The sequence below is a fragment of the Dromaius novaehollandiae genome, chromosome Z (assembly GCF_036370855.1).
Source record: "Dromaius novaehollandiae isolate bDroNov1 chromosome Z, bDroNov1.hap1, whole genome shotgun sequence".
NCBI classification, from domain to species: Eukaryota; Metazoa; Chordata; class Aves; order Casuariiformes; family Dromaiidae; genus Dromaius; species Dromaius novaehollandiae.
The window spans coordinates 73,036,966-73,102,350 of NC_088132.1; the positions used below are offsets into that span (position 1 = coordinate 73,036,966).

Sequence of the window (65,385 nt, forward strand, 5' to 3'; positions counted from 1 at the left end):
CGTCCCCACAGAAAGGCCTAACATTCACAGCCTGACTCCGGGGGGGACACCAGACGGCGTTGTCATAGGGTGTTACTGAATGGCGATAGAACATGTCCTTGGGAACCGTGGCTGTCTGGGAGTTAGAGAAGCTGTGCGTGTCATGAAACTTCTGCCTCCAGCTGTTATTATCGGGGAATGCGAGGGCTGGCATCTCCCCAGGGGTGCCGAGAGGAGCATGAGCGCAGAACCAACCTTGTGACTGGTTTGTGGGCTTGGCCAGCCCTTGCATCCATCGGACCACCATGTTGTCATACCATCCTAGGTGTGCTGAGGTGGAGCTCAGGTAGATTGTGAAGCCTACCAAAAGTCGCCACCTCTTCACAACGGGCACCATTTAGACTTTACGCAGTGCAATAGCAGGGACCGCAGACACCGCCAAGACACACGCTCTTTCAAAGGGCATGCTACTCCGTGGCTCGCTCTTGCCTGCAACAATGTGAAGAGGACTCACAGGTTCTTTCAAGACCTGAGGTTATATCATGGGGTTTGAGAGGCTGAGGAACTGGAAGTCATATCTGGATTACAGTGGGGTTCCTGATCTGATTGCTCGTGCTCAGAAGAGAGGTTGGTGGGGCTGGGTTCTGCAGGTGCTGCTACTCTCTTGCAGTGGGACGCAGGTATCCAAGAGGGCAGTCCTTTGTAGCATACAGCAGGCTTGGGGATTAATAAGATCTGGTAAGATCCCTGCCGTCAGGGCTGGAGAGCGTTCTTTCTCTGGTGTCCTTGCACACATACCCGGTCACCGGGTTGTCAGGGGTGGCAGGGCTCAGCTGCGGGTTCTGGAAGAGCGTCATGCACCTCTGGGTGTATAAACCTAAAACTCTCACTTAGTTTGCTACAGTAATCGGACGGTTGATCGTCCTCTCACGTCAGGTTTCTTGGTTCAGTTGGAGGTGTGGGTGGCTGCAGCGTAGGCCTTCCCGTAAGGATTTGATATGGTGAGAGTCCATGTTTTCCATTTGCCGTGTTTCAACTATGCATCAGTGGGATCGGGAGGGCCTCTGGCCACTTGAGGTTAGTTTCTGCACCCATTTTTGCAATGCAGGTCTTCACATCGGCATTCTTTCATTCCACAGGCCCCCTTGATTGCGGGTGATGCACACAGTGCAATTGCTGTTCAGTGCTTAAAGCTTTGCACGCATCGCAAATGATCAGTGCTGTACAGTGAGTGCCTCGGTCACTCTCAATTACCACAGGTGGTCCAAACCGGGGAACAAATTCTTTCAGCTGCTTTTTCGCTCTTCTGGTAGCATCATCGCGTTTAGAAGGGCAAGCTTCCACCCAGCCGGAGAACGTGTCAATTATTAGCAGAACACATTCCGGAGTACAACACGGTAACCTGCATTGCAAAAATGGGTGCAGAAACTAACCTGAGGCAGTGGGCACGAGGTAGCCAGTGGATGCTGCTGCATTAGTTGGACAGCCATTGACGTACACGTGTTTTCCTGCATATGATTGGCCCCACACTGGTTGGGTACTCGGCCCTCTCCCGTCAGCCACCAGGTTCCGTTATCTACTGTGACTCTATACACGGGTTGGGGAGTTTGGCTTTTCGTTAGCAAGTCTTCCTCTGTCCTGGAACCGTTGGGATGTGACAGAGTCGCTGAGCCGTTGTCAAAGGTACGTAACCCAAACTGGCAATGGGATATATTCATCGTCCCCACAGAAAGGCCTAACATTCACAGCCTGACTCCGGGGGGGACACCAGACGGCGTTGTCATAGGGTGTTACTGAATGGCGATAGAACATGTCCTTGGGAACCGTGGCTGTCTGGGAGTTAGAGAAGTGCCTCAGAATAGACGACCATGATCCCCTGCGACAGAAGCAGACTGTCAATAACCCTTGGGTTCAAAGACTAACCCGATTCCATCAAGTTGTTCAATGCTTCATACCCTGCTTAGGTGTGGAACAACCTGAGAAGGCCAAATTAACTTCGACCCCAACACAACAAATAGACAACTCAGCCTTAGACGCTTTGCAGGCACTGCATCAGGAAATGCCATCTTTTAGTGGGATGGTGGGGCAGAGCCCTGGCATTGCCCTGGACTTTCTGCTAGCTTCTCAAGGAGGAATTTGTGCTTTAGTGAATGAAAGCTGTTGCTTTTCTGTGGAGCGGGATCAGAGAGTTGAGCCTGACTTTGCCAAGATCCATGCAGGCCTACAAGGACAACGCATGCTGACAGCGGAGCAGCCACTTGACTGGAGGCGACGGGTGTCTAACCAAGGAGGATGGGTTGGTGAATGGTGAAGAGGTCTCTAAGATTAGTGATTAGAGGAGCTCTGATCATTATAATTCGGCGTGTTCTTGGAAGGCTTAGTCACGGCTGTGCATTAGGATGTATCAAGTGACGCAAAAATACCACGCTCCCCACTGGTCAATCCCAACACGAAATGAAGGGAATCCGCAGACGAGTGCTGCAGACACTGCAGAAGGAGCAAGGAGACATCCCTGAGCTCACGAGCATGCAGTATGGAGGAGAGCGAGGCTGGAGAAGCCTCCCAGGGGGCAACGTGGAAGCAGAAGAGCATCAACAGTAGTGCGACTGACTCCGTTTTGCTGGTCGCTGCCATCTTGGGAGCGAGCAGGGGCGAACTCGTGAGCCTTGTGTGCACCCTTGAACCCCGTGGAGCAGCGAGGCCAGACTGGATGGAGCCGGGTGGTAGTTGAAGCGATTACTAGTGGAAAAAACCCCCACTCTCTCAGCTCCTCCCTGTACGTATAGCCAATGAGACGATGACGGACAGCGGCTATACCTCCCGAAAGGATGTCTAGAAGCCGAAAGGAAATTGCTGCGAGTAGAGTTTTCTAGGACAGCTCTGGTGCCCTGACGGCTCCTCCAGGAGCTGGCATCATGTGGCAGGACCACAGGCTGCTGCCCTCAAAGGCCAGGGACCACCTCAAAGGTAGGAGACCTTTTAAACTTTCCATCGGGAATCGGAGTGAGGACTGCCTGTAAGCTCCTGGATGATCGCCAGACAAGCGAGGCTTCCTTTTTTTTAACGAGAGCCTGGAGGAGTGAGCGTGAGGGAGGTAAAGTAAGCTCGCTGTAAGAAAGGGGAGCCAAGGAATTCCTGGTTTTGCAAAGAGCAAGGTAAGGCCTGGAAATCCTTTGCTTTGGCATTATTGCAGGCTAAGGAGACGGGACCACCAAGAGCAGGCTTGCTGCCGCAGCAGCTCCCTTAGTCAGCCATGAAGTGGGGGGATACTTTTGGTAGGCTTCACAAGCTACCTGAGCTCTGCCTAGGCACACCTAGGATGGTGCTACGCTCTTGCCAAGCTGGCTTTCAGTGGAGGAAAGCTGTTTGGTTTACAAAGAAATATCCCCGGTGTTTTGGAATTTTGTATTTTAATGCTGACAACTAATCATGGTAACGCAGGGCTTTTAAAAATGGCTTTAATTCTGTAGTTCTAAAATTCTCCTTATGCCATGTTTGTTGCTAGCCAGAGAGTCTGAAGCGACGCAGTCTTCCACCGGCTTTTCTCAGCTGTTCTTCAGCCATTTCCCGTGCTGTCACTCGGGCTCCCGCTGCCCTCAGGGAGCCCCGCAGAGGGAGGCGTTTCGGCTTCGGCAACACGGAGCCCCCGGCGCTTCCCCGGGCGCGGGCCGTCCTGCCGCCCCCGCGCGGCCCCGGAGCCCCCGGCAAGGGGCGCCGGGCGCCGGGGCAGTCCCTGCTCGCCGCGCCTCGCCCGGGCTCCGGCTCCGGCGCCCTTTGTGGCGGGGGCTCGGCTGCCAGACGGCGTCTCTCCCCCCCCGCTCCCCCCGGCCGTGGGCCCGCGGGACGGCGCGGAGCGACGAGAGCAGGCGGCCGTTTGCAGAAAAGCTTTATTGGGGGCGGGGGGGGGCGGGGGGGGGCTCCGGCGGCGTAGGGGGGCTTCGGCGGCGGCGGGGGGGCAGCGCCGCCCGCGGCTCCTCACTCCCTGCGCACCGGTTGGCGGGTGAAGACGTTGACGCCGACTCTGCGGGACGGAGCGGGCGGAGCGCGGTCAGGGCAGAGGCGCCCGGCGGCAACGGGCCCGCAGACGCGGCCGCCGCCGAGGGCCCTGCGCCGGCTCCCAGCCGCGCCGCCCGCTCCGCCCGGGGCTCACCTGGTGGCTTCCCAGTCGTCGCCGAGGCTGCCGACCTGCTCTCGCAGGAGCCACACGGTCTTCAAAATTTCCTCCCCGTGCTTGTCCACGAAGCACTGGCCCACGAAGACGCTGGTGGCGTCTGCAGAGGCGGGGGGAGAGCGCGGGGCGGAGGCGTGAGCCGCCCCGCGGGACGGGGAAGGCGGCGGTCCGGCTCTGCCCCCTCCGCCCCCCGGACGGGACTTGCCCCAGACGTGAGCGGGACACGGGGCCTGGGAGGTGCCGCTACCCAAACAGCTGCAGGGCTGGGGCTGGGGGAGCGTCAGGGGCAGCACGGGGGAGGGCAGGGCACCGCCCGGGACATTGCAGGGCAGGTTGCAGCACTGTCACAGACATCACAGGGGACCATCGCAGGATCACAGGGTCAAAGAGTGGTTGAGGTTGGAAGGGACCTCTGGAGATCATCTAGTCCAACCCCCCCGCCCAAGCAGAGTCACCTAGAGCACATTGCACAGGGTTGCGTCCAGGCGGGCTTGGAATATCTCCAGAGAAGGAGACTCCACAACCTCTCTGGGCACCCTGTACCAGTGCTTGGTCTCCCTCACAGTAAAGAAGTCTTTCCTCGTGTTCAGACAAAACTGCCTGTGCTTCAGTTTGTGGCTGTTGCCTCTTGTGCTGTCGCTGGGCACCACTGAAATGACTCTGGCCCCATCCTCTCGACACCCTCCCTTCAGATACTTAAGCACATTGATAAGATGCCCCCTCACTCTTGTCTTCTCCAGGCTGAACACACCCAACTCTCTCAGCCTTTCCGCTTAGGGCAGATGCTGCAGTTCCCTCATCCTCTTCATAGCCCTACGCTGGACTCACTCCAATAGCTCCGTGTCTCTCTTGTACTGAGGAGACATGAAACCACAGGGGAGGGCAGGACGCCATCCAGGACATTGCAGGGGAGGGCAAGGGATGGTCAAGGACATCCTGGAGGAGGAGAGGGCACCAATGGGGACATCGCAGGGGTGGCAGGGGACCATCAGTTGCATCTCCGGGGAGGGCAGAGGATATCAGGGACATTGCAGGCAAGGTCAAGGGGCTGTTGGGGACACCACGGGGTGGCTGGGGAAGGGTGAAGCACCTGAGAAACTCCAGTTGACGGTGAATCCGAAGGTGGGCTGGTTGCTGTTGTTCTCACGGTGCTGGGATCCCTGTAGTGGAGAAATCTTGATTTCGTTGCTGGTGGCTTTCACTGCCGTGTGGTACGTGCCGGAGAACTCGCCTGCTTTGTTCACAGAATTGATGGTCATATTGGAGCCCAGGTCATTGAACCAAAGTCCTGTCAGGACACACTGCAAAGAAGGAATCAGCATGGGGTGCCCGGCACCCAGCCCTAGGGGACAGCCAGCAGTGCCTGGGTCCAGCCTGGCCTGCAGCCGCCTTACCGTCTGCTCAGCAGAGGAGCTGGGAGTCGCCAGCGCCAGGGCGAGCAGCAGGAGGATGGCAGCCACCTGCATGGTCTCTGCGGCTGGGAGGTGCTGGCTGATGCCCGGGATGTGCTCCTCGCAGGTCTCTGTCCAGGTGCCGGCTCCCCCTCCTTTTTATTGCTGCCGGGGCTCCCGGTGCCAGCTCTGCGCAGGCGTTGCAGAACCTGGGTGTATCCAAAGTTGTGGTTCTTAACGATATGACAGGGCGATTGCATGCAGATGTTTCCAGCAGCTTGTGTGGAGCCAGCTGCTCCTTGCTCGTGTGCCCCCGGGGCGGGGGCCAGCCCGGCCCCCCGGGAGCAGGGCATACTGCTGGCAGCGTGCAGGCTCTCGCTCTGCTGTGTGGCTCACGGTGGCTCCACTACGGACCAAAGTGGTGCTTGCTTAAAGTCTTAGACCCCGATTCCCAGAGAAGAGCGGCTGTTGGGCCGGGGCAAAGCTCTTGGGCCGCCCTGGGGAGGTGGGCATCACTCTCAGGGTGCTGGGACCGCCATGCTGCGGGGTGCTCAGCACCCGGGCAGGGGGATGGGGGCTACCACAGGCTGTGTGCGATACACAACGAGCCCCGATGGACAACCCAAACTGACCCCCTGAGCCAGGGAAAACCCCTTCCAAAGGCTGGCCCCCCAAAACCCTTCCTGCTGCCCCTTTGCCACCCTGCTGCCATCCCCAGCACTTTCTCCTGCAGATAATGCACACAGTGCAATTGCTGTTCAGTACTTAAAGCTTTGCACGCATCGCAAATGATCAGTGCCGTACAGTGAGTGCCTCGGTCACTCTCAATTACCACAGGTGGTCCAAACCGGGGAACAAATTCTTTCAGCAGCTTTTTCGCTCTTCTGGTAGCGTCATCGCGTTTAGAAGGGTAAGCTTCCACCCAGCTGGAGAACGTGTCAATTATTAGGAGAACACATTCCGGAGTACAACATTTAGGCATTTGCATAAAATCAACTCGTTAGCTAACAAATGGTCCATGGGGCCTGGGCTGAGCTGAAGGGATGGTCTGTTTCCCACGTTGTGGGCTAAACCAACAGGACAAGTACTACACTAGTCATACTACAAAGTATGAATGCGCACTTTTATCTCCTGATGCTATCACTCTGAAACGATGCTCAGCTCTTAATCCTGCTTCTCTTTTACCTACTGCATCTGATGGCGAACCTCATGACTGTAACCTGTTAGGTGACTTATTTTCCTCTCCCTGGCTGCATCCTAAAGGTGTTCCTTTAACGAATCCTGACCTTGTCCTATTTGTGGACAGGTCTTGCTTGCGAGATTCACGTGGTACCTTAGGAGCTGGATTTTCTGCCTGTACTCAAAATCAGGTACTAGAAGCCTTTGCTCTCCCTGGTGGGACACGAGCACAAGTAGCTGAGCTGGCTGCTTGAACTCGCGCCTGGATTCTCACTAAAGGACTCTCTGCTGCAATGTATTTGGTGCCTAGGAATGGCTTTGGAGTTGCTCATGACTCCAGACAGCTTTGGAAACAAAGGGGACTTCTGACCTCAGCAGGAACTCCTCTTCGTAATGAGCAATACGTAGCAACTCTCTCAGGTGCTTTACAGCTCCCTTTAGCAGTCGCTGTTGTGAAATGCCAAGCTCATGCCTCTTCCCGCGATGATGTTGCCATTGGAAATGCTCTTGCAGCTCAGTCTGCAAGAAATGCAGCCCTTCACAGTCTGCCGTCTGCAAGTGCTATATTTATTCCTTGTCCAAAGATCAGACCTCCTTCTCACGCCTGCAAGACCTTGTGCAGTTGCAGGACAACATCCCTCAAATCAAGAAGGACATTTGGTTGCGGCATCACTGTTCTTTGCACACTGACACTCTTGGGTGCTCCCTGGACGGCTCCCTGGTTGCGCCTCGGAGTCTCTCCTGCCTTACCTTGCTTGCCTGGCCCAAGATTGGCTTGCACCATTCTTTCCCTCAGGTTCACAAGAATAGTGTAGTACTTGTCCTGTTGGTTTAGCCCACAACGTGGGAAACAGACCATCCCTTCAGCTCAGCCCAGGCCCCATGGACCATTTGTTAGCTAACGAGTTGATTTTATGCAAATGCCTAAATGTTGTACTCCGGAATGTGTTCTGCTAATAACTGACACGTTCTCCAGCTGGGTGGAAGCTTACCCTTCTAAACGCGATGACGCTACCAGAAGAGCGAAAAAGCTGCTGAAAGAATTTGTTCCCCGGTTTGGACCACCTGTGGTAATTGAGAGTGACCGAGGCACTCATTGTACGGCACTGATCATTTGCAATGCGTGCAAAGCTTTAAGTACTGAACAGCAATTGCACTGTGTGCATCACCCGCAATCAAGGGGGCCTGTGGAATGAAAGAATGCCGATGTGAAGACCTGCATTGCAAAAATGGGTGCAGAAACTAACCTCAAGTGGCCAGAGGCCCTCCCAATCCCACTGATGCATAGCTGAAACACGGCACACTGAAAACATGGACTCTCACCATATCAAATCGTTACGGGAAGGCCTACGCTGCGGCCACCCACACCTCCAGCTGAACCAAGAAAGCTGATGTGAGAAGACTATCAACTGTCCGATTATTGTAGCGAGACCGACTCCGTTTTGCCGGTCGCTGCCATCTTGGGAGCAAGCAGGGGCGAACTCGTGAGCCTTGTGTGCACCCTTGAACCCCGTGGAGCAGCGAGGCCAGACTGGATGGAGCCGGGTGGTAGTTGAAGCGATTACTAGTGGAAAAAACCCCCACTCTCTCAGCTCCTCCCTGTACGTATAGCCAATGAGACGATGACGGACAGCGGCTATACCTCCCGAAAGGATGTCTAGAAGCTGAAAGGAAATTGCTGCGAGTAGAGTTTTCTAGGACAGCTCTGGTGCCCTGACGGCTCCTCCAGGAGCTGGCATCATGTGGCAGGACCACAGGCTGCTGCCCTCAAAGGCCAGGGGCCACCTCAAAGGTGGTTTGGTCCAGGTGGTTGGCACCAGTTTGGTCTGTAGCGGAGCCACCGTGAGCCACATGGCAGAGTGAGGGGGGCCGGGCTGGTCCCCGCCTGGGAGTCGGTCTCGCTACTGTTGATGCTCTTGTGCTTCCACATTGCCCCCTGGGAGGCTTCTCCAGCCTCGCTCTCCTCCATACTGCATGCTCGTGAGCTCATGGATGTATCCTTGCTCCTTCCGCAGTGTCTGCAACACTCATCTGCGGATTCCCTTCATCTCGTGTTGGGATTGACCAGTGGGGAGCGTGGTATTTTTGCGTCACTTGATACATCCTGATGCACAGCCGTGACTAAACCTTCCAAGAACACGCCGAATTATAATGATCAGAGCTCCTCTAATCACTAATCTTAGAGTCCTCTTCACCATTCACCAACCCATCCTCCTCGGTTAGACACCCGTCTCCTCCAATCGAGTGGCTGCTCCGCTGTCAGCATGCGTCGTCCTTGTAGGCCTGCATGGATCTTGGCAAAGTCAGGCTCAACTCTCTGATCCCGCTCCACAGAAAAGCAACAACTTTCATTCACTAAAGCACAAATTCCTCCTTGAGAAGCTAGCAGAAAGTCCAGGGCAATGCCAGGGCTCTGCCCCACCACCCCTCTATAAGATGGCATTTCCTGATGCAGTGCCTGCAAAGCGTCTAAGGTTGAGTTGTCTATTTGTTGTGTTGGGGTCGAAGTATTAATTTGGTCTTCTCAGGTTGTTCCACACCTAAGCAGGGTATGAAGCATTGAACAACTTGATGGAATCGGGTTAGTCTTTGAACCCAAGGGTTATTGACAGTTTGCAGAGGATCATGGTCGTCTATTCTGAGGCACTTTAATTGCTAAAGCCCTGAACAGTGGGCACGAGGTAGCCAGTGGATGCTGCTGCATTAGTTGGACAGCCGTTGATGTACACGTGTTTTCCTGCATACGACTGGCCCCACACTGGTTGGGTACTCGGCCCTCTCCCGTCAGCCACCAGGTTCCGTTATCTACTGTGACTCTATACACGGGTTGGGGAGTTTGGCTTTTCGTTAGCTTCTTCCGCTGTCCTGGAACCGTTGGGATGTGACAGAGTCGCTGAGCCGTTGTCAAAGGTACGTAACCCAAACTGGCAATGGGATATATTCATCGTCCCCACAGAAAGGCCTAACATTCACAGCCTGACTCCGGGGGGGACACCAGACGGCGTTGTCATAGGGTGTTACTGAATGGCGATAGAACATGTCCTTGGGAACCGTGGCTGTCTGGGAGTTAGAGAAGCTGTGCGTGTCATGAAACTTCTGCCTCCAGCTGTTATTATCGGGGAATGCGAGGGCTGGCATCTCCCCAGGGGTGCCGAGAGGAGCATGAGCGCAGAACCAACCTTGTGACTGGTTTGTGGGCTTGGCCAGCCCTTGCATCCATCGGACCACCGTGTTGTCATACCATCCTAGGTGTGCTGAGGTGGAGCTCAGGTAGATTGTGAAGCCTACCAAAAGTCGCCACCTCTTCACAACGGGCACCATTTAGACTTTACGCAGTGCAATAGCAGGGACCGCAGACACCGCCAAGACACACGCTCTTTCAAAGGGCATGCTACTCCGTGGCTCGCTCTTGCCTGCAACAATGTGAAGAGGACTCACAGGTTCTTTCAAGACCTGAGGTTATATCATGGGGTTTGAGAGGCTGAGGAACTGGAAGTCATATCTGGATTACAGTGGGGTTCCTGATCTGATTGCTCGTGCTCAGAAGAGAGGTTGGTGGGGCTGGGTTCTGCAGGTGCTGCTACTCTCTTGCAGTGGGACGCAGGTATCCAAGAGGGCAGTCCTTTGTAGCATACAGCAGGCTTGGGGATTAATAAGATCTGGTAAGATCCCTGCCGTCAGGGCTGGAGAGCGTTCTTTCTCTGGTGTCCTTGCACACATACCCGGTCACCGGGTTGTCAGGGGTGGCAGGGCTCAGCTGCGGGTTCTGGAAGAGCGTCATGCACCTCTGGGTGTATAAACCTAAAACTCTCACTTAGTTTGCTACAGTAATCGGACAGTTGATCGTCCTCTCACGTCAGGTTTCTTGGTTCAGTTGGAGGTGTGGGTGGCTGCAGCGTAGGCCTTCCCGTAAGGATTTGATATGGTGAGAGTCCATGTTTTCCATTTGCCGTGTTTCAACTATGCATCAGTGGGATCGGGAGGGCCTCTGGCCACTTGAGGTTAGTTTCTGCACCCATTTTTGCAATGCAGGTCTTCACATCGGCATTCTTTCATTCCACAGGCCCCCTTGATTGCGGGTGATGCACACAGTGCAATTGCTGTTCAGTGCTTAAAGCTTTGCACGCATCGCAAATGATCAGTGCTGTACAGTGAGTGCCTCAGTCACTCTCAATTACCACAGGTGGTCCAAACCGGGGAACAAATTCTTTCAGCTGCTTTTTCGCTCTTCTGGTAGCATCATCGCGTTTAGAAGGGCAAGCTTCCACCCAGCCGGAGAACGTGTCAATTATTAGCAGAACACATTCCGGAGTACAACACGGTAACCTGCATTGCAAAAATGGGTGCAGAAACTAACCTGAGGCAGTGGGCACGAGGTAGCCAGTGGATGCTGCTGCATTAGTTGGACAGCCATTGACGTACACGTGTTTTCCTGCATATGATTGGCCCCACACTGGTTGGGTACTCGGCCCTCTCCCGTCAGCCACCAGGTTCCGTTATCTACTGTGACTCTATACACGGGTTGGGGAGTTTGGCTTTTCGTTAGCAAGTCTTCCTCTGTCCTGGAACCGTTGGGATGTGACAGAGTCGCTGAGCCGTTGTCAAAGGTACGTAACCCAAACTGGCAATGGGATATATTCATCGTCCCCACAGAAAGGCCTAACATTCACAGCCTGACTCCGGGGGGGACACCAGACGGCGTTGTCATAGGGTGTTACTGAATGGCGATAGAACATGTCCTTGGGAACCGTGGCTGTCTGGGAGTTAGAGAAGTGCCTCAGAATAGACGACCATGATCCCCTGCGACAGAAGCAGACTGTCAATAACCCTTGGGTTCAAAGACTAACCCGATTCCATCAAGTTGTTCAATGCTTCATACCCTGCTTAGGTGTGGAACAACCTGAGAAGGCCAAATTAACTTCGACCCCAACACAACAAATAGACAACTCAGCCTTAGACGCTTTGCAGGCACTGCATCAGGAAATGCCATCTTTTAGTGGGATGGTGGGGCAGAGCCCTGGCATTGCCCTGGACTTTCTGCTAGCTTCTCAAGGAGGAATTTGTGCTTTAGTGAATGAAAGCTGTTGCTTTTCTGTGGAGCGGGATCAGAGAGTTGAGCCTGACTTTGCCAAGATCCATGCAGGCCTACAAGGACGACGCATGCTGACAGCGGAGCAGCCACTTGACTGGAGGCGACGGGTGTCTAACCAAGGAGGATGGGTTGGTGAATGGTGAAGAGGTCTCTAAGATTAGTGATTAGAGGAGCTCTGATCATTATAATTCGGCGTGTTCTTGGAAGGCTTAGTCACGGCTGTGCATTAGGATGTATCAAGTGACGCAAAAATACCACGCTCCCCACTGGTCAATCCCAACACGAGATGAAGGGAATCCGCAGACGAGTGCTGCAGACACTGCAGAAGGAGCAAGGAGACATCCATGAGCTCACGAGCATGCAGTATGGAGGAGAGCGAGGCTGGAGAAGCCTCCCAGGGGGCAACGTGGAAGCACAAGAGCATCAACAGTAGTGCGACTGACTCCGTTTTGCTGGTCGCTGCCATCTTGGGAGCGAGCAGGGGCGAACTCGTGAGCCTTGTGTGCACCCTTGAACCCCGTGGAGCAGCGAGGCCAGACTGGATGGAGCCGGGTGGTAGTTGAAGCGATTACTAGTGGAAAAAACCCCCACTCTCTCAGCTCCTCCCTGTACGTATAGCCAATGAGACGATGACGGACAGCGGCTATACCTCCCGAAAGGATGTCTAGAAGCCGAAAGGAAATTGCTGCGAGTAGAGTTTTCTAGGAGAGCTCTGGTGCCCTGACGGCTCCTCCAGGAGCTGGCATCATGTGGCAGGACCACAGGCTGCTGCCCTCAAAGGCCAGGGACCACCTCAAAGGTAGGAGACCTTTTAAACTTTCCATCGGGAATCGGAGTGAGGACTGCCTGTAAGCTCCTGGATGATCGCCAGACAAGCGAGGCTTCCTTTTTTTTAACGAGAGCCTGGAGGAGTGAGCGTGAGGGAGGTAAAGTAAGCTCGCTGTAAGAAAGGGGAGCCAAGGAATTCCTGGTTTTGCAAAGAGCAAGGTAAGGCCTGGAAATCCTTTGCTTTGGCATTATTGCAGGCTAAGGAGACGGGACCACCAAGAGCAGGCTTGCTGCCGCAGCAGCTCCCTTAGTCAGCCATGAAGTGGGGGGATACTTTTGGTAGGCTTCACAAGCTACCTGAGCTCTGCCTAGGCACACCTAGGATGGTGCTACGCTCTTGCCAAGCTGGCTTTCAGTGGAGGAAAGCTGTTTGGTTTACAAAGAAATATCCCCGGTGTTTTGGAATTTTGTATTTTAATGCTGACAACTAATCATGGTAACGCAGGGCTTTTAAAAATGGCTTTAATTCTGTAGTTCTAAAAGTCTCCTTATGCCGTGTTTGTTGCTAGCCAGAGAGTCTGAAGCGACGCAGTCTTCCACCGGCTTTTCTCAGCTGTTCTTCAGCCATTTCCCGTGCTGTCACTCGGGCTCCCGCTGCCCTCAGGGAGCCCCGCAGAGGGAGGCGTTTCGGCTTCGGCAACACGGAGCCCCCGGCGCTTCCCCGGGCGCGGGCCGTCCTGCCGCCCCCGCGCGGCCCCGGAGCCCCCGGCAAGGGGCGCCGGGCGCCGGGGCAGTCCCTGCTCGCCGCGCCTCGCCCGGGCTCCGGCTCCGGCGCCCTTTGTGGCGGGGGCTCGGCTGCCAGACGGCGTCTCTCCCCCCCCGCTCCCCCCGGCCGTGGGCCCGCGGGACGGCGCGGAGCGACGAGAGCAGGCGGCCGTTTGCAGAAAAGCTTTATTGGGGGCGGGGGGGGGCGGGGGGGGGCTCCGGCGGCGTAGGGGGGCTTCGGCGGCGGCGGGGGGGCAGCGCCGCCCGCGGCTCCTCACTCCCTGCGCACCGGTTGGCGGGTGAAGACGTTGACGCCGACTCTGCGGGACGGAGCGGGCGGAGCGCGGTCAGGGCAGAGGCGCCCGGCGGCAGCGGGCCCGCAGACGCGGCCGCCGCCGAGGGCCCTGCGCCGGCTCCCAGCCGCGCCGCCCGCTCCGCCCGGGGCTCACCTGGTGGCTTTCCAGTCGTCGCCGAGGCTGCCGACCTGCTCTCGCAGGAGCCACACGGTCTTCAAAATTTCCTCCCCGTGCTTGTCCACGAAGCACTGGCCCACGAAGACGCTGGTGGCGTCTGCAGAGGCGGGGGGAGAGCGCGGGGCGGAGGCGTGAGCCGCCCCGCGGGACGGGGAAGGCGGCGGTCCGGCTCTGCCCCCTCCGCCCCCCGGACGGGACTTGCCCCAGACGTGAGCGGGACACGGGGCCTGGGAGGTGCCGCTACCCAAACAGCTGCAGGGCTGGGGCTGGGGGAGCGTCAGGGGCAGCACGGGGGAGGGCAGGGCACCGCCCGGGACATTGCAGGGCAGGTTGCAGCACTGTCACAGACATCACAGGGGACCATCGCAGGATCACAGGGTCAAAGAGTGGTTGAGGTTGGAAGGGACCTCTGGAGATCATCTAGTCCAACCCCCCCGCCCAAGCAGAGTCACCTAGAGCACATTGCACAGGGTTGCGTCCAGGCGGGCTTGGAATATCTCCAGAGAAGGAGACTCCACAACCTCTCTGGGCACCCTGTACCAGTGCTTGGTCTCCCTCACAGTAAAGAAGTCTTTCCTCGTGTTCAGACAAAACTGCCTGTGCTTCAGTTTGTGGCTGTTGCCTCTTGTGCTGTCGCTGGGCACCACTGAAAAGACTCTGGCCCCATCCTCTCGACACCCTCCCTTCAGATACTTAAGCACATTGATAAGATGCCCCCTCACTCTTGTCTTCTCCAGGCTGAACACACCCAACTCTCTCAGCCTTTCCGCTTAGGGCAGATGCTGCAGTTCCCTCATCCTCTTCATAGCCCTACGCTGGACTCACTCCAATAGCTCCGTGTCTCTCTTGTACTGAGGAGACATGAAACCACAGGGGAGGGCAGGACGCCATCCAGGACATTGCAGGGGAGGGCAAGGGATGGTCAAGGACATCCTGGAGGAGGAGAGGGCACCAATGGGGACATCGCAGGGGTGGCAGGGGACCATCAGTTGCATCTCCGGGGAGGGCAGAGGATATCAGGGACATTGCAGGCAAGGTCAAGGGGCTGTTGGGGACACCACGGGGTGGCTGGGGAAGGGTGAAGCACCTGAGAAACTCCAGTTGACGGTGAATCCGAAGGTGGGCTGGTTGCTGTTGTTCTCACGGTGCTGGGATCCCTGTAGTGGAGAAATCTTGATTTCGTTGCTGGTGGCTTTCACTGCCGTGTGGTACGTGCCGGAGAACTCGCCTGCTTTGTTCACAGAATTGATGGTCATATTGGAGCCCAGGTCATTGAACCAAAGTCCTGTCAGGACACACTGCAAAGAAGGAATCAGCATGGGGTGCCCGGCACCCAGCCCTAGGGGACAGCCAGCAGTGCCTGGGTCCAGCCTGGCCTGCAGCCGCCTTACCGTCTGCTCAGCAGAGGAGCTGGGAGTCGCCAGCGCCAGGGCGAGCAGCAGGAGGATGGCAGCCACCTGCATGGTCTCTGCGGCTGGGAGGTGCTGGCTGATGCCCGGGATGTGCTCCTCGCAGGTCTCTGTCCAGGTGCCGGCTCCCCCTCCTTTTTATTGCTGCCGGGGCTCCCGGTGCCAGCTCTGCGCAGGCGTTGCAGAACCTGGGTGTATCCAAAGTTGTGGTTCTTAACGATATGACAGGGCAATTGCATGCAGATGTTTCCAGCAGCTTGTGTGGAGCCAGCTGCTCCTTGCTCGTGTGCCCCCGGGGCGGGGGCCAGCCCGGCCCCCCGGGAGCAGGGCATACCGCTGGCAGCGTGCAGGCTCTCGCTCTGCTGTGTGGCTCACGGTGGCTCCACTACGGACCAAAGTGGTGCTTGCTTAAAGTCTTAGACCCCGATTCCCAGAGAAGAGCGGCTGTTGGGCCGGGGCAAAGCTCTTGGGCCGCCCTGGGAAGGTGGGCATCACTCTCAGGGTGCTGGGACCGCCATGCCGCGGGGTGCTCAGCACCCGGGCAGGGGGATGGGGGCTACCACAGGCTGTGTGCGATACACAACGAGCCCCGATGGACAACCCAAACTGACCCCCTGAGCCAGGGAAAACCCCTTCCAAAGGCTGGCCCCCCAAAACCCTTCCTGCTGCCCCTTTGCCACCCTGCTGCCATCCCCAGCACTTTCTCCTGCAGATAATGCACACAGTGCAATTGCTGTTCAGTACTTAAAGCTTTGCACGCATCGCAAATGATCAGTGCCGTACAATGAGTGCCTCGGTCACTCTCAATTACCACAGGTGGTCCAAACCGGGGAACAAATTCTTTCAGCAGCTTTTTCGCTCTTCTGGTAGCGTCATCGCGTTTAGAAGGGTAAGCTTCCACCCAGCTGGAGAACGTGTCAATTATTAGGAGAACACATTCCGGAGTACAACATTTAGGCATTTGCATAAAATCAACTCGTTAGCTAACAAATGGTCCATGGGGCCTGGGCTGAGCTGAAGGGATGGTCTGTTTCCCACGTTGTGGGCTAAACCAACAGGACAAGTACTACACTAGTCATACTACAAAGTATGAATGCGCACTTTTATCTCCTGATGCTATCACTCTGAAACGATGCTCAGCTCTTAATCCTGCTTCTCTTTTACCTACTGCATCTGATGGCGAACCTCATGACTGTAACCTGTTAGGTGACTTATTTTCCTCTCCCTGGCTGCATCCTAAAGGTGTTCCTTTAACGAATCCTGACCTTGTCCTATTTGTGGACAGGTCTTGCTTGCGAGATTCACGTGGTACCTTAGGAGCTGGATTTTCTGCCTGTACTCAAAATCAGGTACTAGAAGCCTTTGCTCTCCCTGGTGGGACACGAGCACAAGTAGCTGAGCTGGCTGCTTGAACTCGCGCCTGGATTCTCACTAAAGGACTCTCTGCTGCAATGTATTTGGTGCCTAGGAATGGCTTTGGAGTTGCTCATGACTCCAGACAGCTTTGGAAACAAAGGGGACTTCTGACCTCAGCAGGAACTCCTCTTCGTAATGAGCAATACGTAGCAACTCTCTCAGGTGCTTTACAGCTCCCTTTAGCAGTCGCTGTTGTGAAATGCCAAGCTCATGCCTCTTCCCGCGATGATGTTGCCATTGGAAATGCTCTTGCAGCTCAGTCTGCAAGAAATGCAGCCCTTCACAGTCTGCCGTCTGCAAGTGCTATATTTATTCCTTGTCCAAAGATCAGACCTCCTTCTCACGCCTGCAAGACCTTGTGCAGTTGCAGGACAACATCCCTCAAATCAAGAAGGACATTTGGTTGCGGCATCACTGTTCTTTGCACACTGACACTCTTGGGTGCTCCCTGGACGGCTCCCTGGTTGCGCCTCGGAGTCTCTCCTGCCTTACCTTGCTTGCCTGGCCCAAGATTGGCTTGCACCATTCTTTCCCTCAGGTTCACAAGAATAGTGTAGTACTTGTCCTGTTGGTTTAGCCCACAACGTGGGAAGCAGACCATCCCTTCAGCTCAGCCCAGGCCCCATGGACCATTTGTTAGCTAACGAGTTGATTTTATGCAAATGCCTAAATGTTGTACTCCGGAATGTGTTCTGCTAATAACTGACACGTTCTCCAGCTGGGTGGAAGCTTACCCTTCTAAACGCGATGACGCTACCAGAAGAGCGAAAAAGCTGCTGAAAGAATTTGTTCCCCGGTTTGGACCACCTGTGGTAATTGAGAGTGACCGAGGCACTCATTGTACGGCACTGATCATTTGCAATGCGTGCAAAGCTTTAAGTACTGAACAGCAATTGCACTGTGTGCATCACCCGCAATCAAGGGGGCCTGTGGAATGAAAGAATGCCGATGTGAAGACCTGCATTGCAAAAATGGGTGCAGAAACTAACCTCAAGTGGCCAGAGGCCCTCCCAATCCCACTGATGCATAGCTGAAACACGGCACACTGAAAACATGGACTCTCACCATATCAAATCCTTACGGGAAGGCCTACGCTGCGGCCACCCACACCTCCAGCTGAACCAAGAAAGCTGATGTGAGAAGACTATCAACTGTCCGATTATTGTAGCGAGACCGACTCCGTTTTGCTGGTCGCTGCCATCTTGGGAGCGAGCAGGGGCGAACTCGTGAGCCTTGTGTGCACCCTTGAACCCCGTGGAGCAGCGAGGCCAGACTGGATGGAGCCGGGTGGTAGTTGAAGCGATTACTAGTGGAAAAAAACCCCACTCTCTCAGCTCCTCCCTGTATGTATAGCCAATGAGACGATGACGGACAGCGGCTATACCTCCCGAAAGGATGTCTAGAAGCCGAAAGGAAATTGCTGCGAGTAGAGTTTTCTAGGAGAGCTCTGGTGCCCTGACGGCTCCTCCAGGAGCTGGCATCATGTGGCAGGACCACAGGCTGCTGCCCTCAAAGGCCAGGGACCACCTCAAAGGTAGGAGACCTTTTAAACTTTCCATCGGGAATCGGAGTGAGGACTGCCTGTAAGCTCCTGGATGATCGCCAGACAAGCGAGGCTTCCTTTTTTTTAACGAGAGCCTGGAGGAGTGAGCGTGAGGGAGGTAAAGTAAGCTCGCTGTAAGAAAGGGGAGCCAAGGAATTCCTGGTTTTGCAAAGAGCAAGGTAAGGCCTGGAAATCCTTTGCTTTGGCATTATTGCAGGCTAAGGAGACGGGACCACCAAGAGCAGGCTTGCTGCCGCAGCAGCTCCCTTAGTCAGCCATGAAGTGGGGGGATACTTTTGGTAGGCTTCACAAGCTACCTGAGCTCTGCCTAGGCACACCTAGGATGGTGCTACGCTCTTGCCAAGCTGGCTTTCAGTGGAGGAAAGCTGTTTGGTTTACAAAGAAATATCCCCGGTGTTTTGGAATTTTGTATTTTAATGCTGACAACTAATCATGGTAACGCAGGGCTTTTAAAAATGGCTTTAATTCTGTAGTTCTAAAAGTCTCCTTATGCCGTGTTTGTTGCTAGCCAGAGAGTCTGAAGCGACGCAGTCTTCCACCGGCTTTTCTCAGCTGTTCTTCAGCCATTTCCCGTGCTGTCACTCGGGCTCCCGCTGCCCTCAGGGAGCCCCGCAGAGGGAGGCGTTTCGGCTTCGGCAACACGGAGCCCCCGGCGCTTCCCCGGGCGCGGGCCGTCCTGCCGCCCCCGCGCGGCCCCGGAGCCCCCGGCAAGGGGCGCCGGGCGCCGGGGCAGTCCCTGCTCGCCGCGCCTCGCCCGGGCTCCGGCTCCGGCGCCCTTTGTGGCGGGGGCTCGGCTGCCAGACGGCGTCTCTCCCCCCCCGCTCCCCCCGGCCGTGGGCCCGCGGGACGGCGCGGAGCGACGAGAGCAGGCGGCCGTTTGCAGAAAAGCTTTATTGGGGGCGGGGGGGGGCGGGGGGGGGCTCCGGCGGCGTAGGGGGGCTTCGGCGGCGGCGGGGGGGCAGCGCCGCCCGCGGCTCCTCACTCCCTGCGCACCGGTTGGCGGGTGAAGACGTTGACGCCGACTCTGCGGGACGGAGCGGGCGGAGCGCGGTCAGGGCAGAGGCGCCCGGCGGCAACGGGCCCGCAGACGCGGCCGCCGCCGAGGGCCCTGCGCCGGCTCCCAGCCGCGCCGCCCGCTCCGCCCGGGGCTCACCTGGTGGCTTTCCAGTCGTCGCCGAGGCTGCCGACCTGCTCTCGCAGGAGCCACACGGTCTTCAAAATTTCCTCCCCGTGCTTGTCCACGAAGCACTGGCCCACGAAGACGCTGGTGGCGTCTGCAGAGGCGGGGGGAGAGCGCGGGGCGGAGGCGTGAGCCGCCCCGCGGGACGGGGAAGGCGGCGGTCCGGCTCTGCCCCCTCCGCCCCCCGGACGGGACTTGCCCCAGACGTGAGCGGGACACGGGGCCTGGGAGGTGCCGCTACCCAAACAGCTGCAGGGCTGGGGCTGGGGGAGCGTCAGGGGCAGCACGGGGGAGGGCAGGGCACCGCCCGGGACATTGCAGGGCAGGTTGCAGCACTGTCACAGACATCACAGGGGACCATCGCAGGATCACAGGGTCAAAGAGTGGTTGAGGTTGGAAGGGACCTCTGGAGATCATCTAGTCCAACCCCCCCGCCCAAGCAGAGTCACCTAGAGCACATTGCACAGGGTTGCGTCCAGGCGGGCTTGGAATATCTCCAGAGAAGGAGACTCCACAACCTCTCTGGGCACCCTGTACCAGTGCTTGGTCTCCCTCACAGTAAAGAAGTCTTTCCTCGTGTTCAGACAAAACTGCCTGTGCTTCAGTTTGTGGCTGTTGCCTCTTGTGCTGTCGCTGGGCACCACTGAAAAGACTCTGGCCCCATCCTCTCGACACCCTCCCTTCAGATACTTAAGCACATTGATAAGATGCCCCCTCACTCTTGTCTTCTCCAGGCTGAACACACCCAACTCTCTCAGCCTTTCCGCTTAGGGCAGATGCTGCAGTTCCCTCATCCTCTTCATAGCCCTACGCTGGACTCACTCCAATAGCTCCGTGTCTCTCTTGTACTGAGGAGACATGAAACCACAGGGGAGGGCAGGACGCCATCCAGGACATTGCAGGGGAGGGCAAGGGATGGTCAAGGACATCCTGGAGGAGGAGAGGGCACCAATGGGGACATCGCAGGGGTGGCAGGGGACCATCAGTTGCATCTCCGGGGAGGGCAGAGGATATCAGGGACATTGCAGGCAAGGTCAAGGGGCTGTTGGGGACACCACGGGGTGGCTGGGGAAGGGTGAAGCACCTGAGAAACTCCAGTTGACGGTGAATCCGAAGGTGGGCTGGTTGCTGTTGTTCTCACGGTGCTGGGATCCCTGTAGTGGAGAAATCTTGATTTCGTTGCTGGTGGCTTTCACTGCCGTGTGGTACGTGCCGGAGAACTCGCCTGCTTTGTTCACAGAATTGATGGTCATATTGGAGCCCAGGTCATTGAACCAAAGTCCTGTCAGGACACACTGCAAAGAAGGAATCAGCATGGGGTGCCCGGCACCCAGCCCTAGGGGACAGCCAGCAGTGCCTGGGTCCAGCCTGGCCTGCAGCCGCCTTACCGTCTGCTCAGCAGAGGAGCTGGGAGTCGCCAGCGCCAGGGCGAGCAGCAGGAGGATGGCAGCCACCTGCATGGTCTCTGCGGCTGGGAGGTGCTGGCTGATGCCCGGGATGTGCTCCTCGCAGGTCTCTGTCCAGGTGCCGGCTCCCCCTCCTTTTTATTGCTGCCGGGGCTCCCGGTGCCAGCTCTGCGCAGGCGTTGCAGAACCTGGGTGTATCCAAAGTTGTGGTTCTTAACGATATGACAGGGCAATTGCATGCAGATGTTTCCAGCAGCTTGTGTGGAGCCAGCTGCTCCTTGCTCGTGTGCCCCCGGGGCGGGGGCCAGCCCGGCCCCCCGGGAGCAGGGCATACCGCTGGCAGCGTGCAGGCTCTCGCTCTGCTGTGTGGCTCACGGTGGCTCCACTACGGACCAAAGTGGTGCTTGCTTAAAGTCTTAGACCCCGATTCCCAGAGAAGAGCGGCTGTTGGGCCGGGGCAAAGCTCTTGGGCCGCCCTGGGAAGGTGGGCATCACTCTCAGGGTGCTGGGACCGCCATGCCGCGGGGTGCTCAGCACCCGGGCAGGGGGATGGGGGCTACCACAGGCTGTGTGCGATACACAACGAGCCCCGATGGACAACCCAAACTGACCCCCTGAGCCAGGGAAAACCCCTTCCAAAGGCTGGCCCCCCAAAACCCTTCCTGCTGCCCCTTTGCCACCCTGCTGCCATCCCCAGCACTTTCTCCTGCAGATAATGCACACAGTGCAATTGCTGTTCAGTACTTAAAGCTTTGCACGCATCGCAAATGATCAGTGCCGTACAATGAGTGCCTCGGTCACTCTCAATTACCACAGGTGGTCCAAACCGGGGAACAAATTCTTTCAGCAGCTTTTTCGCTCTTCTGGTAGCGTCATCGCGTTTAGAAGGGTAAGCTTCCACCCAGCTGGAGAACGTGTCAATTATTAGGAGAACACATTCCGGAGTACAACATTTAGGCATTTGCATAAAATCAACTCGTTAGCTAACAAATGGTCCATGGGGCCTGGGCTGAGCTGAAGGGATGGTCTGTTTCCCACGTTGTGGGCTAAACCAACAGGACAAGTACTACACTAGTCATACTACAAAGTATGAATGCGCACTTTTATCTCCTGATGCTATCACTCTGAAACGATGCTCAGCTCTTAATCCTGCTTCTCTTTTACCTACTGCATCTGATGGCGAACCTCATGACTGTAACCTGTTAGGTGACTTATTTTCCTCTCCCTGGCTGCATCCTAAAGGTGTTCCTTTAACGAATCCTGACCTTGTCCTATTTGTGGACAGGTCTTGCTTGCGAGATTCACGTGGTACCTTAGGAGCTGGATTTTCTGCCTGTACTCAAAATCAGGTACTAGAAGCCTTTGCTCTCCCTGGTGGGACACGAGCACAAGTAGCTGAGCTGGCTGCTTGAACTCGCGCCTGGATTCTCACTAAAGGACTCTCTGCTGCAATGTATTTGGTGCCTAGGAATGGCTTTGGAGTTGCTCATGACTCCAGACAGCTTTGGAAACAAAGGGGACTTCTGACCTCAGCAGGAACTCCTCTTCGTAATGAGCAATACGTAGCAACTCTCTCAGGTGCTTTACAGCTCCCTTTAGCAGTCGCTGTTGTGAAATGCCAAGCTCATGCCTCTTCCCGCGATGATGTTGCCATTGGAAATGCTCTTGCAGCTCAGTCTGCAAGAAATGCAGCCCTTCACAGTCTGCCGTCTGCAAGTGCTATATTTATTCCTTGTCCAAAGATCAGACCTCCTTCTCACGCCTGCAAGACCTTGTGCAGTTGCAGGACAACATCCCTCAAATCAAGAAGGACATTTGGTTGCGGCATCACTGTTCTTTGCACACTGACACTCTTGGGTGCTCCCTGGACGGCTCCCTGGTTGCGCCTCGGAGTCTCTCCTGCCTTACCTTGCTTGCCTGGCCCAAGATTGGCTTGCACCATTCTTTCCCTCAGGTTCACAAGAATAGTGTAGTACTTGTCCTGTTGGTTTAGCCCACAACGTGGGAAGCAGACCATCCCTTCAGCTCAGCCCAGGCCCCATGGACCATTTGTTAGCTAACGAGTTGATTTTATGCAAATGCCTAAATGTTGTACTCCGGAATGTGTTCTGCTAATAACTGACACGTTCTCCAGCTGGGTGGAAGCTTACCCTTCTAAACGCGATGACGCTACCAGAAGAGCGAAAAAGCTGCTGAAAGAATTTGTTCCCCGGTTTGGACCACCTGTGGTAATTGAGAGTGACCGAGGCACTCATTGTACGGCACTGATCATTTGCAATGCGTGCAAAGCTTTAAGTACTGAACAGCAATTGCACTGTGTGCATCACCCGCAATCAAGGGGGCCTGTGGAATGAAAGAATGCCGATGTGAAGACCTGCATTGCAAAAATGGGTGCAGAAACTAACCTCAAGTGGCCAGAGGCCCTCCCAATCCCACTGATGCATAGCTGAAACACGGCACACTGAAAACATGGACTCTCACCATATCAAATCCTTACGGGAAGGCCTACGCTGCGGCCACCCACACCTCCAGCTGAACCAAGAAAGCTGATGTGAGAAGACTATCAACTGTCCGATTATTGTAGCGAGACCGACTCCGTTTTGCTGGTCGCTGCCATCTTGGGAGCGAGCAGGGGCGAACTCGTGAGCCTTGTGTGCACCCTTGAACCCCGTGGAGCAGCGAGGCCAGACTGGATGGAGCCGGGTGGTAGTTGAAGCGATTACTAGTGGAAAAAAACCCCACTCTCTCAGCTCCTCCCTGTATGTATAGCCAATGAGACGATGACGGACAGCGGCTATACCTCCCGAAAGGATGTCTAGAAGCCGAAAGGAAATTGCTGCGAGTAGAGTTTTCTAGGAGAGCTCTGGTGCCCTGACGGCTCCTCCAGGAGCTGGCATCATGTGGCAGGACCACAGGCTGCTGCCCTCAAAGGCCAGGGACCACCTCAAAGGTAGGAGACCTTTTAAACTTTCCATCGGGAATCGGAGTGAGGACTGCCTGTAAGCTCCTGGATGATCGCCAGACAAGCGAGGCTTCCTTTTTTTTAACGAGAGCCTGGAGGAGTGAGCGTGAGGGAGGTAAAGTAAGCTCGCTGTAAGAAAGGGGAGCCAAGGAATTCCTGGTTTTGCAAAGAGCAAGGTAAGGCCTGGAAATCCTTTGCTTTGGCATTATTGCAGGCTAAGGAGACGGGACCACCAAGAGCAGGCTTGCTGCCGCAGCAGCTCCCTTAGTCAGCCATGAAGTGGGGGGATACTTTTGGTAGGCTTCACAAGCTACCTGAGCTCTGCCTAGGCACACCTAGGATGGTGCTACGCTCTTGCCAAGCTGGCTTTCAGTGGAGGAAAGCTGTTTGGTTTACAAAGAAATATCCCCGGTGTTTTGGAATTTTGTATTTTAATGCTGACAACTAATCATGGTAACGCAGGGCTTTTAAAAATGGCTTTAATTCTGTAGTTCTAAAAGTCTCCTTATGCCGTGTTTGTTGCTAGCCAGAGAGTCTGAAGCGACGCAGTCTTCCACCGGCTTTTCTCAGCTGTTCTTCAGCCATTTCCCGTGCTGTCACTCGGGCTCCCGCTGCCCTCAGGGAGCCCCGCAGAGGGAGGCGTTTCGGCTTCGGCAACACGGAGCCCCCGGCGCTTCCCCGGGCGCGGGCCGTCCTGCCGCCCCCGCGCGGCCCCGGAGCCCCCGGCAAGGGGCGCCGGGCGCCGGGGCAGTCCCTGCTCGCCGCGCCTCGCCCGGGCTCCGGCTCCGGCGCCCTTTGTGGCGGGGGCTCGGCTGCCAGACGGCGTCTCTCCCCCCCCGCTCCCCCCGGCCGTGGGCCCGCGGGACGGCGCGGAGCGACGAGAGCAGGCGGCCGTTTGCAGAAAAGCTTTATTGGGGGCGGGGGGGGGCGGGGGGGGGGCTCCGGCGGCGTAGGGGGGCTTCGGCGGCGGCGGGGGGGCAGCGCCGCCCGCGGCTCCTCACTCCCTGCGCACCGGTTGGCGGGTGAAGACGTTGACGCCGACTCTGCGGGACGGAGCGGGCGGAGCGCGGTCAGGGCAGAGGCGCCCGGCGGCAACGGGCCCGCAGACGCGGCCGCCGCCGAGGGCCCTGCGCCGGCTCCCAGCCGCGCCGCCCGCTCCGCCCGGGGCTCACCTGGTGGCTTCCCAGTCGTCGCCGAGGCTGCCGACCTGCTCTCGCAGGAGCCACACGGTCTTCAAAATTTCCTCCCCGTGCTTGTCCACGAAGCACTGGCCCACGAAGACGCTGGTGGCGTCTGCAGAGGCGGGGGGAGAGCGCGGGGCGGAGGCGTGAGCCGCCCCGCGGGACGGGGAAGGCGGCGGTCCGGCTCTGCCCCCTCCGCCCCCCGGACGGGACTTGCCCCAGACGTGAGCGGGACACGGGGCCTGGGAGGTGCCGCTACCCAAACAGCTGCAGGGCTGGGGCTGGGGGAGCGTCAGGGGCAGCACGGGGGAGGGCAGGGCACCGCCCGGGACATTGCAGGGCAGGTTGCAGCACTGTCACAGACATCACAGGGGACCATCGCAGGATCACAGGGTCAAAGAGTGGTTGAGGTTGGAAGGGACCTCTGGAGATCATCTAGTCCAACCCCCCCGCCCAAGCAGAGTCACCTAGAGCACATTGCACAGGGTTGCGTCCAGGCGGGCTTGGAATATCTCCAGAGAAGGAGACTCCACAACCTCTCTGGGCACCCTGTACCAGTGCTTGGTCTCCCTCACAGTAAAGAAGTCTTTCCTCGTGTTCAGACAAAACTGCCTGTGCTTCAGTTTGTGGCTGTTGCCTCTTGTGCTGTCGCTGGGCACCACTGAAAAGACTCTGGCCCCATCCTCTCGACACCCTCCCTTCAGATACTTAAGCACATTGATAAGATGCCCCCTCACTCTTGTCTTCTCCAGGCTGAACACACCCAACTCTCTCAGCCTTTCCGCTTAGGGCAGATGCTGCAGTTCCCTCATCCTCTTCATAGCCCTACGCTGGACTCACTCCAATAGCTCCGTGTCTCTCTTGTACTGAGGAGACATGAAACCACAGGGGAGGGCAGGACGCCATCCAGGACATTGCAGGGGAGGGCAAGGGATGGTCAAGGACATCCTGGAGGAGGAGAGGGCACCAATGGGGACATCGCAGGGGTGGCAGGGGACCATCAGTTGCATCTCCGGGGAGGGCAGAGGATATCAGGGACATTGCAGGCAAGGTCAAGGGGCTGTTGGGGACACCACGGGGTGGCTGGGGAAGGGTGAAGCACCTGAGAAACTCCAGTTGACGGTGAATCCGAAGGTGGGCTGGTTGCTGTTGTTCTCACGGTGCTGGGATCCCTGTAGTGGAGAAATCTTGATTTCGTTGCTGGTGGCTTTCACTGCCGTGTGGTACGTGCCGGAGAACTCGCCTGCTTTGTTCACAGAATTGATGGTCATATTGGAGCCCAGGTCATTGAACCAAAGTCCTGTCAGGACACACTGCAAAGAAGGAATCAGCATGGGGTGCCCGGCACCCAGCCCTAGGGGACAGCCAGCAGTGCCTGGGTCCAGCCTGGCCTGCAGCCGCCTTACCGTCTGCTCAGCAGAGGAGCTGGGAGTCGCCAGCGCCAGGGCGAGCAGCAGGAGGATGGCAGCCACCTGCATGGTCTCTGCGGCTGGGAGGTGCTGGCTGATGCCCGGGATGTGCTCCTCGCAGGTCTCTGTCCAGGTGCCGGCTCCCCCTCCTTTTTATTGCTGCCGGGGCTCCCGGTGCCAGCTCTGCGCAGGCGTTGCAGAACCTGGGTGTATCCAAAGTTGTGGTTCTTAATGATATGACAGGGCGATTGCATGCAGATGTTTCCAGCAGCTTGTGTGGAGCCAGCTGCTCCTTGCTCGTGTGCCCCCGGGGCGGGGGCCAGCCCGGCCCCCCGGGAGCAGGGCATACCGCTGGCAGCGTGCAGGCTCTCGCTCTGCTGTGTGGCTCACGGTGGCTCCACTACGGACCAAAGTGGTGCTTGCTTAAAGTCTTAGACCCCGATTCCCAGAGAAGAGCGGCTGTTGGGCCGGGGCAAAGCTCTTGGGCCGCCCTGGGGAGGTGGGCATCACTCTCAGGGTGCTGGGACCGCCATGCCGCGGGGTGCTCAGCACCCGGGCAGGGGGATGGGGGCTACCACAGGCTGTGTGCGATACACAACGAGCCCCGATGGACAACCCAAACTGACCCCCTGAGCCAGGGAAAACCCCTTCCAAAGGCTGGCCCCCCAAAACCCTTCCTGCTGCCCCTTTGCCACCCTGCTGCCATCCCCAGCACTTTCTCCTGCAGATAATGCACACAGTGCAATTGCTGTTCAGTACTTAAAGCTTTGCACGCATCGCAAATGATCAGTGCCGTACAGTGAGTGCCTCGGTCACTCTCAATTACCACAGGTGGTCCAAACCGGGGAACAAATTCTTTCAGCAGCTTTTTCGCTCTTCTGGTAGCGTCATCGCGTTTAGAAGGGTAAGCTTCCACCCAGCTGGAGAACGTGTCAATTATTAGGAGAACACATTCCGGAGTACAACATTTAGGCATTTGCATAAAATCAACTCGTTAGCTAACAAATGGTCCATGGGGCCTGGGCTGAGCTGAAGGGATGGTCTGTTTCCCACGTTGTGGGCTAAACCAACAGGACAAGTACTACACTAGTCATACTACAAAGTATGAATGCGCACTTTTATCTCCTGATGCTATCACTCTGAAACGATGCTCAGCTCTTAATCCTGCTTCTCTTTTACCTACTGCATCTGATGGCGAACCTCATGACTGTAACCTGTTAGGTGACTTATTTTCCTCTCCCTGGCTGCATCCTAAAGGTGTTCCTTTAACGAATCCTGACCTTGTCCTATTTGTGGACAGGTCTTGCTTGCGAGATTCACGTGGTACCTTAGGAGCTGGATTTTCTGCCTGTACTCAAAATCAGGTACTAGAAGCCTTTGCTCTCCCTGGTGGGACACGAGCACAAGTAGCTGAGCTGGCTGCTTGAACTTGCGCCTGGATTCTCACTAAAGGACTCTCTGCTGCAATGTATTTGGTGCCTAGGAATGGCTTTGGAGTTGCTCATGACTCCAGACAGCTTTGGAAACAAAGGGGACTTCTGACCTCAGCAGGAACTCCTCTTCGTAATGAGCAATACGTAGCAACTCTCTCAGGTGCTTTACAGCTCCCTTTAGCAGTCGCTGTTGTGAAATGCCAAGCTCATGCCTCTTCCCGCGATGATGTTGCCATTGGAAATGCTCTTGCAGCTCAGTCTGCAAGAAATGCAGCCCTTCACAGTCTGCCGTCTGCAAGTGCTATATTTATTCCTTGTCCAAAGATCAGACCTCCTTCTCACGCCTGCAAGACCTTGTGCAGTTGCAGGACAACATCCCTCAAATCAAGAAGGACATTTGGTTGCGGCATCACTGTTCTTTGCACACTGACACTCTTGGGTGCTCCCTGGACGGCTCCCTGGTTGCGCCTCGGAGTCTCTCCTGCCTTACCTTGCTTGCCTGGCCCAAGATTGGCTTGCACCATTCTTTCCCTCAGGTTCACAAGAATAGTGTAGTACTTGTCCTGTTGGTTTAGCCCACAACGTGGGAAGCAGACCATCCCTTCAGCTCAGCCCAGGCCCCATGGACCATTTGTTAGCTAACGAGTTGATTTTATGCAAATGCCTAAATGTTGTACTCCGGAATGTGTTCTGCTAATAACTGACACGTTCTCCAGCTGGGTGGAAGCTTACCCTTCTAAACGCGATGACGCTACCAGAAGAGCGAAAAAGCTGCTGAAAGAATTTGTTCCCCGGTTTGGACCACCTGTGGTAATTGAGAGTGACCGAGGCACTCATTGTACGGCACTGATCATTTGCGATGCGTGCAAAGCTTTAAGTACTGAACAGCAATTGCACTGTGTGCATCACCCGCAATCAAGGGGGCCTGTGGAATGAAAGAATGCCGATGTGAAGACCTGCATTGCAAAAATGGGTGCAGAAACTAACCTCAAGTGGCCAGAGGCCCTCCCAATCCCACTGATGCATAGCTGAAACACGGCACACTGAAAACATGGACTCTCACCATATCAAATCGTTACGGGAAGGCCTACGCTGCGGCCACCCACACCTCCAGCTGAACCAAGAAAGCTGATGTGAGAAGACTATCAACTGTCCGATTATTGTAGCGAGACCGACTCCGTTTTGCCGGTCGCTGCCATCTTGGGAGCAAGCAGGGGCGAACTCGTGAGCCTTGTGTGCACCCTTGAACCCCGTGGAGCAGCGAGGCCAGACTGGATGGAGCCGGGTGGTAGTTGAAGCCATTACTAGTGGAAAAAACCCCCACTCTCTCAGCTCCTCCCTGTACGTATAGCCAATGAGACGATGACGGACAGCGGCTATACCTCCCGAAAGGATGTCTAGAAGCTGAAAGGAAATTGCTGCGAGTAGAGTTTTCTAGGACAGCTCTGGTGCCCTGACGGCTCCTCCAGGAGCTGGCATCATGTGGCAGGACCACAGGCTGCTGCCCTCAAAGGCCAGGGGCCACCTCAAAGGTGGTTTGGTCCAGGTGGTTGGCACCAGTTTGGTCTGTAGCGGAGCCACCGTGAGCCACATGGCAGAGTGAGGGGGGCCGGGCTGGTCCCCGCCTGGGAGTCGGTCTCGCTACTGTTGATGCTCTTGTGCTTCCACGTTGCCCCCTGGGAGGCTTCTCCAGCCTCGCTCTCCTCCATACTGCATGCTCGTGAGCTCATGGATGTCTCCTTGCTCCTTCTGCAGCGTCTGCAACACTCGTCTGCGGATTCCCTTCATCTCGTGTTGGGATTGACCAGTGGGGAGCGTGGTATTTTTGCGTCACTTGATACATCCTGATGCACAGCCGTGACTAAGCCTTCCAAGAACACGCCGAATTATAATGATCAGAGCTCCTCTAATCACTAATCTTAGAGTCCTCTTCACCATTCACCAACCCATCCTCCTCGGTTAGACACCCGTCGCCTCCAGTCAAGTGGCTGCTCCACTGTCAGCATGCGTCGTCCTTGTAGGCCTGCATGGATCTTGGCAAAGTCAGGCTCAACTCTCTGATCCCGCTCCACAGAAAAGCAACAGCTTTCATTCACTAAAGCACAAATTCCTCCTTGAGAAGCTAGCAGAAAGTCCAGGGCAATGCCAGGGCTCTGCCCCACCACCCCACTGAAAGATGGCATTTCCTGATGCAGTGCCTGCAAAGCGTCTAAGGTTGAGTTGTCTATTTGTTGTGTTGGGGTCGAAGTATTAATTTGGTCTTCTCAGGTTGTTCCACACCTAAGCAGGGTATGAAGCATTGAACAACTTGATGGAATCGGGTTAGTCTTTGAACCCAAGGGTTATTGACAGTTCGCAGAGGATCATGGTCGTCTATTCTGAGGCACTTTAATTGCTAAAGCCCTGAACAGTGGGCACGAGGTAGCCAGTGGATGCTGCTGCATTAGTTGGACAGCCGTTGATGTACACGTGTTTTCCTGCATACGACTGGCCCCACACTGGTTGGGTACTCGGCCCTCTCCCGTCAGCCACCAGGTTCCGTTATCTACTGTGACTCTATACACGGGTTGGGGAGTTTGGCTTTTCGTTAGCAAGTCTTCCGCTGTCCTGGAGCCATTGGGATGTGACAGAGTCGCTGAGCCGTTGTCAAAGGTACGTAACCCAAACTGGCAATGGGATATATTCATCGTCCCCACAGAAAGGCCTAACATTCACAGCCTGACTCCGGGGGGGACACCAGACGGTGTTGTCATAGGGTGTTACTGAATGGCGATAGAACATGTCCTTGGGAACCGTGGCTGTCTGGGAGTTAGAGAAGCTGTGCGTGTCATGAAACTTCTGCCTCCAGCTGTTATTATCGGGGAATGCGAGGGCTGGCATCTCCCCAGGGGTGCCGAGAGGAGCATGAGCGCAGAACCAACCTTGTGACTGGTTTGTGGGCTTGGCCAGCCCTTGCATCCATCGGACCACCATGTTGTCATACCATCCTAGGTGTGCTGAGGTGGAGCTCAGGTAGATTGTGAAGCCTACCAAAAGTCGCCACCTCTTCACAACGGGCACCATTTAGACTTTACGCAGTGCAATAGCAGGGACCGCAGACACCGCCAAGACACACGCTCTTTCAAAGGGCATACTACTCCGTGGCTCGCTCTTGCCTGCAACAATGTGAAGAGGACTCACAGGTTCTTTCAAGACCTGAGGTTATATCATGGGGTTTGAGAGGCTGAGGAACTGGAAGTCATATCTGGATTACAGTGGGGTTCCTGTTCTGATTGCTCGTGCTCAGAAGAGAGGTTGGTGGGGCTGGGTTCTGCAGGTGCTGCTACTCCCTTGCAGTGGGATGCAGGTATCCAAGAGGGCAGTCCTTTGTAGCATACAGCAAGCTTGGGGATTAATAAGATCTGGTAAGATCCCTGCCGTCAGGGCTGGAGAGCGTTCTTTCTCTGGTGTCCTTGCACACATACCCGGTCACCGGGTTGTCAGGGGTGGCAGGGCTCAGCTGCGGGTTCTGGAAGAGCGTCATGCACCTCTGGGTGTATAAACCTAAAACTCTCACTTAGTTTGCTACAGTAATCGGACAGTTGATCGTCCTCTCACGTCAGGTTTCTTGGTTCAGTTGGAGGTGTGGGTGGCTGCAGCGTAGGCCTTCCCGTAAGGATTTGATATGGTGAGAGTCCATGTTTTCCATTTGCCGTGTTTCAACTATGCATCAGTGGGATCGGGAGGGCCTCTGGCCACTTGAGGTTAGTTTCTGCACCCATTTTTGCAATGCAGGTCTTCACATCGGCATTCTTTCATTCCACAGGCCCCCTTGATTGCGGGTGATGCACACAGTGCAATTGCTGTTCAGTGCTTAAAGCTTTGCACGCATCGCAAATGATCAGTGCTGTACAGTGAGTGCCTCGGTCACTCTCAATTACCACAGGTGGTCCAAACCGGGGAACAAATTCTTTCAGCAGCTTTTTCGCTCTTCTGGTAGCGTCATCGCGTTTAGAAGGGCAAGCTTCCACCCAGCCGGAGAACGTGTCAATTATTAGCAGAACACATTCCGGAGTACAACACGGTAACCTGCATTGCAAAAATGGGTGCAGAAACTAACCTGAGGCAGTGGGCACGAGGTAGCCAGTGGATGCTGCTGCATTAGTTGGACAGCCATTGACGTACACGTGTTTTCCTGCATATGATTGGCCCCACACTGGTTGGGTACTCGGCCCTCTCCCGTCAGCCACCAGGTTCCGTTATCTACTGTGACTCTATACACGGGTTGGGGAGTTTGGCTTTTCGTTAGCAAGTCTTCCTCTGTCCTGGAACCGTTGGGATGTGACAGAGTCGCTGAGCCGTTGTCAAAGGTACGTAACCCAAACTGGCAATGGGATATATTCATCGTCCCCACAGAAAGGCCTAACATTCACAGCCTGACTCCGGGGGGGACACCAGACGGCGTTGTCATAGGGTGTTACTAAATGGCGATAGAACATGTCCTTGGGAACCGTGGCTGTCTGGGAGTTAGAGAAGTGCCTCAGAATAGACGACCATGATCCCCTGCGACAGAAGCAGACTGTCAATAACCCTTGGGTTCAAAGACTAACCCGATTCCATCAAGTTGTTCAATGCTTCATACCCTGCTTAGGTGTGGAACAACCTGAGAAGGCCAAATTAACTTCGACCCCAACACAACAAATAGACAACTCAGCCTTAGACGCTTTGCAGGCACTGCATCAGGAAATGCCATCTTTTAGTGGGATGGTGGGGCAGAGCCCTGGCATTGCCCTGGACTTTCTGCTAGCTTCTCAAGGAGGAATTTGTGCTTTAGTGAATGAAAGCTGTTGCTTTTCTGTGGAGCGGGATCAGAGAGTTGAGCCTGACTTTGCCAAGATCCATGCAGGCCTACAAGGACGACGCATGCTGACAGCGGAGCAGCCACTCGATTGGAGGCGACGGGTGTCTAACCGAGGAGGATGGGTTGGTGAATGGTGAAGAGGTCTCTAAGATTAGTGATTAGAGGAGCTCTGATCATTATAATTCGGCGTGTTCTTGGAAGGCTTAGTCACGGCTGTGCATCAGGATGTATCAAGTGACGCAAAAATACCACGTTCCCCACTGGTCAATCCCAACACGAGATGAAGGGAATCCGCAGACGAGTGCTGCAGACACTGCAGAAGGAGCAAGGAGACATCCCTGAGCTCACGAGCATGCAGTATGGAGGAGAGCGAGGCTGGAGAAGCCTCCCAGGGGGCAACGTGGAAGCAGAAGAGCATCAACAGTAGTGCGACTGACTCCGTTTTGCTGGTCGCTGCCATCTTGGGAGCGAGCAGGGGCGAACTCGTGAGCCTTGTGTGCACCCTTGAACCCCGTGGAGCAGCGAGGCCAGACTGGATGGAGCCGGGTGGTAGTTGAAGCGATTACTAGTGGAAAAAACCCCCACTCTCTCAGCTCCTCCCTGTACGTATAGCCAATGAGACGATGACGGACAGCGGCTATACCTCCCGAAAGGATGTCTAGAAGCCGAAAGGAAATTGCTGCGAGTAGAGTTTTCTAGGAGAGCTCTGGTGCCCTGACGGCTCCTCCAGGAGCTGGCATCATGTGGCAGGACCACAGGCTGCTGCCCTCAAAGGCCAGGGACCACCTCAAAGGTAGGAGACCTTTTAAACTTTCCATCGGGAATCGGAGTGAGGACTGCCTGTAAGCTCCTGGATGATCGCCAGACAAGCGAGGCTTCCTTTTTTTTAACGAGAGCCTGGAGGAGTGAGCGTGAGGGAGGTAAAGTAAGCTCGCTGTAAGAAAGGGGAGCCAAGGAATTCCTGGTTTTGCAAAGAGCAAGGTAAGGCCTGGAAATCCTTTGCTTTGGCATTATTGCAGGCTAAGGAGACGGGACCACCAAGAGCAGGCTTGCTGCCGCAGCAGCTCCCTTAGTCAGCCATGAAGTGGGGGGATACTTTTGGTAGGCTTCACAAGCTACCTGAGCTCTGCCTAGGCACACCTAGGATGGTGCTACGCTCTTGCCAAGCTGGCTTTCAGTGGAGGAAAGCTGTTTGGTTTACAAAGAAATATCCCCGGTGTTTTGGAATTTTGTATTTTAATGCTGACAACTAATCATGGTAACGCAGGGCTTTTAAAAATGGCTTTAATTCTGTAGTTCTAAAAGTCTCCTTATGCCGTGTTTGTTGCTAGCCAGAGAGTCTGAAGCGACGCAGTCTTCCACCGGCTTTTCTCAGCTGTTCTTCAGCCATTTCCCGTGCTGTCACTCGGGCTCCCGCTGCCCTCAGGGAGCCCCGCAGAGGGAGGCGTTTCGGCTTCGGCAACACGGAGCCCCCGGCGCTTCCCCGGGCGCGGGCCGTCCTGCCGCCCCCGCGCGGCCCCGGAGCCCCCGGCAAGGGGCGCCGGGCGCCGGGGCAGTCCCTGCTCGCCGCGCCTCGCCCGGGCTCCGGCTCCGGCGCCCTTTGTGGCGGGGGCTCGGCTGCCAGACGGCGTCTCTCCCCCCCCGCTCCCCCCGGCCGTGGGCCCGCGGGACGGCGCGGAGCGACGAGAGCAGGCGGCCGTTTGCAGAAAAGCTTTATTGGGGGCGGGGGGGGGCGGGGGGGGGCTCCGGCGGCGTAGGGGGGCTTCGGCGGCGGCGGGGGGGCAGCGCCGCCCGCGGCTCCTCACTCCCTGCGCACCGGTTGGCGGGTGAAGACGTTGACGCCGACTCTGCGGGACGGAGCGGGCGGAGCGCGGTCAGGGCAGAGGCGCCCGGCGGCAACGGGCCCGCAGACGCGGCCGCCGCCGAGGGCCCTGCGCCGGCTCCCAGCCGCGCCGCCCGCTCCGCCCGGGGCTCACCTGGTGGCTTTCCAGTCGTCGCCGAGGCTGCCGACCTGCTCTCGCAGGAGCCACACGGTCTTCAAAATTTCCTCCCCGTGCTTGTCCACGAAGCACTGGCCCACGAAGACGCTGGTGGCGTCTGCAGAGGCGGGGGGAGAGCGCGGGGCGGAGGCGTGAGCCGCCCCGCGGGACGGGGAAGGCGGCGGTCCGGCTCTGCCCCCTCCGCCCCCCGGACGGGACTTGCCCCAGACGTGAGCGGGACACGGGGCCTGGGAGGTGCCGCTACCCAAACAGCTGCAGGGCTGGGGCTGGGGGAGCGTCAGGGGCAGCACGGGGGAGGGCAGGGCACCGCCCGGGACATTGCAGGGCAGGTTGCAGCACTGTCACAGACATCACAGGGGACCATCGCAGGATCACAGGGTCAAAGAGTGGTTGAGGTTGGAAGGGACCTCTGGAGATCATCTAGTCCAACCCCCCCGCCCAAGCAGAGTCACCTAGAGCACATTGCACAGGGTTGCGTCCAGGCGGGCTTGGAATATCTCCAGAGAAGGAGACTCCACAACCTCTCTGGGCACCCTGTACCAGTGCTTGGTCTCCCTCACAGTAAAGAAGTCTTTCCTCGTGTTCAGACAAAACTGCCTGTGCTTCAGTTTGTGGCTGTTGCCTCTTGTGCTGTCGCTGGGCACCACTGAAAAGACTCTGGCCCCATCCTCTCGACACCCTCCCTTCAGATACTTAAGCACATTGATAAGATGCCCCCTCACTCTTGTCTTCTCCAGGCTGAACACACCCAACTCTCTCAGCCTTTCCGCTTAGGGCAGATGCTGCAGTTCCCTCATCCTCTTCATAGCCCTACGCTGGACTCACTCCAATAGCTCCGTGTCTCTCTTGTACTGAGGAGACATGAAACCACAGGGGAGGGCAGGACGCCATCCAGGACATTGCAGGGGAGGGCAAGGGATGGTCAAGGACATCCTGGAGGAGGAGAGGGCACCAATGGGGACATCGCAGGGGTGGCAGGGGACCATCAGTTGCATCTCCGGGGAGGGCAGAGGATATCAGGGACATTGCAGGCAAGGTCAAGGGGCTGTTGGGGACACCGCGGGGAGGCTGGGGAAGGGTGAAGCACCTGAGAAACTCCAGTTGACGGTGAATCCGAAGGTGGGCTGGTTGCTGTTGTTCTCACGGTGCTGGGATCCCCGTAGTGGAGAAATCTTGATTTCGTTGCTGGTGGCTTTCACTGCCATGTGGTACGTGCCGGAGAACTCGCCTGCTTCGTTCACAGGCTTGATGGTCATATTGGAGCCCAGGTCATTGAACCAAAGTCCTGTCAGGACACACTGCAAAGAAGGAATCAGCATGGGGTGCCCGGCACCCAGCCCTAGGGGACAGCCAGCAGTGCCCGGGGCCGGTCCGGTCCGCAGCCGCCTTTACCTTCTGCTCAGCAGAGGAGCTGGGAGTCGCCAGCGCCAGGGCGAGCAGCAGGAGGATGGCAGCCACCTGCATGGTCTCTGCGGCTGGGAGGTGCTGGCTGATGCCCGGGATGTGCTCCTCGCAGGTCTCTGTCCAGGTGCCGGCTCCCCCTCCTTTTTATTGCTGCCGGGGCTCCCGGTGCCAGCTCTGCGCAGGCGTTGCAGAACCTGGGTGTATCCAAAGTTGTGGTTCTTAACGATATGACAGGGCAATTGCATGCAGATGTTTCCAGCAGCTTGTGTGGAGCCAGCTGCTCCTTGCTCGTGTGCCCCCGGGGCGGGGGCCAGCCCGGCCCCCCGGGAGCAGGGCATACCGCTGGCAGCGTGCAGGCTCTCGCTGTGCCGTGTGGCTCACGGTGGCTCCACTACGGACCAAAGTGGTGCTTGCTTAAAATCTTAGACCCCGATTCCCAGAGAAGAGCGGCTGTTGGGCCGGGGCAAAGCTCTTGGGCCGCCCTGGGGAGGTGGGCATCACTCTCAGGGTGCTGGGACCGCCATGCCGCGGGGTGCTCAGCACCCGGGCAGGGGGATGGGGGCTACCACAGGCTGTGTGCGATACACAACGAGCCCCGATGGACAACCCAAACTGACCCCCTGAGCCAGGGAAAACCCCTTCCAAAGGCTGGCCCCCCAAAACCCTTCCTGCTGCCCCTTTGCCACCCTGCTGCCATCCCCAGCACTTTCTCCTGCAGATAATGCACACAGTGCAATTGCTGTTCAGTACTTAAAGCTTTGCACGCATCGCAAATGATCAGTGCCGTACAGTGAGTGCCTCGGTCACTCTCAATTACCAAAGGTGGTCCAAACCGGGGAACAAATTCTTTCAGCAGCTTTTTCGCTCTTCTGGTAGCGTCATCGCGTTTAGAAGGGTAAGCTTCCACCCAGCTGGAGAACGTGTCAATTATTAGCAGAACACATTCCGGAGTACAACATTTAGGCATTTGCATAAAATCAACTCGTTAGCTAACAAATGGTCCATGGGGCCTGGGTTGAGCTGAAGGGATGGTCTGTTTCCCACGTTGTGGGCTAAACCAACAGGACAAGTACTACACTAGTCATACTACAAAGTATGAATGCGCACTTTTATCTCCTGATGCTATCACTCTGAAATGATGCTCAGCTCTTAATCCTGCTTCTCTTTTACCTACTGCATCTGATGGCGAACCTCATGACTGTAACCTGTTAGGTGACTTATTTTCCTCTCCCTGGCTGCATCCTAAAGGTGTTCCTTTAACGAATCCTGACCTTGTCCTATTTGTGGACAGGTCTTGCTTGCGAGATTCACGTGGTACCTTAGGAGCTGGATTTTCTGCCTGTACTCAAAATCAGGTACTAGAAGCCTTTGCTCTCCCTGGTGGGACACGAGCACAAGTAGCTGAGCTGGCTGCTTGAACTCGCGCCTGGATTCTCACTAAAGGACTCTCTGCTGCAATGTATTTGGTGCCTAGGAATGGCTTTGGAGTTGCTCATGACTCCAGGCAGCTTTGGAAACAAGGGGGACTTCTGACCTCAGCAGGAACTCCTCTTCGTAATGAGCAATACGTAGCAACTCTCTCAGGTGCTTTACAGCTCCCTTTAGCAGTCGCTGTTGTGAAATGCCAAGCTCATGCCTCTTCCCGCGATGATGTTGCCATTGGAAATGCTCTTGCAGCTCAGTCTGCAAGAAATGCAGCCCTTCACAGTCTGCCGTCTGCAAGTGCTATATTTATTCCTTGTCCAAAGATCAGACCTCCTTCTCACGCCTGCAAGACCTTGTGCAGTTGCAGGACAACATCCCTCAAATCAAGAAGGACATTTGGTTGCGACATCACTGTTCTTTGCTCACTGACACTCTTGGGTGCTCCCTGGACGGCTCCCTGGTTGCGCCTCGGAGTCTCTCCTGCCTTACCTTGCTTGCCTGGCCCAAGATTGGCTTGCACCATTCTTTCCCTCAGGTTCACAAGAATAGTGTAGTACTTGTCCTGTTGGTTTAGCCCACAACGTGGGAAACAGACCATCCCTTCAGCTCAGCCCAGGCCCCATGGACCATTTGTTAGCTAACGAGTTGATTTTATGCAAATGCCTAAATGTTGTACTCCGGAATGTGTTCTGCTAATAACTGACACGTTCTCCAGCTGGGTGGAAGCTTACCCTTCTAAACGCGATGACGCTACCAGAAGAGCGAAAAAGCTGCTGAAAGAATTTGTTCCCCGGTTTGGACCACCTGTGGTAATTGAGAGTGACCGAGGCACTCACTGTACAGCACTGATCATTTGCGATGCGTGCAAAGCTTTAAGTACTGAACAGCAATTGCACTGTGTGCATCACCCGCAATCAAGGGGGCCTGTGGAATGAAAGAATGCCGATGTGAAGACCTGCATTGCAAAAATGGGTGCAGAAACTAACCTCAAGTGGCCAGAGGCCCTCCCGATCCCACTGATGCATAGTTGAAACACGGCAAATGGAAAACATGGACTCTCACCATATCAAATCCTTACGGGAAGGCCTACGCTGCAGCCACCCACACCTCCAGCTGAACCAAGAAAGCTGATGTGAGAAGACTATCAACTGTCCGATTATTGTAGTGAGACCGACTCCGTTTTGCCGGTCGCTGCCATCTTGGGAGCAAGCAGGGGCGAACTCGTGAGCCTTGTGTGCACCCTTGAACCCCATGGAGCAGCGAGGCCAGACTGGATGGAGCCGGGTGGTAGTTGAAGCGATTACTAGTGGAAAAAACCCCCACTCTCTCAGCTCCTCCCTGTACGTATAGCCAATGAGACGATGACGGACAGCGGCTATACCTCCCGAAAGGATGTCTAGAAGCCGAAAGGAAATTGCTGCGAGTAGAGTTTTCTAGGACAGCTCTGGTGCCCTGACGGCTCCTCCAGGAGCTGGCATCATGTGGCAGGACCACAGGCTGCTGCCCTCAAAGGCCAGGGGCCACCTCAAAGGTGGTTTGGTCCAGGTGGTTGGCACCAGTTTGGTCTGTAGCGGAGCCACCGTGAGCCACACGGCAGAGTGAGGGGGGCCGGGCTGGTCCCCGCCTGGGAGTCGGTCTCGCTACTGTTGATGCTCTTGTGCTTCCACGTTGCCCCCTGGGAGGCTTCTCCAGCCTCGCTCTCCTCCATACTGCATGCTCGTGAGCTCAGGGATGTCTCCTTGCTCCTTCTGCAGCATCTGCAACACTCATCTGCGGATTCCCTTCATCTCGTGTTGGGATTGACCAGTGGGGAGCGTGGTATTTTTGCGTCACTTGATACATCCTGATGCACAGCCGTGACTAAGCCTTCCAAGAACACGCCGAATTATAATGATCAGAGCTCCTCTAATCACTAATCTTAGAGTCCTCTTCACCATTCACCAACCCATCCTCCTCGGTTAGACACCCGTCGCCTCCAGTCAGGTGGCTGCTCCGCTGTCAGTGTGCGTCGTCCTTGTAGGCCTGCATGGATCTTGGCAAAGTCAGGCTCAACTCTCTGATCCCGCTCCACAGAAAAGCAACAACTTTCATTCACTAAAGCACAAATTCCTCCTTGAGAAGCTAGCAGAAAGTCCAGGGCAATGCCAGGGCTCTGCCCCACCACCCCACTAAAAGATGGCATTTCCTGATGCAGTGCCTGCAAAGCGTCTAAGGTTGAGTTGTCTATTTGTTGTGTTGGGGTCGAAGTATTAATTTGGTCTTCTCAGGTTGTTCCACACCTAAGCAGGGTATGAAGCATTGAACAACTTGATGGAATCGGGTTAGTCTTTGAACCCAAGGGTTATTGACAGTTCGCAGAGGATCATGGTCGTCTATTCTGAGGGCACTTTAATTGCTAAAGCCCTGAACAGTGGGCACGAGGCGGCCAGTGGATGCTGCTGCATTAGTTGGACAGCCGTTGATGTACACGTGTTTTCCTGCATACGACTGGCCCCACACTGGTTGGGTACTCGGCTCTCTCCCGTCAGCCACCAGGTTCCGTTATCTACTGTGACTCTATACACGGGTTGGGGAGTTTGGCTTTTCGTTAGCAAGTCTTCCGCTGTCCTGGAACCGTTGGGATGTGACAGAGTCGCTGAGCCGTTGTCAAAGGTACGTAACCCAAACTGGCAATGGGATATATTCATCGTCCCCACAGAAAGGCCTAACATTCACAGCCTGACTCCGGGGGGGACACCAGACGGCGTTGTCATAGGGTGTTACTGAATGGCGATAGAACATGTCCTTGGGAACCGTGGCTGTCTGGGAGTTAGAGAAGCTGTGCGTGTCATGAAACTTCTGCCTCCAGCTGTTATTATCGGGGAATGCGAGGGCTGGCATCTCCCCAGGGGTGCCGAGAGGAGCATGAGCGCAGAACCAACCTTGTGACTGGTTTGTGGGCTTGGCCAGCCCTTGCATCCATCGGACCACCGTGTTGTCATACCATCCTAGGTGTGCTGAGGTGGAGCTCAGGTAGATTGTGAAGCCTACCAAAAGTCGCCACCTCTTCACAACGGGCACCATTTAGACTTTACGCAGTGCAATAGCAGGGACCGCAGACACCGCCAAGACACACGCTCTTTCAAAGGGCATGCTACTCCGTGGCTCGCTCTTGCCTGCAACAATGTGAAGAGGACTCACAGGTTCTTTGAAGACCTGAGGTTATATCATGGGGTTTGAGAGGCTGAGGAACTGGAAGTCATATCTGGATTACAGTGGGGTTCCTGATCTGATTGCTCGTGCTCAGAAGAGAGGTTGGTGGGGCTGGGTTCTGCAGGTGCTGCTACTCTCTTGCAGTGGGATGCAGGTATCCAAGAGGGCAGTCCTTTGTAGCATACAGCAGGCTTGGGGATTAATAAGATCTGGTAAGATCCCTGCCGTCAGGGCTGGAGAGCGTTCTTTCTCTGGTGTCCTTGCACACATACCCGGTCACCGGGTTGTCAGGGGTGGCAGGGCTCAGCTGCGGGTTCTGGAAGAGCGTCATGCACCTCTGGGTGTATAAACCTAAAACTCTCACTTAGTTTGCTACAGTAATCGGACGGTTGATCGTCCTCTCACGTCAGGTTTCTTGGTTCAGTTGGAGGTGTGGGTGGCTGCAGCGTAGGCCTTCCCGTAAGGATTTGATATGGTGAGAGTCCATGTTTTCCATTTGCCGTGTTTCAACTATGCATCAGTGGGATCGGGAGGGCCTCTGGCCACTTGAGGTTAGTTTCTGCACCCATTTTTGCAATGCAGGTCTTCACATCGGCATTCTTTCATTCCACAGGCCCCCTTGATTGCGGGTGATGCACACAGTGCAATTGCTGTTCAGTGCTTAAAGCTTTGCACGCATCGCAAATGATCAGTGCTGTACAGTGAGTGCCTCGGTCACTCTCAATTACCACAGGTGGTCCAAACCGGGGAACAAATTCTTTCAGCTGCTTTTTCGCTCTTCTGGTAGCATCATCGCGTTTAGAAGGGCAAGCTTCCACCCAGCCGGAGAACGTGTCAATTATTAGCAGAACACATTCCGGAGTACAACACGGTAACCTGCATTGCAAAAATGGGTGCAGAAACTAACCTGAGGCAGTGGGCACGAGGTAGCCAGTGGATGCTGCTGCATTAGTTGGACAGCCATTGACGTACACGTGTTTTCCTGCATATGATTGGCCCCACACTGGTTGGGTACTCGGCCCTCTCCCGTCAGCCACCAGGTTCCGTTATCTACTGTGACTCTATACACGGGTTGGGGAGTTTGGCTTTTCGTTAGCAAGTCTTCCTCTGTCCTGGAACCGTTGGGATGTGACAGAGTCGCTGAGCCGTTGTCAAAGGTACGTAACCCAAACTGGCAATGGGATATATTCATCGTCCCCACAGAAAGGCCTAACATTCACAGCCTGACTCCGGGGGGGACACCAGACGGTGTTGTCATAGGGTGTTACTGAATGGCGATAGAACATGTCCTTGGGAACCGTGGCTGTCTGGGAGTTAGAGAAGTGCCTCAGAATAGACGACCATGATCCCCTGCGACAGAAGCAGACTGTCAATAACCCTTGGGTTCAAAGACTAACCCGATTCCATCAAGTTGTTCAATGCTTCATACCCTGCTTAGGTGTGGAACAACCTGAGAAGGCCAAATTAACTTCGACCCCAACACAACAAATAGACAACTCAGCCTTAGACGCTTTGCAGGCACTGCATCAGGAAATGCCATCTTTTAGTGGGATGGTGGGGCAGAGCCCTGGCATTGCCCTGGACTTTCTGCTAGCTTCTCAAGGAGGAATTTGTGCTTTAGTGAATGAAAGCTGTTGCTTTTCTGTGGAGCGGGATCAGAGAGTTGAGCCTGACTTTGCCAAGATCCATGCAGGCCTACAAGGACGACGCATGCTGACAGCGGAGCAGCCACTTGACTGGAGGCGACGGGTGTCTAACCAAGGAGGATGGGTTGGTGAATGGTGAAGAGGTCTCTAAGATTAGTGATTAGAGGAGCTCTGATCATTATAATTCGGCGTGTTCTTGGAAGGCTTAGTCACGGCTGTGCATTAGGATGTATCAAGTGACGCAAAAATACCACGCTCCCCACTGGTCAATCCCAACACGAAATGAAGGGAATCCGCAGACGAGTGCTGCAGACACTGCAGAAGGAGCAAGGAGACATCCCTGAGCTCACGAGCATGCAGTATGGAGGAGAGCGAGGCTGGAGAAGCCTCCCAGGGGGCAACGTGGAAGCAGAAGAGCATCAACAGTAGTGCGACTGACTCCGTTTTGCTGGTCGCTGCCATCTTGGGAGCGAGCAGGGGCGAACTCGTGAGCCTTGTGTGCACCCTTGAACCCCGTGGAGCAGCGAGGCCAGACTGGATGGAGCCGGGTGGTAGTTGAAGCGATTACTAGTGGAAAAAACCCCCACTCTCTCAGCTCCTCCCTGTACGTATAGCCAATGAGACGATGACGGACAGCAGCTATACCTCCCGAAAGGATGTCTAGAAGCCGAAAGGAAATTGCTGCGAGTAGAGTTTTCTAGGACAGCTCTGGTGCCCTGACGGCTCCTCCAGGAGCTGTCGTCATGTGGCAGGACCACAGGCTGCTGCCCTCAAAGGCCAGGGACCACCTCAAAGGTAGGAGACCTTTTAAACTTTCCATCGGGAATCGGAGTGAGGACTGCCTGTAAGCTCCTGGATGATCGCCAGACAAGCGAGGCTTCCTTTTTTTTAACGAGAGCCTGGAGGAGTGAGCGTGAGGGAGGTAAAGTAAGCTCGCTGTAAGAAAGGGGAGCCAAGGAATTCCTGGTTTTGCAAAGAGCAAGGTAAGGCCTGGAAATCCTTTGCTTTGGCATTATTGCAGGCTAAGGAGACGGGACCACCAAGAGCAGGCTTGCTGCCGCAGCAGCTCCCTTAGTCAGCCATGAAGTGGGGGGATACTTTTGGTAGGCTTCACAAGCTACCTGAGCTCTGCCTAGGCACACCTAGGATGGTGCTACGCTCTTGCCAAGCTGGCTTTCAGTGGAGGAAAGCTGTTTGGTTTACAAAGAAATATCCCCGGTGTTTTGGAATTTTGTATTTTAATGCTGACAACTAATCATGGTAACGCAGGGCTTTTAAAAATGGCTTTAATTCTGTAGTTCTAAAAGTCTCCTTATGCCGTGTTTGTTGCTAGCCAGAGAGTCTGAAGCGACGCAGTCTTCCACCGGCTTTTCTCAGCTGTTCTTCAGCCATTTCCCGTGCTGTCACTCGGGCTCCCGCTGCCCTCAGGGAGCCCCGCAGAGGGAGGCGTTTCGGCTTCGGCAACACGGAGCCCCCGGCGCTTCCCCGGGCGCGGGCCGTCCTGCCGCCCCCGCGCGGCCCCGGAGCCCCCGGCAAGGGGCGCCGGGCGCCGGGGCAGTCCCTGCTCGCCGCGCCTCGCCCGGGCTCCGGCTCCGGCGCCCTTTGTGGCGGGGGCTCGGCTGCCAGACGGCGTCTCTCCCCCCCCGCTCCCCCCGGCCGTGGGCCCGCGGGACGGCGCGGAGCGACGAGAGCAGGCGGCCGTTTGCAGAAAAGCTTTATTGGGGGCGGGGGGGGGCGGGGGGGGGCTCCGGCGGCGTAGGGGGGCTTCGGCGGCGGCGGGGGGGCAGCGCCGCCCGCGGCTCCTCACTCCCTGCGCACCGGTTGGCGGGTGAAGACGTTGACGCCGACTCTGCGGGACGGAGCGGGCGGAGCGCGGTCAGGGCAGAGGCGCCCGGCGGCAACGGGCCCGCAGACGCGGCCGCCGCCGAGGGCCCTGCGCCGGCTCCCAGCCGCGCCGCCCGCTCCGCCCGGGGCTCACCTGGTGGCTTCCCAGTCGTCGCCGAGGCTGCCGACCTGCTCTCGCAGGAGCCACACGGTCTTCAAAATTTCCTCCCCGTGCTTGTCCACGAAGCACTGGCCCACGAAGACGCTGGTGGCGTCTGCAGAGGCGGGGGGAGAGCGCGGGGCGGAGGCGTGAGCCGCCCCGCGGGACGGGGAAGGCGGCGGTCCGGCTCTGCCCCCTCCGCCCCCCGGACGGGACTTGCCCCAGACGTGAGCGGGACACGGGGCCTGGGAGGTGCCGCTACCCAAACAGCTGCAGGGCTGGGGCTGGGGGAGCGTCAGGGGCAGCACGGGGGAGGGCAGGGCACCGCCCGGGACATTGCAGGGCAGGTTGCAGCACTGTCACAGACATCACAGGGGACCATCGCAGGATCACAGGGTCAAAGAGTGGTTGAGGTTGGAAGGGACCTCTGGAGATCATCTAGTCCAACCCCCCCGCCCAAGCAGAGTCACCTAGAGCACATTGCACAGGGTTGCGTCCAGGCGGGCTTGGAATATCTCCAGAGAAGGAGACTCCACAACCTCTCTGGGCACCCTGTACCAGTGCTTGGTCTCCCTCACAGTAAAGAAGTCTTTCCTCGTGTTCAGACAAAACTGCCTGTGCTTCAGTTTGTGGCTGTTGCCTCTTGTGCTGTCGCTGGGCACCACTGAAAAGACTCTGGCCCCATCCTCTCGACACCCTCCCTTCAGATACTTAAGCACATTGATAAGATGCCCCCTCACTCTTGTCTTCTCCAGGCTGAACACACCCAACTCTCTCAGCCTTTCCGCTTAGGGCAGATGCTGCAGTTCCCTCATCCTCTTCATAGCCCTACGCTGGACTCACTCCAATAGCTCCGTGTCTCTCTTGTACTGAGGAGACATGAAACCACAGGGGAGGGCAGGACGCCATCCAGGACATTGCAGGGGAGGGCAAGGGATGGTCAAGGACATCCTGGAGGAGGAGAGGGCACCAATGGGGACATCGCAGGGGTGGCAGGGGACCATCAGTTGCATCTCCGGGGAGGGCAGAGGATATCAGGGACATTGCAGGCAAGGTCAAGGGGCTGCTGGGGACACCACGGGGTGGCTGGGGAAGGGTGAAGCACCTGAGAAACTCCAGTTGACGGTGAATCCGAAGGTGGGCTGGTTGCTGTTGTTCTCACGGTGCTGGGATCCCTGTAGTGGAGAAATCTTGATTTCGTTGCTGGTGGCTTTCACTGCCGTGTGGTACGTGCCGGAGAACTCGCCTGCTTTGTTCACAGAATTGATGGTCATATTGGAGCCCAGGTCATTGAACCAAAGTCCTGTCAGGACACACTGCAAAGAAGGAATCAGCATGGGGTGCCCGGCACCCAGCCCTAGGGGACAGCCAGCAGTGCCTGGGTCCAGCCTGGCCTGCAGCCGCCTTACCGTCTGCTCAGCAGAGGAGCTGGGAGTCGCCAGCGCCAGGGCGAGCAGCAGGAGGATGGCAGCCACCTGCATGGTCTCTGCGGCTGGGAGGTGCTGGCTGATGCCCGGGATGTGCTCCTCGCAGGTCTCTGTCCAGGTGCCGGCTCCCCCTCCTTTTTATTGCTGCCGGGGCTCCCGGTGCCAGCTCTGCGCAGGCGTTGCAGAACCTGGGTGTATCCAAAGTTGTGGTTCTTAACGATATGACAGGGCGATTGCATGCAGATGTTTCCAGCAGCTTGTGTGGAGCCAGCTGCTCCTTGCTCGTGTGCCCCCGGGGCGGGGGCCAGCCCGGCCCCCCGGGAGCAGGGCATACCGCTGGCAGCGTGCAGGCTCTCGCTGTGCCGTGTGGCTCACGGTGGCTCCACTACGGACCAAAGTGGTGCTTGCTTAAAGTCTTAGACCCCGATTCCCAGAGAAGAGCGGCTGTTGGGCCGGGGCAAAGCTCTTGGGCCGCCCTGGGGAGGTGGGCATCACTCTCAGGGTGCTGGGACCGCCATGCCGCGGGGTGCTCAGCACCCGGGCAGGGGGATGGGGGCTACCACAGGCTGGGTGCGATACACAACGAGCCCCGATGGACAACCCAAACTGACCCCCTGAGCCAGGGAAAACCCCTTCCAAAGGCTGGCCCCCCAAAACCCTTCCTGCTGCCCCTTTGCCACCCTGCTGCCATCCCCAGCACTTTCTCCTGCAGATAATGCACACAGTGCAATTGCTGTTCAGTACTTAAAGCTTTGCACGCATCGCAAATGATCAGTGCCGTACAATGAGTGCCTCGGTCACTCTCAATTACCAAAGGTGGTCCAAACCGGGGAACAAATTCTTTCAGCAGCTTTTTCGCTCTTCTGGTAGCGTCATCGCGTTTAGAAGGGTAAGCTTCCACCCAGCTGGAGAACGTGTCAATTATTAGCAGAACACATTCCGGAGTACAACATTTAGGCATTTGCATAAAATCAACTCGTTAGCTAACAAATGGTCCATGGGGCCTGGGCTGAGCTGAAGGGATGGTCTGTTTCCCACGTTGTGGGCTAAACCAACAGGACAAGTACTACACTAGTCATACTACAAAGTATGAATGCGCACTTTTATCTCCTGATGCTATCACTCTGAAATGATGCTCAGCTCTTAATCCTGCTTCTCTTTTACCTACTGCATCTGATGGCGAACCTCATGACTGTAACCTGTTAGGTGACTTATTTTCCTCTCCCTGGCTGCATCCTAAAGGTGTTCCTTTAACGAATCCTGACCTTGTCCTATTTGTGGACAGGTCTTGCTTGCAAGATTCACGTGGTACCTTAGGAGCTGGATTTTCTGCCTGTACTCAAAATCAGGTACTAGAAGCCTTTGCTCTCCCTGGTGGGACACGAGCACAAGTAGCTGAGCTGGCTGCTTGAACTCGCGCCTGGATTCTCACTAAAGGACTCTCTGCTGCAATGTATTTGGTGCCTAGGAATGGCTTTGGAGTTGCTCATGACTCCAGGCAGCTTTGGAAACAAGGGGGACTTCTGACCTCAGCAGGAACTCCTCTTCGTAATGAGCAATACGTAGCAACTCTCTCAGGTGCTTTACAGCTCCCTTTAGCAGTCGCTGTTGTGAAATGCCAAGCTCATGCCTCTTCCCGCGATGATGTTGCCATTGGAAATGCTCTTGCAGCTCAGTCTGCAAGAAATGCAGCCCTTCACAGTCTGCCGTCTGCAAGTGCTATATTTATTCCTTGTCCAAAGATCAGACCTCCTTCTCACGCCTGCAAGACCTTGTGCAGTTGCAGGACAACATCCCTCAAATCAAGAAGGACATTTGGTTGCGGCATCACTGTTCTTTGCTCACTGACACTCTTGGGTGCTCCCTGGACGGCTCCCTGGTTGCGCCTCGGAGTCTCTCCTGCCTTACCTTGCTTGCCTGGCCCAAAATTGGCTTGCACCATTCTTTCCCTCAGGTTCACAAGAATAGTGTAGTACTTGTCCTGTTGGTTTAGCCCACAACGTGGGAAACAGACCATCCCTTCAGCTCAGCCCAGGCCCCATGGACCATTTGTTAGCTAACGAGTTGATTTTATGCAAATGCCTAAATGTTGTACTCCGGAATGTGTTCTGCTAATAACTGACACGTTCTCCAGCTGGGTGGAAGCTTACCCTTCTAAACGCGATGACGCTACCAGAAGAGCGAAAAAGCTGCTGAAAGAATTTGTTCCCCGGTTTGGACCACCTGTGGTAATTGAGAGTGACCGAGGCACTCATTGTACGGCACTGATCATTTGCGATGCGTGCAAAGCTTTAAGTACTGAACAGCAATTGCACTGTGTGCATCACCCGCAATCAAGGGGGCCTGTGGAATGAAAGAATGCCGATGTGAAGACCTGCATTGCAAAAATGGGTGCAGAAACTAACCTCAAGTGGCCAGAGGCCCTCCCAATCCCACTGATGCATAGCTGAAACATGGCACACTGAAAACATGGACTCTCACCATATCAAATCGTTACGGGAAGGCCTACGCTGCGGCCACCCACACCTCCAGCTGAACCAAGAAAGCTGATGTGAGAAGACTATCAACTGTCCGATTATTGTAGCGAGACCGACTCCGTTTTGCCGGTCGCTGCCATCTTGGGAGCAAGCAGGGGCGAACTCGTGAGCCTTGTGTGCACCCTTGAACCCCGTGGAGCAGCGAGGCCAGACTGGATGGAGCCGGGTGGTAGTTGAAGCCATTACTAGTGGAAAAAACCCCCACTCTCTCAGCTCCTCCCTGTACGTATAGCCAATGAGACGATGACGGACAGCGGCTATACCTCCCGAAAGGATGTCTAGAAGCCGAAAGGAAATTGCTGCGAGTAGAGTTTTCTAGGAGAGCTCTGGTGCCCTGACGGCTCCTCCAGGAGCTGGCATCATGTGGCAGGACCACAGGCTGCTGCCCTCAAAGGCCAGGGGCCACCTCAAAGGTGGTTTGGTCCAGGTGGTTGGCACCAGTTTGGTCTGTAGCGGAGCCACCGTGAGCCACATGGCAGAGTGAGGGGGGCCGGGCTGGTCCCCGCCTGGGAGTCGGTCTCGCTACTGTTGATGCTCTTGTGCTTCCACGTTGCCCCCTGGGAGGCTTCTCCAGCCTCGCTCTCCTCCATACTGCATGCTCGTGAGCTCATGGATGTCTCCTTGCTCCTTCTGCAGCGTCTGCAACACTCATCTGCGGATTCCCTTCATCTCGTGTTGGGATTGACCAGTGGGGAGCGTGGTATTTTTGCGTCACTTGATACATCCTGATGCACAGCCGTGACTAAACCTTCCAAGAACACGCCGAATTATAATGATCAGAGCTCCTCTAATCACTAATCTTAGAGTCCTCTTCACCATTCACCAACCCATCCTCCTCGGTTAGACACCCGTCGCCTCCAGTCAAGTGGCTGCTCCGCTGTCAGCGTGCGTCGTCCTTGTAGGCCTGCATGGATCTTGGCAAAGTCAGGCTCAACTCTCTGATCCCGCTCCACAGAAAAGCAACAGCTTTCATTCACTAAAGCACAAATTCCTCCTTGAGAAGCTAGCAGAAAGTCCAGGGCAATGCCAGGGCTCTGCCCCACCACCCCACTAAAAGATGGCATTTCCTGATGCAGTGCCTGCAAAGCGTCTAAGGCTGAGTTGTCTATTTGTTGTGCTGGGGCCGAAGTATTAATTTGGCCTTCTCAGGTTGTTCCACACCTAAGCAGGGTATGAAGCATTGAACAACTTGATGGAATCGGGTTAGTCTTTGAACCCAAGGGTTATTGACAGTTCGCAGGGGATCATGGTCGTCTATTCTGAGGGCACTTTAATTGCTAAAGCCCTGAACAGTGGGCACGAGGTAGCCAGTGGATGCTGCTGCATTAGTTGGACAGCCGTTGATGTACACGTGTTTTCCTGCATACGACTGGCCCCACACTGGTTGGGTACTCGGCCCTCTCCCGTCAGCCACCAGGTTCCGTTATCTACTGTGACTCTATACACGGGTTGGGGAGTTTGGCTTTTCGTTAGCAAGTCTTCCGCTGTCCTGGAACCGTTGGGATGTGACAGAGTCGCTGAGCCGTTGTCAAAGGTACGTAACCCAAACTGGCAATGGGATATATTCATCGTCCCCACAGAAAGGCCTAACATTCACAGCCTGACTCCGGGGGGGACACCAGACGGTGTTGTCATAGGGTGTTACTGAATGGCGATAGAACATGTCCTTGGGAACCGTGGCTGTCTGGGAGTTAGAGAAGCTGTGCGTGTCATGAAACTTCTGCCTCCAGCTGTTATTATCGGGGAATGCGAGGGCTGGCATCTCCCCAGGGGTGCCGAGAGGAGCATGAGCGCAGAACCAACCTTGTGACTGGTTTGTGGGCTTGGCCAGCCCTTGCATCCATCGGACCACCGTGTTGTCATACCATCCTAGGTGTGCTGAGGTGGAGCTCAGGTAGATTGTGAAGCCTACCAAAAGTCGCCACCTCTTCACAACGGGCACCATTTAGACTTTACGCAGTGCAATAGCAGGGACCGCAGACACCGCCAAGACACACGCTCTTTCAAAGGGCATGCTACTCCGTGGCTCGCTCTTGCCTGCAACAATGTGAAGAGGACTCACAGGTTCTTTGAAGACCTGAGGTTATATCATGGGGTTTGAGAGGCTGAGGAACTGGAAGTCATATCTGGATTACAGTGGGGTTCCTGATCTGATTGCTCGTGCTCAGAAGAGAGGTTGGTGGGGCTGGGTTCTGCAGGTGCTGCTACTCTCTTGCAGTGGGATGCAGGTATCCAAGAGGGCAGTCCTTTGTAGCATACAGCAGGCTTGGGGATTAATAAGATCTGGTAAGATCCCTGCCGTCAGGGCTGGAGAGCGTTCTTTCTCTGGTGTCCTTGCACACATACCCGGTCACCGGGTTGTCAGGGGTGGCAGGGCTCAGCTGCGGGTTCTGGAAGAGCGTCATGCACCTCTGGGTGTATAAACCTAAAACTCTCACTTAGTTTGCTACAGTAATCGGACGGTTGATCGTCCTCTCACGTCAGGTTTCTTGGTTCAGTTGGAGGTGTGGGTGGCTGCAGCGTAGGCCTTCCCGTAAGGATTTGATATGGTGAGAGTCCATGTTTTCCATTTGCCGTGTTTCAACTATGCATCAGTGGGATCGGGAGGGCCTCTGGCCACTTGAGGTTAGTTTCTGCACCCATTTTTGCAATGCAGGTCTTCACATCGGCATTCTTTCATTCCACAGGCCCCCTTGATTGCGGGTGATGCACACAGTGCAATTGCTGTTCAGTGCTTAAAGCTTTGCACGCATCGCAAATGATCAGTGCTGTACAGTGAGTGCCTCGGTCACTCTCAATTACCACAGGTGGTCCAAACCGGGGAACAAATTCTTTCAGCTGCTTTTTCGCTCTTCTGGTAGCATCATCGCGTTTAGAAGGGCAAGCTTCCACCCAGCCGGAGAACGTGTCAATTATTAGCAGAACACATTCCGGAGTACAACACGGTAACCTGCATTGCAAAAATGGGTGCAGAAACTAACCTGAGGCAGTGGGCACGAGGTAGCCAGTGGATGCTGCTGCATTAGTTGGACAGCCATTGACGTACACGTGTTTTCCTGCATATGATTGGCCCCACACTGGTTGGGTACTCGGCCCTCTCCCGTCAGCCACCAGGTTCCGTTATCTACTGTGACTCTATACACGGGTTGGGGAGTTTGGCTTTTCGTTAGCAAGTCTTCCTCTGTCCTGGAACCGTTGGGATGTGACAGAGTCGCTGAGCCGTTGTCAAAGGTACGTAACCCAAACTGGCAATGGGATATATTCATCGTCCCCACAGAAAGGCCTAACATTCACAGCCTGACTCCGGGGGGGACACCAGACGGTGTTGTCATAGGGTGTTACTGAATGGCGATAGAACATGTCCTTGGGAACCGTGGCTGTCTGGGAGTTAGAGAAGTGCCTCAGAATAGACGACCATGATCCCCTGCGACAGAAGCAGACTGTCAATAACCCTTGGGTTCAAAGACTAACCCGATTCCATCAAGTTGTTCAATGCTTCATACCCTGCTTAGGTGTGGAACAACCTGAGAAGGCCAAATTAACTTCGACCCCAACACAACAAATAGACAACTCAGCCTTAGACGCTTTGCAGGCACTGCATCAGGAAATGCCATCTTTTAGTGGGATGGTGGGGCAGAGCCCTGGCATTGCCCTGGACTTTCTGCTAGCTTCTCAAGGAGGAATTTGTGCTTTAGTGAATGAAAGCTGTTGCTTTTCTGTGGAGCGGGATCAGAGAGTTGAGCCTGACTTTGCCAAGATCCATGCAGGCCTACAAGGACGACGCATGCTGACAGCGGAGCAGCCACTCGACTGGAGGCGACGGGTGTCTAACCGAGGAGAATGGGTTGATGAATGGTGAAGAGGTCTCTAAGATTAGTGATTAGAGGAGCTCTGATCATTATAATTCGGCGTGTTCTTGGAAGGCTTAGTCACGGCTGTGCATTAGGATGTATCAAGTGACGCAAAAATACCACGCTCCCCACTGGTCAATCCCAACACGAAATGAAGGGAATCCGCAGACGAGTGCTGCAGACACTGCAGAAGGAGCAAGGAGACATCCCTGAGCTCACGAGCATGCAGTATGGAGGAGAGCGAGGCTGGAGAAGCCTCCCAGGGGGCAACGTGGAAGCAGAAGAGCATCAACAGTAGTGCGACTGACTCCGTTTTGCTGGTCGCTGCCATCTTGGGAGCGAGCAGGGGCGAACTCGTGAGCCTTGTGTGCACCCTTGAACCCCGTGGAGCAGCGAGGCCAGACTGGATGGAGCCGGGTGGTAGTTGAAGCGATTACTAGTGGAAAAAACCCCCACTCTCTCAGCTCCTCCCTGTACGTATAGCCAATGAGACGATGACGGACAGCGGCTATACCTCCCGAAAGGATGTCTAGAAGCCGAAAGGAAATTGCTGCGAGTAGAGTTTTCTAGGACAGCTCTGGTGCCCTGACGGCTCCTCCAGGAGCTGTCGTCATGTGGCAGGACCACAGGCTGCTGCCCTCAAAGGCCAGGGACCACCTCAAAGGTAGGAGACCTTTTAAACTTTCCATCGGGAATCGGAGTGAGGACTGCCTGTAAGCTCCTGGATGATCGCCAGACAAGCGAGGCTTCCTTTTTTTTAACGAGAGCCTGGAGGAGTGAGCGTGAGGGAGGTAAAGTAAGCTCGCTGTAAGAAAGGGGAGCCAAGGAATTCCTGGTTTTGCAAAGAGCAAGGTAAGGCCTGGAAATCCTTTGCTTTGGCATTATTGCAGGCTAAGGAGACGGGACCACCAAGAGCAGGCTTGCTGCCGCAGCAGCTCCCTTAGTCAGCCATGAAGTGGGGGGATACTTTTGGTAGGCTTCACAAGCTACCTGAGCTCTGCCTAGGCACACCTAGGATGGTGCTACGCTCTTGCCAAGCTGGCTTTCGGTGGAGGAAAGCTGTTTGGTTTACAAAGAAATATCCCCGGTGTTTTGGAATTTTGTATTTTAATGCTGACAACTAATCATGGTAACGCAGGGCTTTTAAAAATGGCTTTAATTCTGTAGTTCTAAAATTCTCCTTATGCCGTGTTTGTTGCTAGCCAGAGAGTCTGAAGCGACGCAGTCTTCCACCGGCTTTTCTCAGCTGTTCTTCAGCCATTTCCCGTGCTGTCACTCGGGCTCCCGCTGCCCTCAGGGAGCCCCGCAGAGGGAGGCGTTTCGGCTTCGGCAACACGGAGCCCCCGGCGCTTCCCCGGGCGCGGGCCGTCCTGCCGCCCCCGCGCGGCCCCGGAGCCCCCGGCAAGGGGCGCCGGGCGCCGGGGCAGTCCCTGCTCGCCGCGCCTCGCCCGGGCTCCGGCTCCGGCGCCCTTTGTGGCGGGGGCTCGGCTGCCAGACGGCGTCTCTCCCCCCCCGCTCCCCCCGGCCGTGGGCCCGCGGGACGGCGCGGAGCGACGAGAGCAGGCGGCCGTTTGCAGAAAAGCTTTATTGGGGGCGGGGGGGGGCGGGGGGGGGCTCCGGCGGCGTAGGGGGGCTTCGGCGGCGGCGGGGGGGCAGCGCCGCCCGCGGCTCCTCACTCCCTGCGCACCGGTTGGCGGGTGAAGACGTTGACGCCGACTCTGCGGGACGGAGCGGGCGGAGCGCGGTCAGGGCAGAGGCGCCCGGCGGCAACGGGCCCGCAGACGCGGCCGCCGCCGAGGGCCCTGCGCCGGCTCCCAGCCGCGCCGCCCGCTCCGCCCGGGGCTCACCTGGTGGCTTCCCAGTCGTCGCCGAGGCTGCCGACCTGCTCTCGCAGGAGCCACACGGTCTTCAAAATTTCCTCCCCGTGCTTGTCCACGAAGCACTGGCCCACGAAGACGCTGGTGGCGTCTGCAGAGGCGGGGGGAGAGCGCGGGGCGGAGGCGTGAGCCGCCCCGCGGGACGGGGAAGGCGGCGGTCCGGCTCTGCCCCCTCCGCCCCCCGGACGGGACTTGCCCCAGACGTGAGCGGGACACGGGGCCTGGGAGGTGCCGCTACCCAAACAGCTGCAGGGCTGGGGCTGGGGGAGCGTCAGGGGCAGCACGGGGGAGGGCAGGGCACCGCCCGGGACATTGCAGGGCAGGTTGCAGCACTGTCACAGACATCACAGGGGACCATCGCAGGATCACAGGGTCAAAGAGTGGTTGAGGTTGGAAGGGACCTCTGGAGATCATCTAGTCCAACCCCCCCGCCCAAGCAGAGTCACCTAGAGCACATTGCACAGGGTTGCGTCCAGGCGGGCTTGGAATATCTCCAGAGAAGGAGACTCCACAACCTCTCTGGGCACCCTGTACCAGTGCTTGGTCTCCCTCACAGTAAAGAAGTCTTTCCTCGTGTTCAGACAAAACTGCCTGTGCTTCAGTTTGTGGCTGTTGCCTCTTGTGCTGTCGCTGGGCACCACTGAAAAGACTCTGGCCCCATCCTCTCGACACCCTCCCTTCAGATACTTAAGCACATTGATAAGATGCCCCCTCACTCTTGTCTTCTCCAGGCTGAACACACCCAACTCTCTCAGCCTTTCCGCTTAGGGCAGATGCTGCAGTTCCCTCATCCTCTTCATAGCCCTACGCTGGACTCACTCCAATAGCTCCGTGTCTCTCTTGTACTGAGGAGACATGAAACCACAGGGGAGGGCAGGACGCCATCCAGGACATTGCAGGGGAGGGCAAGGGATGGTCAAGGACATCCTGGAGGAGGAGAGGGCACCAATGGGGACATCGCAGGGGTGGCAGGGGACCATCAGTTGCATCTCCGGGGAGGGCAGAGGATATCAGGGACATTGCAGGCAAGGTCAAGGGGCTGCTGGGGACACCACGGGGTGGCTGGGGAAGGGTGAAGCACCTGAGAAACTCCAGTTGACGGTGAATCCGAAGGTGGGCTGGTTGCTGTTGTTCTCACGGTGCTGGGATCCCTGTAGTGGAGAAATCTTGATTTCGTTGCTGGTGGCTTTCACTGCCATGTGGTACGTGCCGGAGAACTCGCCTGCTTTGTTCACAGAATTGATGGTCATATTGGAGCCCAGGTCATTGAACCAAAGTCCTGTCAGGACACACTGCAAAGAAGGAATCAGCATGGGGTGCCCGGCACCCAGCCCTAGGGGACAGCCAGCAGTGCCTGGGTCCAGCCTGGCCTGCAGCCGCCTTACCGTCTGCTCAGCAGAGGAGCTGGGAGTCGCCAGCGCCAGGGCGAGCAGCAGGAGGACGGCAGCCACCTGCATGGTCTCTGCGGCTGGGAGGTGCTGGCTGATGCCCGGGATGTGCTCCTCGCAGGTCTCTGTCCAGGTGCCGGCTCCCCCTCCTTTTTATTGCTGCCGGGGCTCCCGGTGCCAGCTCTGCGCAGGCGTTGCAGAACCTGGGTGTATCCAAAGTTGTGGTTCTTAACGATATGACAGGGCGATTGCATGCAGATGTTTCCAGCAGCTTGTGTGGAGCCAGCTGCTCCTTGCTCGTGTGCCCCCGGGGCGGGGGCCAGCCCGGCCCCCCGGGAGCAGGGCATACCGCTGGCAGCGTGCAGGCTCTCGCTGTGCCGTGTGGCTCATGGTGGCTCCACTACGGACCAAAGTGGTGCTTGCTTAAAGTCTTAGACCCCGATTCCCAGAGAAGAGCGGCTGTTGGGCCGGGGCAAAGCTCTTGGGCCGCCCTGGGGAGGTGGGCATCACTCTCAGGGTGCTGGGACCGCCATGCCGCGGGGTGCTCAGCACCCGGGCAGGGGGATGGGGGCTACCACAGGCTGGGTGCGATACACAACGAGCCCCGATGGACAACCCAAACTGACCCCCTGAGCCAGGGAAAACCCCTTCCAAAGGCTGGCCCCCCAAAACCCTTCCTGCTGCCCCTTTGCCACCCTGCTGCCATCCCCAGCACTTTCTCCTGCAGATAATGCACACAGTGCAATTGCTGTTCAGTACTTAAAGCTTTGCACGCATCGCAAATGATCAGTGCCGTACAATGAGTGCCTCGGTCACTCTCAATTACCAAAGGTGGTCCAAACCGGGGAACAAATTCTTTCAGCAGCTTTTTCGCTCTTCTGGTAGCGTCATCGCGTTTAGAAGGGTAAGCTTCCACCCAGCTGGAGAACGTGTCAATTATTAGCAGAACACATTCCGGAGTACAACATTTAGGCATTTGCATAAAATCAACTCGTTAGCTAACAAATGGTCCATGGGGCCTGGGCTGAGCTGAAGGGATGGTCTGTTTCCCACGTTGTGGGCTAAACCAACAGGACAAGTACTACACTAGTCATACTACAAAGTATGAATGCGCACTTTTATCTCCTGATGCTATCACTCTGAAATGATGCTCAGCTCTTAATCCTGCTTCTCTTTTACCTACTGCATCTGATGGCGAACCTCATGACTGTAACCTGTTAGGTGACTTATTTTCCTCTCCCTGGCTGCATCCTAAAGGTGTTCCTTTAACGAATCCTGACCTTGTCCTATTTGTGGACAGGTCTTGCTTGCGAGATTCACGTGGTACCTTAGGAGCTGGATTTTCTGCCTGTACTCAAAATCAGGTACTAGAAGCCTTTGCTCTCCCTGGTGGGACACGAGCACAAGTAGCTGAGCTGGCTGCTTGAACTCGCGCCTGGATTCTCACTAAAGGACTCTCTGCTGCAATGTATTTGGTGCCTAGGAATGGCTTTGGAGTTGCTCATGACTCCAGGCAGCTTTGGAAACAAGGGGGACTTCTGACCTCAGCAGGAACTCCTCTTCGTAATGAGCAATACGTAGCAACTCTCTCAGGTGCTTTACAGCTCCCTTTAGCAGTCGCTGTTGTGAAATGCCAAGCTCATGCCTCTTCCCGCGATGATGTTGCCATTGGAAATGCTCTTGCAGCTCAGTCTGCAAGAAATGCAGCCCTTCACAGTCTGCCGTCTGCAAGTGCTATATTTATTCCTTGTCCAAAGATCAGACCTCCTTCTCACGCCTGCAAGACCTTGTGCAGTTGCAGGACAACATCCCTCAAATCAAGAAGGACATTTGGTTGCGACATCACTGTTCTTTGCACACTGACACTCTTGGGTGCTCCCTGGACGGCTCCCTGGTTGCGCCTCGGAGTCTCTCCTGCCTTACCTTGCTTGCCTGGCCCAAGATTGGCTTGCACCATTCTTTCCCTCAGGTTCACAAGAATAGTGTAGTACTTGTCCTGTTGGTTTAGCCCACAACGTGGGAAACAGACCATCCCTTCAGCTCAGCCCAGGCCCCATGGACCATTTGTTAGCTAACGAGTTGATTTTATGCAAATGCCTAAATGTTGTACTCCGGAATGTGTTCTGCTAATAACTGACACGTTCTCCAGCTGGGTGGAAGCTTACCCTTCTAAACGCGATGACGCTACCAGAAGAGCGAAAAAGCTGCTGAAAGAATTTGTTCCCCGGTTTGGACCACCTGTGGTAATTGAGAGTGACCGAGGCACTCATTGTACGGCACTGATCATTTGCGATGCGTGCAAAGCTTTAAGTACTGAACAGCAATTGCACTGTGTGCATCACCCGCAATCAAGGGGGCCTGTGGAATGAAAGAATGCCGATGTGAAGACCTGCATTGCAAAAATGGGTGCAGAAACTAACCTCAAGTGGCCAGAGGCCCTCCCAATCCCACTGATGCATAGCTGAAACATGGCACACTGAAAACATGGACTCTCACCATATCAAATCGTTACGGGAAGGCCTACGCTGCGGCCACCCACACCTCCAGCTGAACCAAGAAAGCTGATGTGAGAAGACTATCAACTGTCCGATTATTGTAGCGAGACCGACTCCGTTTTGCCGGTCGCTGCCATCTTGGGAGCAAGCAGGGGCGAACTCGTGAGCCTTGTGTGCACCCTTGAACCCCGTGGAGCAGCGAGGCCAGACTGGATGGAGCCGGGTGGTAGTTGAAGCTATTACTAGTGGAAAAAACCCCCACTCTCTCAGCTCCTCCCTGTACGTATAGCCAATGAGACGATGACGGACAGCGGCTATACCTCCCGAAAGGATGTCTAGAAGCCGAAAGGAAATTGCTGCGAGTAGAGTTTTCTAGGACAGCTCTGGTGCCCTGACGGCTCCTCCAGGAGCTGGCATCATGTGGCAGGACCACAGGCTGCTGCCCTCAAAGGCCAGGGGCCACCTCAAAGGTGGTTTGGTCCAGGTGGTTGGCACCAGTTTGGTCTGTAGCGGAGCCACCGTGAGCCACATGGCAGAGTGAGGGGGGCCGGGCTGGTCCCCGCCTGGGAGTCGGTCTCGCTACTGTTGATGCTCTTGTGCTTCCACGTTGCCCCCTGGGAGGCTTCTCCAGCCTCGCTCTCCTCCATACTGCATGCTCGTGAGCTCATGGATGTCTCCTTGCTCCTTCTGCAGCGTCTGCAACACTCATCTGCGGATTCCCTTCATCTCGTGTTGGGATTGACCAGTGGGGAGCGTGGTATTTTTGCGTCACTTGATACATCCTGATGCACAGCCGTGACTAAACCTTCCAAGAACACGCCGAATTATAATGATCAGAGCTCCTCTAATCACTAATCTTAGAGTCCTCTTCACCATTCACCAACCCATCCTCCTCGGTTAGACACCCGTCGCCTCCAATCGAGTGGCTGCTCCGCTGTCAGCGTGCGTCGTCCTTGTAGGCCTGCATGGATCTTGGCAAAGTCAGGCTCAACTCTCTGATCCCGCTCCACAGAAAAGCAACAGCTTTCATTCACTAAAGCACAAATTCCTCCTTGAGAAGCTAGCAGAAAGTCCAGGGCAATGCCAGGGCTCTGCCCCACCATCCCACTAAAAGATGGCATTTCCTGATGCAGTGCCTGCAAAGTGTCTAAGGCTGAGTTGTCTATTTGTTGTGCTGGGGCCGAAGTATTAATTTGGCCTTCTCAGGTTGTTCCACACCTAAGCAGGGTATGAAGCATTGAACAACTTGATGGAATCGGGTTAGTCTTTGAACCCAAGGGTTATTGACAGTTCGCAGGGGATCATGGTCGTCTATTCTGAGGGCACTTTAATTGCTAAAGCCCTGAACAGTGGGCACGAGGTAGCCAGTGGATGCTGCTGCATTAGTTGGACAGCCGTTGATGTACACGTGTTTTCCTGCATACGACTGGCCCCACACTGGTTGGGTACTCGGCCCTCTCCCGTCAGCCACCAGGTTCCGTTATCTACTGTGACTCTATACACGGGTTGGGGAGTTTGGCTTTTCGTTAGCAAGTCTTCCTCTGTCCTGGAACCGTTGGGATGTGACAGAGTCGCTGAGCCGTTGTCAAAGGTACGTAACCCAAACTGGCAATGGGATATATTCATCGTCCCCACAGAAAGGCCTAACATTCACAGCCTGACTCCGGGGGGGACACCAGACGGCGTTGTCATAGGGTGTTACTGAATGGCGATAGAACATGTCCTTGGGAACCGTGGCTGTCTGGGAGTTAGAGAAGCTGTGCGTGTCATGAAACTTCTGCCTCCAGCTGTTATTATCGGGGAATGCGAGGGCTGGCATCTCCCCAGGGGTGCCAAGAGGAGCATGAGCGCAGAACCAACCTTGTGACTGGTTTGTGGGCTTGGCCAGCCCTTGCATCCATCGGACCACCATGTTGTCATACCATCCTAGGTGTGCTGAGGTGGAGCTCAGGTAGATTGTGAAGCCTACCAAAAGTCGCCACCTCTTCACAACGGGCACCATTTAGACTTTACGCAGTGCAATAGCAGGGACCGCAGACACCGCCAAGACACACGCTCTTTCAAAGGGCATGCTACTCCGTGGCTCGCTCTTGCCTGCAACAATGTGAAGAGGACTCACAGGTTCTTTCAAGACCTGAGGTTATATCATGGGGTTTGAGAGGCTGAGGAACTGGAAGTCATATCTGGATTACAGTGGGGTTCCTGATCTGATTGCTCGTGCTCAGAAGAGAGGTTGGTGGGGCTGGGTTCTGCAGGTGCTGCTACTCTCTTGCAGTGGGACGCAGGTATCCAAGAGGGCAGTCCTTTGTAGCATACAGCAGGCTTGGGGATTAATAAGATCTGGTAAGATCCCTGCCGTCAGGGCTGGAGAGCGTTCTTTCTCTGGTGTCCTTGCACACATACCCGGTCACCGGGTTGTCAGGGGTGGCAGGGCTCAGCTGCGCGTTCTGGAAGAGCGTCATGCACCTCTGGGTGTATAAACCTAAAACTCTCACTTAGTTTGCTACAGTAATCGGACGGTTGATCGTCCTCTCACGTCAGGTTTCTTGGTTCAGTTGGAGGTGTGGGTGGCTGCAGCGTAGGCCTTCCCGTAAGGATTTGATATGGTGAGAGTCCATGTTTTCCATTTGCCGTGTTTCAACTATGCATCAGTGGGATCGGGAGGGCCTCTGGCCACTTGAGGTTAGTTTCTGCACCCATTTTTGCAATGCAGGTCTTCACATCGGCATTCTTTCATTCCACAGGCCCCCTTGATTGCGGGTGATGCACACAGTGCAATTGCTGTTCAGTGCTTAAAGCTTTGCACGCATCGCAAATGATCAGTGCTGTACAGTGAGTGCCTCGGTCACTCTCAATTACCACAGGTGGTCCAAACCGGGGAACAAATTCTTTCAGCTGCTTTTTCGCTCTTCTGGTAGCATCATCGCGTTTAGAAGGGCAAGCTTCCACCCAGCCGGAGAACGTGTCAATTATTAGCAGAACACATTCCGGAGTACAACACGGTAACCTGCATTGCAAAAATGGGTGCAGAAACTAACCTGAGGCAGTGGGCACGAGGTAGCCAGTGGATGCTGCTGCATTAGTTGGACAGCCATTGACGTACACGTGTTTTCCTGCATATGATTGGCCCCACACTGGTTGGGTACTCGGCCCTCTCCCGTCAGCCACCAGGTTCCGTTATCTACTGTGACTCTATACACGGGTTGGGGAGTTTGGCTTTTCGTTAGCAAGTCTTCCTCTGTCCTGGAACCGTTGGGATGTGACAGAGTCGCTGAGCCGTTGTCAAAGGTACGTAACCCAAACTGGCAATGGGATATATTCATCGTCCCCACAGAAAGGCCTAACATTCACAGCCTGACTCCGGGGGGGACACCAGACGGTGTTGTCATAGGGTGTTACTGAATGGCGATAGAACATGTCCTTGGGAACCGTGGCTGTCTGGGAGTTAGAGAAGTGCCTCAGAATAGACGACCATGATCCCCTGCGACAGAAGCAGACTGTCAATAACCCTTGGGTTCAAAGACTAACCCGATTCCATCAAGTTGTTCAATGCTTCATACCCTGCTTAGGTGTGGAACAACCTGAGAAGGCCAAATTAATACTTCGGCCCCAACACAACAAATAGACAACTCAGCCTTAGACGCTTTGCAGGCACTGCATCAGGAAATGCCATCTTTTAGTGGGGTGGTGGGGCAGAGCCCTGGCATTGCCCTGGACTTTCTGCTAGCTTCTCAAGGAGGAATTTGTGCTTTAGTGAATGAAAGCTGTTGCTTTTCTGTGGAGCGGGATCAGAGAGTTGAGCCTGACTTTGCCAAGATCCATGCAGGCCTACAAGGACGACGCATGCTGACAGCGGAGCAGCCACTTGACTGGAGGCGACGGGTGTCTAACCGAGGAGGATGGGTTGATGAATGGTGAAGAGGTCTCTAAGATTAGTGATTAGAGGAGCTCTGATCATTATAATTCGGCGTGTTCTTGGAAGGCTTAGTCACGGCTGTGCATTAGGATGTATCAAGTGACGCAAAAATACCACGTTCCCCACTGGTCAATCCCAACACGAAATGAAGGGAATCCGCAGACGAGTGCTGCAGACACTGCAGAAGGAGCAAGGAGACATCCCTGAGCTCACGAGCATGCAGTATGGAGGAGAGCGAGGCTGGAGAAGCCTCCCAGGGGGCAACGTGGAAGCAGAAGAGCATCAACAGTAGTGCGACTGACTCCGTTTTGCCGGTCGCTGCCATCTTGGGAGCGAGCAGGGGCGAACTCGTGAGCCTTGTGTGCACCCTTGAACCCCGTGGAGCAGCGAGGCCAGACTGGATGGAGCCGGGTGGTAGTTGAAGCGATTACTAGTGGAAAAAACCCCCACTCTCTCAGCTCCTCCCTGTACGTATAGCCAATGAGACGATGACGGACAGCGGCTATACCTCCTGAAAGGATGTCTAGAAGCCGAAAGGAAATTGCTGCGAGTAGAGTTTTCTAGGACAGCTCTGGTGCCCTGACGGCTCCTCCAGGAGCTGGCATCATGTGGCAGGACCACAGGCTGCTGCCCTCAAAGGCCAGGGACCACCTCAAAGGTAGGAGACCTTTTAAACTTTCCATCGGGAATCGGAGTGAGGACTGCCTGTAAGCTCCTGGATGATCGCCAGACAAGCGAGGCTTCCTTTTTTTTAACGAGAGCCTGGAGGAGTGAGCGTGAGGGAGGTAAAGTAAGCTCGCTGTAAGAAAGGGGAGCCAAGGAATTCCTGGTTTTGCAAAGAGCAAGGTAAGGCCTGGAAATCCTTTGCTTTGGCATTATTGCAGGCTAAGGAGACGGGACCACCAAGAGCAGGCTTGCTGCCGCAGCAGCTCCCTTAGTCAGCCATGAAGTGGGGGGATACTTTTGGTAGGCTTCACAAGCTACCTGAGCTCTGCCTAGGCACACCTAGGATGGTGCTACGCTCTTGCCAAGCTGGCTTTCGGTGGAGGAAAGCTGTTTGGTTTACAAAGAAATATCCCCGGTGTTTTGGAATTTTGTATTTTAATGCTGACAACTAATCATGGTAACGCAGGGCTTTTAAAAATGGCTTTAATTCTGTAGTTCTAAAATTCTCCTTATGCCGTGTTTGTTGCTAGCCAGAGAGTCTGAAGCGACGCAGTCTTCCACCGGCTTTTCTCAGCTGTTCTTCAGCCATTTCCCGTGCTGTCACTCGGGCTCCCGCTGCCCTCAGGGAGCCCCGCAGAGGGAGGCGTTTCGGCTTCGGCAACACGGAGCCCCCGGCGCTTCCCCGGGCGCGGGCCGTCCTGCCGCCCCCGCGCGGCCCCGGAGCCCCCGGCAAGGGGCGCCGGGCGCCGGGGCAGTCCCTGCTCGCCGCGCCTCGCCCGGGCTCCGGCTCCGGCGCCCTTTGTGGCGGGGGCTCGGCTGCCAGACGGCGTCTCTCCCCCCCCGCTCCCCCCGGCCGTGGGCCCGCGGGACGGCGCGGAGCGACGAGAGCAGGCGGCCGTTTGCAGAAAAGCTTTATTGGGGGCGGGGGGGGCGGGGGGGGGCTCCGGCGGCGTAGGGGGGCTTCGGCGGCGGCGGGGGGGCAGCGCCGCCCGCGGCTCCTCACTCCCTGCGCACCGGTTGGCGGGTGAAGACGTTGACGCCGACTCTGCGGGACGGAGCGGGCGGAGCGCGGTCAGGGCAGAGGCGCCCGGCGGCAACGGGCCCGCAGACGCGGCCGCCGCCGAGGGCCCTGCGCCGGCTCCCAGCCGCGCCGCCCGCTCCGCCCGGGGCTCACCTGGTGGCTTCCCAGTCGTCGCCGAGGCTGCCGACCTGCTCTCGCAGGAGCCACACGGTCTTCAAAATTTCCTCCCCGTGCTTGTCCACGAAGCACTGGCCCACGAAGACGCTGGTGGCGTCTGCAGAGGCGGGGGGAGAGCGCGGGGCGGAGGCGTGAGCCGCCCCGCGGGACGGGGAAGGCGGCGGTCCGGCTCTGCCCCCTCCGCCCCCCGGACGGGACTTGCCCCAGACGTGAGCGGGACACGGGGCCTGGGAGGTGCCGCTACCCAAACAGCTGCAGGGCTGGGGCTGGGGGAGCGTCAGGGGCAGCACGGGGGAGGGCAGGGCACCGCCCGGGACATTGCAGGGCAGGTTGCAGCACTGTCACAGACATCACAGGGGACCATCGCAGGATCACAGGGTCAAAGAGTGGTTGAGGTTGGAAGGGACCTCTGGAGATCATCTAGTCCAACCCCCCCGCCCAAGCAGAGTCACCTAGAGCACATTGCACAGGGTTGCGTCCAGGCGGGCTTGGAATATCTCCAGAGAAGGAGACTCCACAACCTCTCTGGGCACCCTGTACCAGTGCTTGGTCTCCCTCACAGTAAAGAAGTCTTTCCTCGTGTTCAGACAAAACTGCCTGTGCTTCAGTTTGTGGCTGTTGCCTCTTGTGCTGTCGCTGGGCACCACTGAAAAGACTCTGGCCCCATCCTCTCGACACCCTCCCTTCAGATACTTAAGCACATTGATAAGATGCCCCCTCACTCTTGTCTTCTCCAGGCTGAACACACCCAACTCTCTCAGCCTTTCCGCTTAGGGCAGATGCTGCAGTTCCCTCATCCTCTTCATAGCCCTACGCTGGACTCACTCCAATAGCTCCGTGTCTCTCTTGTACTGAGGAGACATGAAACCACAGGGGAGGGCAGGACGCCATCCAGGACATTGCAGGGGAGGGCAAGGGATGGTCAAGGACATCCTGGAGGAGGAGAGGGCACCAATGGGGACATCGCAGGGGTGGCAGGGGACCATCAGTTGCATCTCCGGGGAGGGCAGAGGATATCAGGGACATTGCAGGCAAGGTCAAGGGGCTGCTGGGGACACCACGGGGTGGCTGGGGAAGGGTGAAGCACCTGAGAAACTCCAGTTGACGGTGAATCCGAAGGTGGGCTGGTTGCTGTTGTTCTCACGGTGCTGGGATCCCTGTAGTGGAGAAATCTTGATTTCGTTGCTGGTGGCTTTCACTGCCGTGTGGTACGTGCCGGAGAACTCGCCTGCTTTGTTCACAGAATTGATGGTCATATTGGAGCCCAGGTCATTGAACCAAAGTCCTGTCAGGACACACTGCAAAGAAGGAATCAGCATGGGGTGCCCGGCACCCAGCCCTAGGGGACAGCCAGCAGTGCCTGGGTCCAGCCTGGCCTGCAGCCGCCTTACCGTCTGCTCAGCAGAGGAGCTGGGAGTCGCCAGCGCCAGGGCGAGCAGCAGGAGGATGGCAGCCACCTGCATGGTCTCTGCGGCTGGGAGGTGCTGGCTGATGCCCGGGATGTGCTCCTCGCAGGTCTCTGTCCAGGTGCCGGCTCCCCCTCCTTTTTATTGCTGCCGGGGCTCCCGGTGCCAGCTCTGCGCAGGCGTTGCAGAACCTGGGTGTATCCAAAGTTGTGGTTCTTAACGATATGACAGGGCGATTGCATGCAGATGTTTCCAGCAGCTTGTGTGGAGCCAGCTGCTCCTTGCTCGTGTGCCCCCGGGGCGGGGGCCAGCCCGGCCCCCCGGGAGCAGGGCATACCGCTGGCAGCGTGCAGGC

General features: G+C 56.2%; 8 protein-coding genes across 8 annotated transcripts; all 8 read right to left on the minus strand.

Annotated features, from left to right (window-relative positions):
- Positions 1-3,455: 3,455 nt before the first annotated feature.
- On the minus strand, positions 3,456-5,796 carry LOC135324720 (avidin-like). The gene is made up of 4 exons (XM_064501553.1): positions 5,545-5,796; positions 5,241-5,451; positions 4,130-4,250; positions 3,456-4,000 (listed from the first exon to the last, which is right to left on the minus strand). Exons 1-4 carry the CDS (start codon positions 5,614-5,616, stop codon positions 3,955-3,957), a joined length of 450 nt encoding a protein of 149 aa, XP_064357623.1. The 5' UTR covers positions 5,617-5,796; the 3' UTR covers positions 3,456-3,954.
- A 7,324-nt stretch (positions 5,797-13,120) lies between these two features.
- LOC135324738 (avidin-like) lies at positions 13,121-15,409 on the minus strand. The gene is made up of 4 exons (XM_064501605.1): positions 15,210-15,409; positions 14,906-15,116; positions 13,795-13,915; positions 13,121-13,665 (listed from the first exon to the last, which is right to left on the minus strand). The coding sequence occupies exons 1-4, from the start codon at positions 15,279-15,281 to the stop codon at positions 13,620-13,622; spliced, it is 450 nt and encodes a 149-aa protein (XP_064357675.1). The 5' UTR covers positions 15,282-15,409; the 3' UTR covers positions 13,121-13,619.
- Positions 15,410-18,686: 3,277 nt separating this feature from the next.
- Positions 18,687-20,975, minus strand: LOC135324726 (avidin-like). Its single transcript, XM_064501583.1, has 4 exons — positions 20,776-20,975; positions 20,472-20,682; positions 19,361-19,481; positions 18,687-19,231 (listed from the first exon to the last, which is right to left on the minus strand). Exons 1-4 carry the CDS (start codon positions 20,845-20,847, stop codon positions 19,186-19,188), a joined length of 450 nt encoding a protein of 149 aa, XP_064357653.1. The 5' UTR covers positions 20,848-20,975; the 3' UTR covers positions 18,687-19,185.
- A 3,705-nt stretch (positions 20,976-24,680) lies between these two features.
- On the minus strand, positions 24,681-26,539 carry LOC135324771 (avidin-like). Its single transcript, XM_064501678.1, has 4 exons — positions 26,343-26,539; positions 26,039-26,249; positions 24,928-25,048; positions 24,681-24,798 (listed from the first exon to the last, which is right to left on the minus strand). Exons 1-4 carry the CDS (start codon positions 26,412-26,414, stop codon positions 24,753-24,755), a joined length of 450 nt encoding a protein of 149 aa, XP_064357748.1. The 5' UTR covers positions 26,415-26,539; the 3' UTR covers positions 24,681-24,752.
- A 7,381-nt stretch (positions 26,540-33,920) lies between these two features.
- LOC135324748 (avidin-like) lies at positions 33,921-36,191 on the minus strand. Its single transcript, XM_064501625.1, has 4 exons — positions 36,011-36,191; positions 35,706-35,916; positions 34,595-34,715; positions 33,921-34,465 (listed from the first exon to the last, which is right to left on the minus strand). Exons 1-4 carry the CDS (start codon positions 36,080-36,082, stop codon positions 34,420-34,422), a joined length of 450 nt encoding a protein of 149 aa, XP_064357695.1. The 5' UTR covers positions 36,083-36,191; the 3' UTR covers positions 33,921-34,419.
- Positions 36,192-43,589: 7,398 nt separating this feature from the next.
- LOC135324711 (avidin-like) lies at positions 43,590-45,942 on the minus strand. The gene is made up of 4 exons (XM_064501543.1): positions 45,679-45,942; positions 45,375-45,585; positions 44,264-44,384; positions 43,590-44,134 (listed from the first exon to the last, which is right to left on the minus strand). The coding sequence occupies exons 1-4, from the start codon at positions 45,748-45,750 to the stop codon at positions 44,089-44,091; spliced, it is 450 nt and encodes a 149-aa protein (XP_064357613.1). The 5' UTR covers positions 45,751-45,942; the 3' UTR covers positions 43,590-44,088.
- A 7,281-nt stretch (positions 45,943-53,223) lies between these two features.
- LOC135324709 (avidin-like) lies at positions 53,224-55,610 on the minus strand. Its single transcript, XM_064501528.1, has 4 exons — positions 55,347-55,610; positions 55,043-55,253; positions 53,932-54,052; positions 53,224-53,802 (listed from the first exon to the last, which is right to left on the minus strand). Exons 1-4 carry the CDS (start codon positions 55,416-55,418, stop codon positions 53,757-53,759), a joined length of 450 nt encoding a protein of 149 aa, XP_064357598.1. The 5' UTR covers positions 55,419-55,610; the 3' UTR covers positions 53,224-53,756.
- Positions 55,611-63,356: 7,746 nt separating this feature from the next.
- LOC135324767 (avidin-like) lies at positions 63,357-65,279 on the minus strand. Its single transcript, XM_064501673.1, has 4 exons — positions 65,016-65,279; positions 64,712-64,922; positions 63,601-63,721; positions 63,357-63,471 (listed from the first exon to the last, which is right to left on the minus strand). The coding sequence occupies exons 1-4, from the start codon at positions 65,085-65,087 to the stop codon at positions 63,426-63,428; spliced, it is 450 nt and encodes a 149-aa protein (XP_064357743.1). The 5' UTR covers positions 65,088-65,279; the 3' UTR covers positions 63,357-63,425.
- Between the last annotated feature and the right edge of the window lie 106 nt (positions 65,280-65,385).

What these genes read in the sequence shown, in the direction of transcription:
- LOC135324720 (XM_064501553.1), bottom strand. Translation starts at nt 5,616, where the DNA reads ATGCAGGTGGCTGCCATCCTCCTGCTGCTCGCCCTGGCGCTGGCGACT. An exon ending in CGTCAACTGGAGTTTCTCAG is followed by an intron (nt 4,251 to 5,240) that starts GTGCTTCACCCT and finishes CCGCCTCTGCAG; the next exon opens with ACGCCACCAGCGTCTTCGTG. An exon ending in GACGACTGGGAAGCCACCAG is followed by an intron (nt 4,001 to 4,129) that starts GTGAGCCCCGGG and finishes TCCGTCCCGCAG; the next exon opens with AGTCGGCGTCAACGTCTTCA.
- LOC135324738 (XM_064501605.1), bottom strand. Translation starts at nt 15,281, where the DNA reads ATGCAGGTGGCTGCCATCCTCCTGCTGCTCGCCCTGGCGCTGGCGACT. An exon ending in GCTCCTCTGCTGAGCAGACG is followed by an intron (nt 15,117 to 15,209) that starts GTAAGGCGGCTG and finishes CCTTCTTTGCAG; the next exon opens with TGTGTCCTGACAGGACTTTG. An exon ending in GACGACTGGAAAGCCACCAG is followed by an intron (nt 13,666 to 13,794) that starts GTGAGCCCCGGG and finishes TCCGTCCCGCAG; the next exon opens with AGTCGGCGTCAACGTCTTCA.
- LOC135324726 (XM_064501583.1), bottom strand. Translation starts at nt 20,847, where the DNA reads ATGCAGGTGGCTGCCATCCTCCTGCTGCTCGCCCTGGCGCTGGCGACT. An exon ending in GCTCCTCTGCTGAGCAGACG is followed by an intron (nt 20,683 to 20,775) that starts GTAAGGCGGCTG and finishes CCTTCTTTGCAG; the next exon opens with TGTGTCCTGACAGGACTTTG. An exon ending in GACGACTGGAAAGCCACCAG is followed by an intron (nt 19,232 to 19,360) that starts GTGAGCCCCGGG and finishes TCCGTCCCGCAG; the next exon opens with AGTCGGCGTCAACGTCTTCA.
- LOC135324771 (XM_064501678.1), bottom strand. Translation starts at nt 26,414, where the DNA reads ATGCAGGTGGCTGCCATCCTCCTGCTGCTCGCCCTGGCGCTGGCGACT. An exon ending in GCTCCTCTGCTGAGCAGACG is followed by an intron (nt 26,250 to 26,342) that starts GTAAGGCGGCTG and finishes CCTTCTTTGCAG; the next exon opens with TGTGTCCTGACAGGACTTTG. An exon ending in CGTCAACTGGAGTTTCTCAG is followed by an intron (nt 25,049 to 26,038) that starts GTGCTTCACCCT and finishes CCGCCTCTGCAG; the next exon opens with ACGCCACCAGCGTCTTCGTG.
- LOC135324748 (XM_064501625.1), bottom strand. Translation starts at nt 36,082, where the DNA reads ATGCAGGTGGCTGCCATCCTCCTGCTGCTCGCCCTGGCGCTGGCGACT. An exon ending in GCTCCTCTGCTGAGCAGAAG is followed by an intron (nt 35,917 to 36,010) that starts GTAAAGGCGGCT and finishes CCTTCTTTGCAG; the next exon opens with TGTGTCCTGACAGGACTTTG. An exon ending in GACGACTGGAAAGCCACCAG is followed by an intron (nt 34,466 to 34,594) that starts GTGAGCCCCGGG and finishes TCCGTCCCGCAG; the next exon opens with AGTCGGCGTCAACGTCTTCA.
- LOC135324711 (XM_064501543.1), bottom strand. Translation starts at nt 45,750, where the DNA reads ATGCAGGTGGCTGCCATCCTCCTGCTGCTCGCCCTGGCGCTGGCGACT. An exon ending in GCTCCTCTGCTGAGCAGACG is followed by an intron (nt 45,586 to 45,678) that starts GTAAGGCGGCTG and finishes CCTTCTTTGCAG; the next exon opens with TGTGTCCTGACAGGACTTTG. An exon ending in GACGACTGGGAAGCCACCAG is followed by an intron (nt 44,135 to 44,263) that starts GTGAGCCCCGGG and finishes TCCGTCCCGCAG; the next exon opens with AGTCGGCGTCAACGTCTTCA.
- LOC135324709 (XM_064501528.1), bottom strand. Translation starts at nt 55,418, where the DNA reads ATGCAGGTGGCTGCCGTCCTCCTGCTGCTCGCCCTGGCGCTGGCGACT. An exon ending in CGTCAACTGGAGTTTCTCAG is followed by an intron (nt 54,053 to 55,042) that starts GTGCTTCACCCT and finishes CCGCCTCTGCAG; the next exon opens with ACGCCACCAGCGTCTTCGTG. An exon ending in GACGACTGGGAAGCCACCAG is followed by an intron (nt 53,803 to 53,931) that starts GTGAGCCCCGGG and finishes TCCGTCCCGCAG; the next exon opens with AGTCGGCGTCAACGTCTTCA.
- LOC135324767 (XM_064501673.1), bottom strand. Translation starts at nt 65,087, where the DNA reads ATGCAGGTGGCTGCCATCCTCCTGCTGCTCGCCCTGGCGCTGGCGACT. An exon ending in CGTCAACTGGAGTTTCTCAG is followed by an intron (nt 63,722 to 64,711) that starts GTGCTTCACCCT and finishes CCGCCTCTGCAG; the next exon opens with ACGCCACCAGCGTCTTCGTG. An exon ending in GACGACTGGGAAGCCACCAG is followed by an intron (nt 63,472 to 63,600) that starts GTGAGCCCCGGG and finishes TCCGTCCCGCAG; the next exon opens with AGTCGGCGTCAACGTCTTCA.